At 46.1% G+C, this 71943-nt stretch overlaps 2 protein-coding genes across 2 annotated transcripts; one reads left to right on the top strand and one right to left on the bottom strand.

Moving 5' to 3' along the window:
- The first annotated feature begins 42415 nt into the window (after positions 1 to 42415).
- LOC123482941 (negative elongation factor A-like) lies at positions 42416 to 46411 on the top strand. The gene is made up of 8 exons (XM_045212170.1): positions 42416 to 42422; positions 42657 to 42784; positions 42904 to 42973; positions 43186 to 43274; positions 43370 to 43481; positions 43706 to 44025; positions 44315 to 44414; positions 44826 to 46411. Exons 1-8 carry the CDS (start codon positions 42416 to 42418, stop codon positions 45008 to 45010), a joined length of 1011 nt encoding a protein of 336 aa, XP_045068105.1. The 3' UTR covers positions 45011 to 46411.
- A 4878-nt stretch (positions 46412 to 51289) lies between these two features.
- LOC123482940 (cytosolic phospholipase A2 gamma-like) lies at positions 51290 to 68919 on the bottom strand. The gene is made up of 19 exons (XM_045212169.1): positions 68762 to 68919; positions 68266 to 68321; positions 66092 to 66199; positions 65658 to 65800; positions 65238 to 65433; positions 64877 to 64982; positions 64384 to 64524; positions 64123 to 64200; positions 63954 to 63977; positions 62767 to 62790; positions 61605 to 61628; positions 58511 to 58678; positions 58255 to 58422; positions 56958 to 57044; positions 56672 to 56755; positions 55552 to 55706; positions 54888 to 55062; positions 51739 to 51906; positions 51290 to 51363 (listed from the first exon to the last, which is right to left on the bottom strand). The coding sequence occupies exons 2-19, from the start codon at positions 68290 to 68292 to the stop codon at positions 51290 to 51292; spliced, it is 1950 nt and encodes a 649-aa protein (XP_045068104.1). The 5' UTR covers positions 68293 to 68321; positions 68762 to 68919.
- Positions 68920 to 71943: the final 3024 nt, after the last annotated feature.

Here is a 71943-nt window from a genome sequence, read left to right as displayed (position 1 = left end):
AGCTTCAAGTTCCTTGGTGTCCACATCACCAACAAACTATCATGGTCCAAACACACCAAGACAGTCGTGAAGAGGGCACGACAAAGCCTATTCCCCCTCAGGAGACTAAAAAGATTTGGCATGGGTCCTCAGATCCTCAAAAATTATACAGCTGCACCATCGAGAGCATCCTGACTGGTTGCATCACCGCCTGGTATGGCAACTGCTTGGCCTCCGACCGCAAGGCACTACAGAGGGTAGTGCGTACGGCCCAGTACATCACTGGGGCAAAGCTTCCCTGCCATCCAGGACCTCTATACTCAGGCGGTGTCAGAGGAAGGCCCTCAAAATTGTCAAAGACTCCAGCCACCCTAGTCATAGACTGTTCTCTCTGCTACCGCACGGCAAGCGGTACCCGAGTGCCAAGTCTAGGTCCAAAAGACTTCTCAACAGCTTCTACCCCCAAGCCATAAGACTCCTGAACAGCTAATCATGGCTACCCGGACTATTTGCACTGCCCCCCCCACCCCATCCTTTTTACGCTGCTGCTACTCTGTTAAGTATTTATGCATAGTCACTTTAACTCTACCCACATGTACATATTACCTCAACTACCTCAACTAGTCGGTGCCCCCGCACATTGACTCTGCTACGGTACCCCCTGTATATATAGCCTCCCTACTGTCACTTTATTTTACTTCTGCTATTTTTTTTTTCTCAACACTTTTTTTGTTGTTGTTTTATTTTTACTTTTTTTTGTTTAAAATAAATGCACTGTTGGTTAAGGGCTGTAAGTAAGCATTTCACTGTAATGTCTGCACCTGTTGTATTCGGCGCATGTGACCAATACAATTTGATTTGATTTGATTTGATCAATGATGAAGAGAGAAAATACGTGAAGGAGAGGAGTACTGATTAAGAAGTGGCTGAAAAATCGACTGTGAACTAGTGGGTAGTCCTGCCTCATCTTTTCACCACACAACACAAAGATGACTAGGGTAAAGGTGTTATTTTATGGTTAAGACCAGGGTTAGGGTATATTCCATTTCAATTCAGTCAATTCAGGATATTATTTCCAATTATTATGTAAACCGTGTAGTAGATATGATAAAATAAGGATTTGCTGGAGTCCAAGTCAAAGTAAGATTCTTTATTTTTCTGAGCTCAGAGAGAATAACAGAGTTACACAGCACATTGTAGACAGTCTGCATTACAGAAGCACACACATATATATATATATATATATATATATATATATATATATATATATATATATATATATATTATTATTTATTTTTTTAGGGGGGTAGATCAGCTTTAATATTGCAGATAGATTGTAACTTCCATCAATGTAATTGTCTGCATCACTTCCAATCCCCCATATGTTTTTTTCCTCACATATATATATATATATATATATATATATATATATATATATATATACCTGAACTTCCTCCGATCATTTTCATGATGTCCATCTGGTATGCTTCTATATGCCATACCTTTCTAACTGTGCTCTTTCACAAAAGCTCACAATATATAATATATATATGAGGGAAAAAAGTATTTGATCCCCTGCTGATTTTGTATGTTTGCCCACTGACAAAGAAATGATCAGTCTATACTTTTAATGGTAGGTTTATTTGAACAGTGAGAGACAGAATAACAACAAAACAATCCAGAAAAACGCATGTCAAAAATGTTATAAATTGATTTGCATTTTAATGAGGAAAATAAGTATTTGATCCCCTCTCAATCAGAAAGATTTCTGGCTCCCAGGTGTCTTTTATACAGCTAGCGAGCTGAGATTAGGAGCACACTCTTAAAGGGAGTGCTCCTAATCTCAGCTTGTTACCTGTATAAAAGACGCCTGTCCACAGAAGCAATCAATCAATCAGATTCCAAATTCTCCACCATGGCCAAGACCAAAGAGCTCTCCAAGGATGTCAGGGACAAGATTGTAGACCTACACAAGGCTGGAATGGGCTACAAGACCATCGCCAAGCAGCTTGGTGAGAAGGTGACAACAGTTGGTGCGATTATTCGCAAATGGAAGAAACACAAAATAACTGTCAATCTCCCTCGGCCTGGGACTCCATGCAAGATCTCACCTCGTGGAGTTGCAATGATCATGAGAACGGTGAGGAATCAGCCCAGAACTACACGGGAGGATCTTGTCAATGATCTCAAGGCAGCTGGGACCATAGTCACCAAGAATACAATTGGTAACACACTACGCCGTGAAGGACTGAAATCCTGCAGCGCCCGCAAGGTCCCCCTGCTCAAGAAAGCACATATACAGGCCCGTCTGAAGTTTGCCAATGAACATCTGATTCAGAGGAGAACTGGGTGAAAGTGTTGTGGTCAGATGAGACCAAAATCGAGCTCTTTGGCATCAACTCAACTCGCCGTGTTTGGAGGAGGAGGAATGCTGCCTATGACCCCAAGAACACCATCCCCACCGTCAAACATGGAGGTGGAAACATTATGCTTTGGGGGTGTTTTTTCTGCTAAGGGGACAGGACAACTTCACCGCATCAAAGGGACGATGGACGGGGCCATGTACTGTCAAATCTTGGTGAGAACCTCCTTCCCTCAGCCAGGGCATTGAAAATGGGTCGTGGATGGGTATTCCAGCATGACAATGACCCAAAACACATGGCCAAGGCAACAAAGGAGTGGCTCAAGAAGAAGCACATTAAGGTCCTGGAGTGGCCTAGCCAGTCTCCAGACCTTAATCCCATAGAAAATCTGTGGAGGGAGCTGAAGGTTCGAGTTGCCAAACGTCAGCCTCGAAACCTTAATGACTTGGAGAAGATCTGCAAAGAGTGGAACAAAATCCCTCCTGAGATGTGTGAAAACCTGATGGCCAACTACAAGAAGCGTCTGGTTTTGCCACCAAGTACTAAGTCATGTTTTGCAAGGGGTCAAATACAGGTAACAAACTGAGATTAGGAGCACTCCCTTTAATAGTGTGCTCCTAATCTCAGCTCGTTAGCTGTATAAAAGACACCTGGGAGCCAGAAATCTTTCTGATTGAGAGGGGGTCAAATACTTATTTCCCTCATTAAAATGTAAATCAATTTATAACATTTTTGACATGCGTTTTTCTGGATTGTTTTGCTGTTATTCTGTCTCTCACTGTTCAAATAAACCTACCATTAAAATTATAGACTGATCATTTCTTTGTCAGTGGGCAAACGTACAAAATCAGCAGGGGATCAAATACTTTTTTCCCTCACTGTACTTATTATGGACACAGCATGCCTTACACTAGTTATCTTGTTGTTATTAGTTGTTGTTATTAGTCCCATCCCTCAGCTCCATTCAACACCTCCCATCTATCTCTTAACACCATCCATATTGGATTTCTATATGCCATATATTTTTCAACTGTACTGTGATGTTTTACAAAAGTTCTGAACCTTTCTATTCCCATTGTTTCTACAGATTGTAAATTGAAAATAAACATTTTTGCTAAAAGTATTATTATATTATTGATCGATTGACTATGACTTTTCAGATCACCCAGTAGTGCTATCTGCAGGGTCAGCTCCATGCAAATATTGCAATAATTCAACCATTCCTGCCAAATCTGCAGAGCTGGGAAGATTGTATCCCCCATATAAATAACATTCTATTGGTAGCAATAATTTTATATAATAATTTAAATTGAAAAATTATAAGTTTTGAATCCGGCGTCGTTTTGCGTATCAGTTCATAAACACTATGCCATGGAATCGGTACATCAAAACTATTTTGCAATCTATATGGGACGGCTGTCAATCTTTTGGTCCTTAAATGAAACTGGTAAACTTTTTTATTTATCACAATTTTCTTTAACCAATGATGTTCTTTAATGCAAGGCCTTGAACATTGGGTGAGACAACTTTACTAATTTGCTAGAGAACCAGTTCGGATTTAAGTATAACTTTTGTATGACTGAAGCTTTTAGTGATAGGTCTAATGCTTTAGGGGCGGCAGGTAGCTTAGTGGTTAAGAGCGTTGTGCCAGTAACCGAAAGGTCGGGTGAGGTCGGGTGAGGTCGTCGGGTAAGCTTGGCTTTATACATAGTTTGGGCTTTGTCGAGTAAGGCTAAAACTATGTATTTAGATTGTAGTTAGGTATTGTAGGAAGTTATCGTGGGTTGTTGTATGTAATTATTGTAGGTTAGTATTGTATTCGGCTGAGCACGAAGCTAGCTGTATTCGGCTGAAGCTAGAAGCTAGCTGGCTAACCCACCACCTGGACTAGCTGGCGGATAGCTACTGGCAACTATTAGCAACTGTATAGTTGTTTCACGCCTGAGAGTGCCTGTAATTACGCCAGCTGGCTGCCTACAATAGTTACATACAATAATTGCCTACCATTCAGCTGTTTTCTACCATTCAGCTGTTATCTAACCTCATTGTCTGAACCGTTAACGCTAACTGGTAAACAATAGCTGGAACGACCGAGCGAGCAGACGCGAACTGGCTGAGTCAATTCAGTGACTAGCTTTGCACTTGGCTAGCTAACAGTAGCTGCTAGGGTAAGTCATAACCTACATATGTATTTAGATTGTAGTTAGGTATTGTTGGTAGTTATCGTGGGTTGTTGTATGTAATTATTGTAGGGTTAGTATTGTATTCGGCGGCGCCAGGCGTAGCACGAAGCTAGCTGGCTAACCCTCCACCTGGACTAGCTGGCGAGTAGCAGTGCAACGGTATAGTTATTTCACGCCTGGGAGTGCCTGTGGTTTCGCCAGCTGGCTGCCTACAATGATTACATACAATAATTGCCTACCATTCAGCTGTTTTCTAACCTCATGTCTGAACCATTAACGTTAGGTAGCAAGTGGCTACTGTGCTTGACATTTAGCTAGCTTGTTGCTACCTGGATAGCTACTAGTAAACAATAGCTGGAACGACCTAGCGAACAGACGCGAACTGGCTGAGTCAATTCAGTGGCTAGCTTTGCACTTGGCTAGCTAACAGTAGCTGCTAGGGGTAAGTCATAACCTACATTTGTGTTTTGTTTTTACATATTGATAGCCCGAGTCGTTCAGGGAATTCGGGACATGGGTGACTAGTTAACGTTAGTTTGGCTCTCTCTGTGTGTTCGTGCCGTTCGTGCTGCGCCTAGTTAGCTAGCTGAGTTAGTCTATTCATAGAAAACATTGAACCGCTGTAGTTTACAACAATTATAGTTTCTGAGGTGGAAGTTGGGAGAGTTATATTTGGGAGTTGTGGTGAGGGAGGCCCGCTCTCTCCTTTCCCAGATGTTTAGTTCATTTCATTCCGATCTCCTCTGCATTATTGTAGCCATTTGCTGCAGCCTGTCAACTATGCCTCTGCCTATCCCTGTTCTCTCCTCTCCGCACAGGCTACACAAACGCCTCACACCGCGTGGCTGCTGCCTCTCTAACCTGGTGGTCCCTGCATGCACCACTCACCTGGAGTTCCAGGTCTCAGGCAGCCTCTGGAACTGCCGTTCTGCTGCCAACAAGGCAGACTTCATCCCAGCCTATGCTACCCTCCAATCCCTCGACTTCTTGGCGCTGACGGAAACATGGATTACCACTGAAAACACTGCTACTCCTACTGCTCTCTCCTCGTCTGACCATGTGTTCTCGCATACCCCGAGAGCATCTGGTCAGCGGGGTGGTGGCACAGGAATCCTCCTATCTCCCAAGTGGACATTCTCAATTTTTCCCCCTAACCCATCTGTCTATCTCCTCATTTGAATTCCATGCTGTCACAGTCACTAGCCCATTTAAGCTTAATATCCTTGTCATCTATCGCCCTCCAGGTTCCCTTGGAGAGTTCATCAATGAGCTTGACGCCTTGATAAGCTCCTTTCCTGAGGATGGCTCACCCCTCACAGTTTTGGGGGATTTCAACCTCCCTACGTCTACATTTGACTCATTTCTCTCTGCCTCCTTCTTTCCACTCCTCTCCTCTTTCGACCTCACCCTCTCACCGTCCCCCCCTACTCACAAGACAGGCAATACGCTTGACCTCATTTTTACTAGATGCTGCTCCTCTACTAATCTCACTGCAACTCCCCTCCATGTCTCCGACCACTACTTTGTATCCTTTTCTCTCTCGCTCTCCTCCAACACTACTCACTCTGCCCCTACACAGATGGTAATGCGCTGCCGCAACCTTCGCTCTCTCTCTCCCACTACTCTCTCCTCTTCCATCCTATCATCTCTTCCCTCTGCTCAATCCTTCTCCCTCCAATCTCCTGATTCTGCCTCCTCAACCCTCCCTCTCCTCCCTTTCTGCATCCTTTGACTCTCTGTGTCCCCTATCCTCCCGGCCGGATCGGTCCTCCCCTCCAGCTCCGTGGCTTGATGACTCATTGCGAGCTCACAGAACAGAGCTCTGGGCAGCGGAGCGGAAATGGAAGAAAACTAAACTCCCTGCCGACCTGGCATCTTTTCACTCCCTCCTCTCTACATTTTCTTCATCTGTTTCTGCTCTAAGGCCACTTTCTACCACTCTAAATTCCAAGCATCTGCCTCTAACCCTAGGAAGCTCTTTGCCACATTCTCCTCCCTGCTGAATCCTCCCCCCCCTCCTCCCTCTTGTGGATGACTTCGTCAACCATTTTGAAAAGAAGGTTGACGACATCCGATCCCCCGTTTGTTAAGTCTAATGACACTGCTGGTCCTGCTCACTGCCCTACCCCTATGCTTTGACTTCTTTCTCCCCTCTCTCTCCAGATAAAATCTTGCGACTTGTGACTGCAGGCCACCCAACAACCTGCCCGCTTGACCCCATCCCTCCTCTCTTCTCCAGACCATCTCCGGTGACCTTCTCCCCCTACCTCACCTCGCTGATCAACTCATCCTTGACCGCTGGCCATGTCCCTTCCGTCTTCAAGAGAGCGAGAGTTGCACCCCTTCTCAAAAACCAACACCTCGATCCCACTGATGCTCAACAACTACAGACCAGTATCCCTTCTTTCTTTTCTTTCCAAAACTATTGAGCGTGCCGTCTTTAGCCAACTCTCTTTGCTATCTCTCTCAGAATGACCTTCTTGATCCAAACCAGTCAGGTTTCAGGACTGCTCATTCAACTGAGACCCTGCTCTTCTCTGTGTCACGGAGGCTCTCCTCGCACTGCTAAAGCTAACTCTCTCTCCTCTGCTCTTGTCCTTCTAGACCTGTCTGCTGCCTTTGATACTGTGAACCATCAGATCCTCCTCTCCACCCTCTCCGAGCTGGGCATCTCCGGCGCGGCTCACTCCTGGTTGCGTCCTACCTGCCGGTCGCTCCTGCCAAGTGGCGTGGCGAGAGCTGTCTCCGCACCACGTGCTCTCACCACTGGTGTCCCCCAGGGCTCAGTTCTAGGCCCTCTCCTATTCTCCCTATACACCAAGTCACTTGGCTCTGTCATATCCTCACATGGCCTCTCCTATCATTGCTACGCTGACGATACACAACTAATCTTCTCCTTTCCCCCTTCTGATAACCAGGTGGCGAATCGCATCTCTGCATGTCTGGCAGACATATCCAGTATGGATGACGGATCACACACCTCAAGCTGAACTCTTGGCAAGACGGAGCTGCTCTTCCTCCCGGGGAGGACTGCCCGTTCCATGATCTCGCCATCACGGTTGACAACTCCGTTGTGTCCTCCTCCCCAGAGTGCGAAGAGCCTTGGCGTGACCCTGGACAACACCCTGTCGTTCTCCGCTAACATCAAGGCGGTGACCCGATCCTGCAGGTTCATGCTCTACAACATTCGGAGAGTCACGACCCTGCCTTACACAGGAAGCGGCACAGGTCCTAATCCAGGCACTTGTCATCTCCCCGTCTGGATTACTGCAACTCGCTGTTGGCTGGGCTCCCTGCCTGTGCCATTAAACCCCTACAACTCATCCAGAATGCCGCAGCCCGTCTGGTGTTCAACCTTCCCAAGTTCTCTCACGTCACCCCGCTCCTCCGCACACTCCACTGGCTTCCAGTTGAAGCTCGCATCTGTTAGCAAGACCATGGTGCTTGCCTATGGAGCTGTGAGGGAACGGCACCTCCGTACCTTCAGGCTCTGATCAGTCCCCTACACCCAAACAAGGGCATTGCGTTCATCCACCTCTGGCCTGCAGGCTCCCTTCCTCTGCGGAAGCATAGTTCCCGCTCAGCCCAGTCAAAACTGTTCGCTGCTCTGGCACCCCAATGGTGGAACAAGCTCCCTCACGACGCCAGGACAGCGGAGTCACTCACCACCTTCCGGAGACATTTGAAACCCCACCTCTTTAAGGAATACCTGGGATAGGATAAAGTAATCCTTCTACCCCCTAAAAAAAGAAAAAAAAGATTAAAAAGATTAAAAAACACACAAAAAAAGGTTGAAAAAAAATAAAATTAATAATAAAAATGGTGAAGTGGTTATCCCACTGGCTATAGGGTGAATGCACCAATTTGTAAGTCGCTCTGGATAAGAGCGTCTGCTAAATGACGTAAATGTAAATGTAAATATGGTTCTAATCCCTGCACTTGAGCAAGGTACTTAACCCTAATTGCTCCTGTAAATCGCTCTGGATAAGAGCGTCTGCTAAATGACTTATTTATATTTAATAATTTCTGTCCTCCGAATTCATATTCATTATATAAATAGTCCCGTTTAATTTTGTCTGGCTTGCCGTTCCAAATTTATTGGAGTGAGATCATTTATTTCATTTGGGATATTTATTCCTAGTATATCCACATCACCATCAGACCATTTTATTGGTAAACTACATGGTAATGTTAAAATTATATTTTTTACTGATCCAATTCGTAATATAGTACATTTATCATAATTTGGTTGTAATCCAGAGAGGTTAGAAAATGTATCTAGATCCTCTATGAGGCTGTGGAGGGTTTCAAATTGTGGGTTTAAAAGAAAACATGAATCATCAGCGTACAATGACACCTTTGTTTTTAAGCCCTCGATTTCTAATCCCTTGATATTATTGTTGGATCTGATTTTAATAGCTTACATCTCGATGGCCATAATAAATAGATATGCCGATAGTGGACAACCTTGTTTCACTCCTCTTGACAGTTTAAAACTTTCTGAGAAATAGCCATTATTTACTATTTTACATTTAGGGATGCTATACATGATTTTAACCCAGTTTATAAGAGATTGTCCAAAATTGAAATGCTCCCGGCATTTATATATAAACCCCAGTCGTACTTTATCAAATGCTTTTTCGAAGTCTGCTATGAATAGCAGGCCTGGTTTCCCAGATTTTTCATAGTGTTCTATTGTTTCCAGTACTTGCCTTATATTATCTCCAATGTATCGCCCATGTAAAAAACCTGTCTGATTTGAATGAATATGTCATGAGCCCTCTTACTCCACCGGGTTACCACCTTAATGTGTTTCCACTATCTTCCACTCTGCTCATCTCTCTCTCTCTACTCAGCCTAACGAGCTCCACCTGTTCCTGCTCTGCTCGGCTCTAATTACTCTGCCAGCTGCGCTGCATTACCCACTAACCTCTCCCAGTATTTAAAGTCCCGTCTTTCAGCTCTCCTTTGTCAGATCGTCTGCAAAGCTCACACCCGGAACCTGTGTGCTCGCGCTTCTGGCTCACCCTTGTTTTGTGACCCCGGACCTGCCTGATTCTTGGATACTCTTCTGCCCCAGGAAAACCAGACCTGCTCTCTGCCATTACGACTCCTGACTACTCTTCGACCCCGGTAACTCTGACCAGCCTTCTGCCTTGCTACAACGTATTTGGATTTCCCTTGAACTGTACTTCTGCCTTGTTTCATCCGCCCCGTTGTGTCTGTGTTTCCCTCCCCCAGGACTTCTGGACCACCAACCACCGGCGTCATCGGACGCATCGCTGCCACTGGGGGGGCACAGACCCAGCACATTGGACGGGATAACCCCTGGAGCCTTCACTCACTCCCTACTTCCCTTTTCCCTTAAGTTTTAATAAACTTTCTGGTGTGACGCAATTGTGGTCCTCTTGTCGTCTGTCTGAACCGTGACAGTACGATCTGACCATCATGGACTCAGCGCACACTTCCCCCGACATGGAAACCGAAGAACCTGAGCAACCCACCGCCATGCTACGCCTGGAACACACTGGAGAGAGAGCTAGGTCGCATGAGCGGCGACATCACCTCTCTGCTTCAGGTCGACCACCAACAGCATCAGCAGTTCCAGCAGCACCAGCAGCAGTCCCAGCAGCAGCAACAACAACTCGCCAGGATCATCCAACTCCTCACCAACCTTACCCCAGCCAGTCTGCCCACCAGCCCTGCCTCCGAGTTACCTGCCCCGGTCATTTCAGCCGCTGCCCGGAACCCCAAGATTGGAAACCCCGAGCGGTTCAACGGCGATTCTACCCAGGTCCGGCCATTCCTGACTAGCTGCCGACTTCAGTTCTCCTTGCAGCCAAGGACCTTCGCCACGGAGGGGGCTAGGGTCGGGTATGCCATCACTCACCTGACGGGCCGAGCTCGACTCTGGGGAACAGCAGAGTTCGAACGTCAAACCCCCCGCATGTGCAACCTTCGACCTGTTTGCTGAGGAGATGCTGAAGGTGTTTGACCTGGATTCACCAACCGCAGAGGCGTCTGTGAACTGTTCAGTATTCGACAAGGCAGACGTACAGTCGCAGACCATTCCATTGACTTCCGAACCCTGGCAAGACGAAGTTCTTGGAACACACCATCGTTGGTGGGACGCGTTCTTCCATAGCTTGGCTGACTATATCAAGGACGAGGTTGGTCTCCCATGAACTGCCTTCCACTCTTGATGAAGCCATCGCACTGACTGTCCGGATCGACAGAAGGATACAGACCCGTCGGCCGTGAGAGGGGGGCGCCAAGGTCCACCAACTACCGGCATTCGGAGAGATCCGACTGGGCTCCTGTCAGCTACTGCCACTCACCCAAGTCTGCTTGATCAGTCTGAGCCTATGGAGATTGGGCGAGCCTCTCTCACTCCTGCAGAGCGCCAGCGCCGCTCACCTCAAACCTCTGCCTCTATTGTGGAGGTGATGGACATCGTGTGGTAACCTGCCCTTTAAAAGCCGAAGCTCACCGGGCATAGGGGGAGTCCGGTTGAGCTCAATGACCATCCAGTCCTCCGACCGCAAACCCTTGCTGCAAGTTCACCTCCGCCTCTCTGACTCTACTCACACCCTGGCTGCTCTGGTGGATTCTGGCGCCGAAAGCCAACATAATGGACATCAAGCTGGCACGCCAACTGGGACTGGAGAACCTCCGTTTGACACCTCCTATTCCTGCCCGGGCACTGGACGGACACTTACTCGGATCGGTCACTCATGTCACGGCCCCGGGTCTTGATGGGTCTGTCCGGAAACCATCAAGAGACTATCCAGTTTCACCTGCTCCCCTCTCCAGGCCAACCCCTCATCCTGGGTTACCCATGGCTCCGCCGGCACAACCCTCAGCTCGACTGGGTGACCGGGGTGATCAGGGAGTGGGGAGAGGACTGCCACCGAACCTGCCTGCTTGCTGCCGCACTACCCCCCTCGGCCAGTACCTACTAACTCCGCCCTGACCTCTCCCATGTCCCAGAATGCTACCATGGTCTCAGAGAAGTGTTTAACAAAGCAAGAGCCACATCTCTGCCCCCTCACCGACCGCATCGACTGTGCCATCGACCTCCTCCCTGGAACAGCCCCTCCAAGGGGCCGTCTTTATTCGTTGTCTGCTCCTGAAAGAAGGTCCATGGAGGACTACATCAATGACTCTCTGTCCACAGGATTGATCCGTTCATCTTCATCTCCGGCTGGTGCTGGCTTCTTCTTTGTGGGGGAAGAGGGACGGATCTCTTCGCCCCTGCATCGACTACAGGGGACTCAACGACATCACAGTGAAAAACCGTTACCCTCTCCCTCTGCTCACCTCTGCTTTTGAGTTGCTCCAGGGAGCCACTGTTTTTACCAAGTTGGATCTCAGAAACGCTTACCACCTAGTGCGGATCCGGGAGGGAGATGAATGGAAGACCGCATTCAATACACCAACAGGCCACTACGAGTATCTGGTTATGCCTTTTGGCCTCACCAATGCTCCTGCTGTGTTCCAGGCTCTAGTGAATGATGTACTGCGGGACATGTTAAACAAGTTTGTCTTCGTTTACCTGGATGACATCTTAATCTACTCCAGAAACCTGTCTGAACACACCCGCCATGTCCAGCAAGTCCTTCATCGTCTTCTGGAGAATTCCCTCTACGCCAAGGCAGAGAAATGTGAGTTTCACGTCAAGACAGTGGCCTTCCTGGGGTACATAGTGGCAGAGGGAAGTATCCAAATGGATCCTACCAAAGTATCAGCAGTCACGTCATGGCCAGTTCCGGAGAACAGAAAGAAGCTGCAACAGTTTCTGGGGTTTGCTAACTTCTATAGAAAGTTTATCCGGAACTACAGTACCGTTGCTGCCCCTCTCACTGCTCTAACCAGCACCAAGCAACCCCTTCACCTGGACCCCAGCAGCCGACAAGGCCTTCAGTACCCTCAAGGTAAGGTTCACCTCCGCTCCCATCCTCCAGATGCCTGACGTGGACCGGCAATTCATTGTGGAGGTGGACGCCTCGGATGTGGGAGTTGGTGCTGTGATTTCTCAGTGGGCTGCGGAGGATAGGAAGCTCCATCCCTGTGCCTTTTTCTCACGTCGGTTGTCCCCCTCTGAGTGCAATTACGACATAGGGAACCGAGAGCTGCTGGCTGTGAAGCTTGCCTTGGAGGAGTGGCGTCACTGGCTGGAGGGGTTCACCATTCCATTTCTCGTTTGGACCGATCATAAGAACTTGGAGTACATCCGCACGGCCAAACGGTTGAACTCCAGGCAGTCCCGCTGGGCCCTGTTCTTCACCAGGTTTAATTTCACTCTGTCATACCGGCCTGGATCACGCAACACCAAGCCAGACGCCCTCTCCCGTCAATTCCAGAAGGATGACAACCCCTCCAAGGATCCTGTGTCGATTCTGCCAAGTCCCTGCATCGTAGCAGCTCTGACCTGGGCTGTTGAGGAACAGGTGCTGGAAGCTCTCCGTAACCAGCCCGGTCCCAGCACTTGCCCAGCTGACCGCCTTTTTGTCCCCCGAAAACCCTAAGGTCCCAGGTCGTTCAGTGGGGACATGACTCCCGCCTAGCTTGTCACCCTGGCTCCACCCGCACTTACAACCTGCTCGCCCAGAGGTTCTGGTGGCCCGCTCTGAGAAAGGATGTACGGGAATTCGTCCAAGCCTGCCCCATCTGCAACCAACACAAGTCGTCCTGCCAGCCCCCAGCCGGATTGCTGCAGCCCCTGCCTGTGCCCAGACGTCCCTGGTCTCACATCGCCCTTGACTTTGTCACGGGGCTGCCCCCTTCAAGGGGCAAGACCGTCATTCTCACCATAGTTGACCGATTCAGCAAGATGGCACACTTCATTCCCCTCCCCAAGCTCCCAACCGCCAAGGAGACCGCCCAGGTGGTCCTGGAACACGTCTTCCGGATCCACGGACTGCCAAAGGATGTAGTTTCTGACCGTGGCCCACAATTCTCCTCCGCTTTTTGGAAGGAGTTCTGTCACCTGCTGGGAGCCACAGTCAGTCTGACTTCCGGATTCCATCCCCAATCCAATGGGCAGTCAGAGCGGGCAAATCAGGAGCTCGAGAAGGCACTGCGATGCATGACTTCACGCAACCCCCACTCCTGGTCGCAGCAATTGACATGGGTGGAGTACGCACACAATTCTCTGACCTGCTCTGCCATCGGTATGTCCCCTTTCCAATGTGTTTATGGATACCAGCCTCCTCTATTTGCCAGTCAGGAAGGGGAGGTTACTTGCCCATCTGCACTTGCGTTTGCCCGTCGATGTCGCCGCACCTGGTCACAGGCCCGAGCCACACTTCTCAGATCCGTTGCCAGCTACACTACCGGGGCCAACCGTCGGAGAATTCCTGCTCCCACCTACCATGTTGGTCAAAGGGTGTGGTTGTCATCAAGGAACCTGCCACTCAGGGTGGAGTCGCAGAAGTTGGCACCTCGGTTCATTGGCCCATTCCCTATCATAAGAGTGATTAGCCCAACTGCTGTCCGGCTCCAACTGCCTAATTCCATGAGGGTGCACCCCACTTTCCATGTGTCTAAGATTAAGCCCATTCATGAGAGTCCGCTGGTCCCTGCTGCGCCTTGTCCTCCTCCTCCACGGCTCGTCGATGGTGGTCTGGTTTACACCGTCCGCCGCCTGCTTCGGTCCAGACGGAGGGGTAGGGGTCTCCAGTACCTCATTGACTGGGAGGGCTATGGACCTGAGGAAAGGACCTGGGTGCCAGCTAGTCGGATTGTGGATAGGACTCTCATCACGCCTTCCACCAACGGCATCCTGATCAACCTGCAATCCGTAGGGGCCGCCCCAGAGGGATCCCTAACCGTCCTGCCCGCTCGGCTTCCTGTCCTGTGCCTGATCCTGTCTCGGGACCTGTCCCATCTCCCGACCACGGCCCTCCGGCTTCCTCCGAGGATGAGGGCGTTCGCTCGGACCGTTCGGAGGAGTTCTAGCCCCTCCTCCGGCTCCCCTCCTCCCGCCCGGCGTGGTGTTGCTCTTGGGACTTCTGGGGCCGTCCCTTGGGGGGGGGGGTTCTGTCATGAGCCCTCTTACTCCACCGGGTTACCACCTTAATGTGTTTCCACTATCTTCCACTCTGCTCATCTCTCTCTCTCTACTCAGCCTAACGAGCTCCACCTGTTCCTGCTCTGCTCGGCTCTAATTACTCTGCCAGCTGCGCTGCATTACCCACTAACCTCTCCCAGTATTTAAAGTCCCGTCTTTCAGCTCTCCTTTGTCAGATCGTCTGCAAAGCTCACACCCGAACCTGTGTGCTCGCCTTCTGGCTCACCCTTGTTTTGTGACCCCGGACCTGCCTGATTCTTGGATACTCTTCTGCCCCAGGAAAACCAGACCTGCTCTCTGCCATTACGACTCCTGACTACTCTTCGACCCCGGTAACTCTGACCAGCCTTCTGCCTTGCTACAACGTATTTGGATTTCCCTTGAACTGTACTTCTGCCTTGTTTCATCCGCCCCGCTGTGTCTGTGTTTCCTCCCCCAGGACTTCTGGACCACCAACCACCGGCGTCATCGGACGCATCGCTGCCACTGGGGGGCACAGACCCAGCACATTGGACGGGATAACCCCTGGAGCCTTCACTCACTCCCTACTTCCCTTTTCCCTTAAGTTTTAATAAACTTTCTGGTGTGACGCAATTGTGGTCCTCTTGTCGTCTGTCTGAACCGTGACAGAATAATGTCTGACAATACCTTTTTAATTCTATGCGCTATACATTTTGCTAAAATTTATGCATCACAACACTGAAGTGTAAGGGGCCTCCACTTTTTTAAATGGACTGGATCTTTATATTTTCCACTTGTATCCTGTTTCAGTAATAATGAAATCAGACCTTCTTCTTGAGTGTCTGATAATCTACCATTTACATAGGAGTGGTTAAAACATGCTAATAACGGACCTTTGAGTATATCAAGAAAGGTTTGGTATACCTCGACGAAGCACATATCTTTATAGTTTCCTGTTCTAGGGCGGGACTTTATCTATACAAGGATGCAGGTGCAAGATGGTTTGCAACACAGGATGATACTGCCAAGAACAGGAGATTATAATAGGACAGTTTCACAAGGTTAGTCACATACTCAGTTATGTGGACACATACAAATACAATGTCCCATTACACTCCTCCCTTTTGTTAATCCCTTAACAATGATTTCATCCATTTTAAATGTAGCAAGCTTCTAAAGGCATAATATTCTGTAGTCCACCAATTCATCCTTGTGTCATCCGTTGTGAGACTGAGCATAAAACCTTCAACCCTTCACACATCATATACAGTTCTAACTTGCCAGTTTCTGCTAATGATAAGATACCATTTTAATACAATCATTTATAGAAAGGATTCTTCTTCAAAAAGCTGAAGGGTGAGAGGCTGGAGCCCAACTGGGCACTGGGTAAAGGTCAGGCCAGACATCACTGTCTTCAGCAGTAAAGGGGTAGCTCTGCTAATCCTTCACAACTTGCATTCTGCCCCTTGGTCATGGTAACATTTAACATTACATTTGGCCTTGAATTTGTTACCAGTTTTAAACACATATTTCAGCAAAACTTCAACATGAGGATGAGCAGCAAAATCAATGACTTAAACAATGGTCAGACACAGATGCATGAGTCACCCTCTAAACACGGTATTATCTGGCATAGCAAATGAAGGTGGGCCTGTGTGGTTGTGTAATACAGAGAACGTCATGGGGTCAGGGTTACATGGTATCTCCACTAAGTATGGTAAGGCCATTTGCATAGTCAGATTTACCCCTATGGGAACTCCCACAAGCGGTAAACCTGCTCCTACCTTAACTGGCCCCAACCCACACACCCAACACTCTTTTTGTCCATATGTAAGATTAGAAACCATTTCTGCTCTAGATAAGAACAAATTGTCGTCATTGTTGTGAGGGCCCAGTAGGACTGTCTTTCGATTGATGACCATCTACTTCTGGGCCTCTACTCTGGACCGGCGTCGGTCCCTTTCGCTCAGGACTCCCTCTACGATGAACATCTACTTCTGGTCCACTTCTCCGGGCCGGCGTTGGTCCCTTTGGCTCGGGACCTTCTTCCGTCACTAGGGTCTCTGGCCCAGTCAGAGTCTTTCTCAATTCATCAACATCGGGCTGTGGAGTGTGTCCTTCTGGCAGCATACGAATTGGGAAGCTCAGAGTCATTGCTGCAAAGACACACAGACAGACAGAAAAGAAAACGGTGCTATGCGGGTGGCGGGCCATCTTCCTCTTCTGGGGTTGGAACTCTCCAACAGTGGGACACATGAATCCAGGTATCTCTCTCAGCGATCCTGACCGCAGTTGGGGTGGTCAGCACCTGGTATGGTCCCCTCAACCGAGGTATGTGCCAGTGCTGTTGTCTCAGATCCTTTACCCCGATCCAGTCGCCAGGAGATTTTATGGAGCTGTCCTCCCTTTGGCTCGGGCAGGGCAGCTCGCACCTGTGTATAGATAGACTTCAGAGTTTTGTTACGTTCAATCATATACTTTACCATCTGGTCATCCACACCCATCAAGGTAAGCTGGGCCTGCTTCACCGGTGCGTTGTCCATCTTCATGGGCCTTCCTGTAAGTATTTCATGGGGTATTTCACTCGATGTGGGGAAAACGCCAATGCATTTGGAGCAACTGTCAACCATTACCAACATATCTTGTACCCCTGACAGGGAGAGAGTTCGATAAAATCCATCATCAAGTGACTGAAAGGCATTTCTGGTGTGGGGTGAGAGGGTCAAGCGTACACGTACGCTGCCAAAGTTTCTTTTCCACCACATCAACCACCTGTTGCAGCAGAAAGACATCATTAAAGGAAAGAGGGGTGACGGGGTCAATGCATGCCATCACAAGGACAGGGGAGGTAGGGAAATCGGCAGCAGCTTTCGCTGCACAGTCTGCAGCAGCATTTCCTAGGGAAACAGGATTAGTGTGTTTAGTGTGGGCTGCACACTTGCAAATTGCAAGAGTGGAGGGCAGGAGTACTGCCTCAAGCAGTTCTTTAACCATGTTATAGTGTGCGATTGGTTTACCAGTTGAGGTGAGAAACCACGATGTTGCCAGAGGGTTCCAAAATGTGGCAGACACCAAAGCGTACTGAGAGTCAGTGTACACTGTGAGGGACTTTTCCTTTCCCAACACACAGGCACGTGTTAGAGCAAACAGCACTGCTACCTGTGCAGTGAAGTGGGAGGGCAGTATGGCTACCTCCTCAGTACTGTGGGGTGTACACACAGAATATGATGCAACTGGATCACCTGGTGAAGAACGTTTAGCACAACCATCAATAAAATAGATTAGATCGCTGTTAGGAATTGGCACAGCTTGGAGATCAGGGCGTGGTTTACACAAGAGGTCAACCACCTCACGGCAGTCATGTGCATCACCGTCAGACTGTGTGGGGAGTAAGGTTGAAGGGGTTTAAAACAGTACATTGTTTCAGAGTAACATGAGACATTGTAAGTAACACATTCTGCCAATGTAGCAACCTTGCGGGGGTGAGATGTGCTGTTCTTGCCTGTGAGATTAGGGAGAAGACAGAATGAGGCACATGAACAGTCAAGGGCCGCATAGCTACAATGTCAGCACAGGACAACACTGCCTCCGTTGCTGCTGCCACAGTGCGGAAGCAATGGAGCAGTGCACGCACAACAGTATTGAGAGGTTTCGAGTAGAAACCAACAGGTCTCATCTTACCACCCACAGTTTGTGTCAGTACTGCTGACATAAACCCATTATTTTCCGAAACGAACAAATGGAAAGGTTTGGAGTGATTAGGTAACCGGACACGAGAGTGCATGTTTAAGCCAAATTAGTTATTCTTCACCATCTTTAGTCCACTCAATCTGATCCCCCATGGCCATGGGTTTCAAATGAATGAGATCAGCGAGAGGTTGGACAATTTCAGCGTAATCAATTAACCAAACTCTACAATAGCCAGCCATTCCCAGCAGTGACAACATCTGTTTCTTGGTGCATGGTTTAGGGACTTGTAAAATAGCTTTAACCCTGTCTGTAGCCAAACTGCTGCCCCCTGGTGTAATCACATGGCCCATTGTTTGACACATTGTAATTTGTTTTTTGAGGCCTTGTGGCCATTATCAGCTATGAATTTTAGCAGTGCAACAGTATCAATTTCACATGATTCTTTGTCAGGAGAGCAAAGAAGGAGGTCGTCAACATACTAAACAAGAGTGCTTCCTTTAGGGGGCATAAATGACAGCAAGTTGGCACTCAATACATCCGCAACAATTGTGGGGTGCCCACTTATACTGAGAATCTGGGTGCACAGGAATACTAAAAAATGCATTAGCCAAATCAACAACTGTAAACCAATTTGAATCTGGCGGGACAGTAGAAAGGATAATGACTGGGTTTGGTACAACTGGGGCCCTGGCATACAGTCGTGGTCAAAAGTTTTGAGAATGACACAAATATTCATTTTCACAAAGTCTGCTGCCTCAGTTTTTATGATGGCAATTTGCATATGCTCCAGAATGTTATGAAGAGTGATCAGATGAATTGCAATTAATTGCAAAGTCCCTCTTTGCCATGAAAATGAACTTAATCCCAAAAAAAAACATTTCCACTGCATTTCAGCCCTGCCACAAAAGGACCAGGTGACATCATGTCAGTGATTCTCTTGTTAACACAGGTGAGAGTGTTGTCGAGGACAAGGCTGGAGATCACTCTGTCATGCTGATTGAGTTAGAATAACAGACTGGAAGCTTTAAAAGGAGGGTGGTCCTTGAAATCATTGTTCTTCCTCTGTTAACCATGGTTACCTGCAAGGAAACACGTGCCGTCATCATTGCTTTGCACAAAATGGCTTCACAGGCAAGGATATTGCTGCTAGTAAGATTGCACCTAAATCAAACATTTATCGGATCATCATGAACTTCAAGAAGGCTTTAGGGCGCCCAAGAAAGTTCTGCAAGCGCCAGGACCGTCTCCTAAAGTTGATTCAGCTGCGGGATCGGGGCACCACCAGTGCAGAGTTTGCTCAGGAATGGCAGCAGGCAGGTGTGAGTGCATCTGCACGCACAGCGAGGCAAATACTTTTGGAGGATGGCCTGGTGTCAAGAAGGGCAGCGAGGAAGCCACTTCTCTCCAGGAAAAACATCAGGGACAGACTGATATTCTGCAAAAGGTACAGGGATTGGACTGCTGAGGACTGGGGTAAAGTCATTTTCTCTGATGAATCCCCTTTCCGATTGTTTGGGGTATCCGGAAAAAAACTTGTATGGAGAAGACAAGGTGAGCGCTACCATAAGTCCTGTGTCATGCCAACAGTAAAGCATCCTGAGACCATTCATGTGTGGGGTTGCTTCTCAGCCAAGGGAGTGGGCTCACTCACAATTTTGCCTAAGAACACAGCCATGAATAAAGAATGGTACCAACACGTCTTCCGAGAGCAACTTCTCCCAACCATCCAAGAACAGTTTGGTGACAAACAATGCCTTTTCCAGCATGATGGAGCACCTTACCATAAGGCAAAAGTGATAACTAAGTGGCTCGGGGAACAAAACATCGACATTTTGGGTCCATGGCCAGGAAACTCCCAGACCTTAATCCCATTGAGAACTTGTGGTCAATCCTCAAGAGGCGGGTGGACAAACAAAAACCCGCAAATTCTGACAAACTCCAAGTATTGATTATGCAAGAATGGGCTGCCATCAGTCAGGATGTGGCCCAGAAGTTAATTGACAGCATGCCAGGGCTGATTGCAGAGGTCTTGAAAAAGAAGGGTTAACACTGCAAATATTGACTCTGCATAAACTTAATGTAATTGTCAATAAAAGCCTTTGACACTTATGGAATGCTTGTAATTATACTTCAGTATAACATAGTAACATCTGACAAAAATATCTAAAAACACTGAAGCAGCAAACTTTGTGAAGACAAATACTTGTGTCATTCTCAAAACTTTGGACCACGACTGGACACTACATCGTTAACAGCTCTAAGATCTTGTACCATTCTCCATTCACCAGATGCTTTTCTAACAGGTCAAATTGGCGTGTTGCAAGGTGATGACAGGTGACAACAGCCCCCCTGCTCAGCAGAGAGGTCAGGATTTTGCCAATGCCTGCCTCCGCCTCCTCACGCAAGGGGTACTGTGCTATGTGGGGCTGATATGTGCCTTTAGGAGAGACAGTCTCATTTTCCATATGTCATATTTATCCTTTGCCCATAAACAGTCTGGAACCTGAGACAACAGTGCACTGTCAGAGGCGGGCTGGTTAGGTATAAGGGAAACAGGAACAGGGACTTCATTGTCCCCTCTGTGCATGACGTGCGTGCTGTTCACATCTGTGGGGCTCCCAAGTGGCGCAGTGGTCTAAGGCAATGCATCTCAGTGCTATAGGTGTCACTACAGACACCCTGGTTCGATTCCAGGCTGTATCACAACCGGCCGTGATTGGGAGTCCCATAGGGCGGCGCGCAATTGGCCCAGCGTCGGCCGAGTTTGGCCGGTGTAGGCCGTCATTGTAAATAAGAATTTGTTCTTAACTGACTTGCCTAGTTAAATAAAAATAATACAAATGTTCTGAGAGCACCAACCACAGAGGAGAATTCTCTCCCATCTGGCTGAGCCTCCCAGTCTGTTGCCAACCTCACGCTCCTCACCCATGTACCTGAACTCCTGAGTGGCGCAGTGGTCTAAGGCACTAGAGATCCTGGTTCGAATCCAGGCTCTGTCGCAGCCGGCCGTGACCGGGAGACTCATGGGCGGCACACAATTGGCCCAGCGTCGTCCAGGGTAGGGGAGGGAATGGCCGGCAGGGATGTAGCTCAGTTGATAGAGCATGGCGTTTGCAACGCCAGGGTTGTAGGTTTGATTCCCACGGGGGGCCAGTATAAAAAATAAAATAAAATATATGTATTCACTAACTGTTTTTTTATTTATTTATTTATTTCACCTTTATTTAACCAGGTAAACCAGTTGAGAACAAGTTCTCATTTACAACTGCGACCTGGCCAAGATAAAGCAAAGCAGTGCGATAAAAACAACAACACAGAGTTACATATGGGGTAAAACAAAACAAAGTCAAAAAAAATACAACATAAATACATATATATACAGCGTGTGCAAATTTAGCAAGTTATGGAGGTAAGGCAATAAAATAGGCTATAGTGCAAAATAATTACAATTAGTATTAACACTGGAATGATAGATGTGCAAGAGATGATGTGCAAATAGAGATACTGGGGTACAAATGAGCAAAATAAATAACAATATAGGGAAGAGGTAGTTGGGCGGAGCTAATTTCAGATGGGCTGTGTGACAGGTGCAGTGATCAGTAAGGTGCTCTGACAACTGATGCTTAAAGTTAGTGAGGGAGATAAGTGTCTCCAGCTTCAGAGATTTTGCAATTTGTTCCAGTCATTGGCAGCAGAGAACTGGAAGGAATTGCGGCCAAAGGAGGTGTTGGCTTTGGGGATGACCAGTGAGATATACTCCGCTGGAGCTCAGACTACGGGAGTGGGTGTTGCTATGGTGACCAATGAGCTAAGATAAGGCGGGATTTGCCTAGCAGTGATTTATAGATGGCCTGGAGCCAGTGGGTTTTGGCGACGAATATGTAGTGAGGACCAGCCAACAAGAGCGTACAGGTCACAGTGGTGGGTATTACATGGTGCTTTGGAGACAAAACGGATGGCACTGTGATAGACTACATCCAATTTGCTGAGTAGAGTGTTGGATGCTATTTTGTAAATGACATCGCCGAAGTCAAGGATCGGTAGGATAGTCAGTTTTACTGAGGGCATGTTTGGCAGCATGAGTGAAGGAGGCTTTGTTGCGAAATAGGAAACCGATTCTAGATTTAACTTTGGATTGGAGATTCTTAATGTGAGTCTGGAAGGAGAGTTTACAGTCTAACCAGACACCTAGATATTTGTAGTTGTCCACATACTCTAGGTCAGACCCGTCGAGTGTAGTGATTCTAGTCGGGTGGGCGGGTGCAAGCAGCGTTCGTTGAAGAGCATGCATTTAGTTTTACTAGTGTTTAAGAGCAGTTGGAGGCTACTGAAGGAGTGTTGTATGGAATTGAAGCTCGTTTGGAGGTTTGTTAACACAGTGTCCAATGAAGGGCCAGATGTATACAAAAGGTGTCCGTCTGCGTAGAGGTGGATCTGAGAGTCACCAGCAGCAAGAGCGACGTCATTGATATACACAGAGAAAAGAGTCGGCCCAAGAATTGAACCCTGTGGCACCCCCATAGAGACTGCCATAGGTCCAGACAACAGGCCCTCCGATTTGACACATTGAACTCTAACTGTAAGTCGCTCTGGATAAGAGCGTCTGCTAAATGACTAAAATGTAAATATATGGGGAACTGCTTTGGGCACAGAGAAAAACTGTTGCTGTTCAGTGAAGTTCACATCAGCTACCACACCCAGGAAGCGTGTGCTTCCTTCATGCACATAATCGATTGTCAACTCCTCCTGCTCTGTCTCACAATGCCACAGTGATACAAACAAATGGTCCCTTCGACCATGACTAAATTTGGTTTACAAAAAATAATGCATTCAGTGGGTCAAAGTGGTCAGAAAGACCCCATGAATAATACCAATCGTGGCCTGGTACGTCCAGCGTGGTATAAATACCGATGCTTGGAGCAGTTACTATTAGGCCTTCCTCAATGCAAGAGATTTGAATTCCCAATTCCCATTAAATTTACAGTGGGGAAAAAAGTATTTAGTCAGCCACCAATTGTGCAAGTTCTCCCACTTAAAAAGATGAGAGAGGCCTGTAATTTTCATCATAGGTACACGTCAACTATGACAGACAAATTGAGAAAAACAAATCCAGAAAATCACATTGTAGGATTTTTAATGAATTTATTTGCAAATTATGGTGGAAAATAAGTATTTGGTCACCTACAAACAAAGCAAGATTTCTGCTCTCACAGACCTGTAACAACTTCTTTAAGAGGCTCCTCTGTCCTCCACTCGTTACCTGTATTAATGGCACCTGTTTGAACTTGTTATCAGTATTAAAGACACCTGTCCACAACCTCAAACAGTCACACTCCAAACTCCACTATGGCCAAGACCAAAGAGCTGTCAAAGGACACCAGAAACAAAATTGTAGACCTGCACCAGGCTGGGAAGACTGAATCTGCAATAGGTAAGCAGCTTGGTTTGAAGAAATCAACTGTGGGAGCAATTATTAGGAAATGGAAGACATACAAGACCACTGATAATCTCCCTCGATCTGGGGCTCCACGCAAGATCTCACCCCGTGGGGTGAAAATGATCACAAGAACGGTGAGCAAAAATCCCAGAACCACACGGGGGGACCTAGTGAATGACCTGCAGAGAGCTGGGACCAAAGTAACAAAGCCTACCATCAGTAACACACTACGCCGCCAGGGACTCAAATCCTGCAGTGCAAGACGTGTCCCCCTGCTTAAGCCAGTACATGTCCAGGCCCGTCTGAAGTTTGCTAGAGTGCATTTGGATGATCCAGAAGAGGATTGGGAGAATGTCAGATGAAACCAAAATATAACGTTTTGGTAAAAACTCAACTCGTCGTGTTTGGAGGACAAAGAATGCTGAGTTGCATCCAAATAACACCATACCTACTGTGAAGCATGGGGGTGGAAACATCATGCTTTGGGGCTGTTTTTCTGCAAAGGGACCAGGACGACTGATCCGTGTAAAGGAAAGAATGAATGGGGCCATGTATCGTGAGATTTTGAGTGAAAACCTCCTTCCATCAGCAAGGGCATTGAAGATGAAACATGGCTGGGTCTTTCAGTATGACAATGATCCCAAACACACCGCCTCGGGCAACGAAGGAGTGGCTTCGCAAGAAGCATTTCAAGGTCCTGGGTGGCCTAGCCAGTCTCCAGATCTCAACCCCCATAGAAAATCTTTGGAGGGGAGTTGAAAGTCCGTGTTGCCCAGCGACAGCCCCAAAACATCACTGCTCTAGAGGAGATCTGCATGGAGGAATGGGCCAAAATACCAGCAACAGTGTGTGAAAACCTTGTGAAGACTTATAGAAAACGTTTGACCTGTGTCATTGCCAACAAAGGGTATGTAACAAAGTATTGAGAAACTTTTGTTATTGACCAAATACTTATTTTCCACCATAATTTGCAAATAAATTCATTAAAAATGTGATTTTCTGGAGAAAAAAATTCTCATTTTGTCTGTCATAGTTGACGTGTACCTATGATGAAAATTACAGGCCTCTCTCATCTTTTTAAGTGGGAGAACTTGCACAATTGGTGGCTGACTAAATACTTTTTTCCCCCACTGTACAGGGCAGTTAGGAGAATAAAATAAACAATGATTTAACATTTTATCACCAAGTTGGACTGAAAGAGGTTTGGTAAGGGTGGTGTGGAAACAGGAGTGGGAGGGGGTGGTAAGTCTGGATAAAGTCCACAGGTCATTTCGGTGACCAGTCGTTTGGGAGGTTTAGGGTCTTGGCGGGGGCAGCTCTGATGTGTCGGTATTCTACTCTGGAACTCAGTGTGTATGGTGGTCAGAGGTGTTGGTATTCTACTCTGGAACTCAGTGTGTGTGGTGGTCAGAGGTGTTGGTATTCTACTCTGGAACTCAGTGTGTGTGGTGGTCAGAGGTGTTGGTAGTCTACTCTGGAACTCAGTGTGTGTGGTGGTCAGAGGTGTTGGTATTCTACTCTGGAACTCAGTGTGTGTGGTGGTCAGAGGTGTTGGTATTCTACTCTGGAACTCAGTGTGTGTGGTGGTCAGAGGTGTTGGTAGTCTACTCTGGAACTCAGTGTGTGTGGTAGTCAGAGGTGTTGGTATTCTACTCTGGAACTCAGTGTGTGTGGTGGTCAGAGGTGTTGGTATTCTACTCTGGAACTCAGTGTGTGTGGTGGTCAGAGGTGTTGGTAGTCTACTCTGGAACTCAGTGTGTGTGGTGGTCAGAGGTGTTGGTATTCTACTCTGGAACTCAGTGTGTGTGGTGGTCAGAGGTGTTGGTAGTCTACTCTGGAACTCAGTGTGTGTGGTGGTCAGAGGTGTTGGTATTCTACTCTGGAACTCAGTGTGTGTGGTGGTCAGAGGTGTTGGTATTCTACTCTGGAACTCAGTGTGTGGTGGTCAGAGGTGTTGGTAGTCTACTCTGGAACTCAGTGTGTGTGGTGGTCAGAGGTGTTGGTAGTCTACTCTGGAACTCAGTGTGTGTGGTGGTCAGAGGTGTTGGTATTCTACTCTGGAACTCAGTGTGTGTGGTGGTCAGAGGTGTTGGTATTCTACTCTGGTGGTCAGAGGCGTGTCTTTTTCTTCTTCGTCTTCCTCAGATTCTCCGCCGTCTGCCCCCACAGCCCCCCCTGCTGCTGGGGGTCCTTGTTGTGGAAGTGGTAGCTGTTGTTGAGGTGGGGGAGTGTAGGGAGGTGGATAATGTGGATACAGTTCATCTTTATGTCTGTTCCTACTTGCTTTGACTTTCTTTTCTTCAGCTTTCATCATTTCCTCTGTACCATTCTCTCTCTCTGTCCTTGTCTCTGTTTCAACTTCCCACTTAAAAAAATTATCCCAGCCTATATAATTTTTCTTGCCTTTCCCTACTTTCTCCAACTGTTCTCTGGCTAATTTCAACTTAACGACACTGAGGGTACCTTCTTCGGGAAAATCTCCATTCGTTAAGTTGTGCCATTGTGACACGTCCTCTGCCATCACCTTCAACGGCCCTGTGTAGCATGTGGTGGCTGAAGAACACTTTTTCCTCAAGGATGATCCCATCTTGAGTTCCTATCTCACTCACACTCACACACACACATAAAATAGAGGAGTGATCAGTTCCTACAACCTAAACCATGTAATTGCATGGCTGCTAAACTATTGCCTCATTTGTCATTGTAACGATGGAGAGCTACTCCAACTTGGTAACATACATACAGTTTTGCTATGATACTTAGTTTCAACTGTATGAGAAACTGGTTAATAAGTCTATCAAATCAGATCAAATCAAATTGTATTTGTCACATGCACCGAATACAACAGGTGAAGACCTTACAGTGAAATGCTTACTTACAAGCTCTTAACCAACAATGCAGTTTTAAGAAAAATAAGTGTTAAGTAAAAAATAGATGAATAAAAATAACAAATAATTAAAGAGCAGCAGTAAAATAACAGTGGCGAGGCTATATACAGGGGGTGGGACAATGCAAATAGTCCGGGTAGCGATTTGATTAGCTGTTCAGGAGTCTTATCACTTGGGGGTAGAAGCTGTTAAGAAGCCTTTTGGACCTAGACTTGGCGCTCCGGTACTGCTCCATGCGGTAGCAGAGAGAACGGTCTATGACTAGGGTGGCTGGAGTCTTTGACCACTTTTAGGGCCTTCCTCTGACACCGCCTGGTATAGAGGTCCTGGATGGCAGGAAGCTTGACCCCAACTAGTTAAAGACAAAATATTCTCCCAGTACGAGGGTGATTAATCGCTGTCCTGATGTTCAGAAGCTCTTTTCAGTCATAAGAGACGGTGGCAGAAACATTATGTACAGAATAAGTTACAAAATAACGTGAAAAAACACACATAATTGTCAGCTTCCTGCTTCCCCTGTTTGTCTCCTGGCCTCTAGAGGTCAGCTGTGTTCCCCTTTGCCTTAGTTTTTCCTCATGTGTCCTAATTAGCTTATCTATGTCACCTGTGCCTTGTTTCCCCTTGAGTATTTTAGCTGTGTGTTTTCCCCTTGTTTCTTACTTGGTTATTGCGTCCTGTCTATGTGTCTCCTGCTTTGTCCCACCGTATCAGTCCTAGTAAGTTATTCGAAGTTATCTTTAGTTTGTTTTTCTCCCTCGGGGAGTTGTTTTGTTTTGCCTCCTGTTTTGGAACATTAAATCTACTTACCTGGAGTATTGCCTTGGGTGTTTCATTTGGGTCCTACAACATCTCCTCTGTGGCTAAGGGGTAGTACCCCCAGCTCTACACATTTGAGACCGGAGTTCTAGCCCGGCTTGTGACAGAATAACCAAGTCACTCATGGACCCAGAAACACTCAGTTCCCAGGACCTGTTGGCGGTGATCATTCGACATGAGGCTTCTTTCCAGCGCCATGAAGCCGTTTCTCAGCCGACAAGAGGAGCTGATGGCTAGACATTCTCAACTCCTGGCCGAAATGATGAGTTCCCTTCACCAGCTCTTTGAACGCCTCCTTGGTTCTCCCCCTTCCCCCCGGTCACCTCCCAGTGACGACAGGCCTTCTCGGTTGGCGGAGCCCCGACTACCACCTCCCAAGCCCTTTTCTGGGGATCCAAGCTCTTGTCAGGGTTTCCTCACCCAATGCTCCCTCACCTTGAGCTCCAACCCTCAAGTTTTCCCACAGACCGTTCCAAGATTGCCTACCTCATTACCCTTCTTTCAGACAAGGCGCTCGCCTGGGCCTCTGCGGATGTGGCAGTCCCAGGAGGCCTGTTGTGACTCCCACGCTGCATTTGTAGAAGAGTTCAAGCGGGTGTTCGATCATCCTGTCAGTGGGCGGGAGGCTTCCAAGCGCCTACTGTCTCTCCGGTCAGGGCCCCCAAGCACGGCAGATTTTGCCATTGAGTTCCGAACCATAGCAGCAAGGAGCGGATGGAATGATGAAGCGCTGAGGGTCTGCTTTCAGGGAGGGTTATCTGAGCCCCTTCAAGATGAGTTAGCCACCCGTGAACCAGCTGAAGATCTCGAGTCCCTCATAGCCTTGGCCATCCGCCTGGACAATCGTCTAAGAGAGCGGAGAACGGCTCGCCGTCAGGTGTCTCAGTCCCAAGTTCCTCTGAGCAGCTCTGTTTCTCCTGTTTGGACTCCGTCATTCAGAGCTGCCCGGCTCCTGAACTGCCCCAGGATTCCCCGGAGAGCATGCAGTTAGGCCGTTCCAGGCTTTCTTCCAACGAAAGGGAACGTCGCATGAGGGAGCGTCGGTGCCTCTACTGCGGGGTTGCCGGCCACTTCGGCTCCACTTGCCCCGAGCTGGGAAACGCCTGTCCCCGCCCAGCTACAGGAGGGTTGTGATGGGGAAAATTAGAGCTCCTCCTACTAACGCGGTCCTAGCTATTCCAGCCACTCTGTCCTGGGAGGGCCACCAGCATCGGGTCCAGGCTATGATCGATTCCGGTGCCGCAGGTGATTTTATGGATGTAACCTTGGCTAAGGAACTTAAGATCCCTACCCAACTACTTCCTCAACCCCAGGCAGTTACAGCCTTAGATGGCAGACCTCTGGAACCAGGAAAAGTTACTGAGGCGACTCAGTCCCTGCGACTTACCATCTCTCAACACCAGCAGGAGGAGACCTTCTATCTCATTGACTCTCCCGAGTATCCTATTATCCTGGGTCACCCTTGGCTATGCAGACATAATCCCCAGATCGACTGGCCTACTGGCACCATTCTTAGCTGGGGTCCCACTTGCCAACTCACCTGCGTGCTTCAGAGTTCCTCAGCCCCTAGTACCCAGTCTCAAGAGTCTGTTGACGTCTCCCGAGTCCCCCAGTGTTTACCATTGGTTCAAAGCAGTGTTCAGCAAGGCCCGGGCTACTGCCTTACCGCCTCATCGCACTTATGACTGTGCCATTGATCTACTCCCTGGGTGCTGCCCTCCTAGAGGTCGGATCTTTTCCCTTGTCCTCCCCCGAGCACGCAGCTATGGACACCTACATTAAGGAGTCCTTGGCAGCCGGCCTCATCTATGCCTCTACTTCCCGGCTGGGGCGGGCTTCTTTTTGTTGAAAAGAAAGACGGGGGTCTGAGGCCTTGTATTGATTACCGGGGACTCAACAAGATCACGGTTCGGAATCGATACCCTCTTCCTCTCATGGCCACTGCTTTTGAGCTGCTTCAAGGGGCTTCCATTTTTACTAAGCTGGATCTCCGCAATGCTTACCATCTCGTGCGGATCCGGCCAGGAGACGAATGGAAGACGGCGTTCAACACGCCCACGGGACACTATGAATATCGGGTGATGCCGTTCGGGCTCACCAATGCCCCCGCAGTATTCCAAGCCCTGATTAATGATGTTCTCCGGGATATGCTTAATCTGTTCGTCTTCGTGTACCTGGACGATATCCTCATCTTCTCGAGGTCACTGAAGGAGCATGAGGGCATGTTAGCCGGGTTCTCCAGAGGCTCCTTGACAATCACCCCTACGTTAAGCCTGAGAAGTGTGAATTTCATGTTTCTCAGACTCAGTTTCCGGGTTTATTGTCACTCCCGGCACCTAGAGATGGATCCCAAGAAGGTCAAGGCGGTCCACGATTGGCCCACACCTGCCACGGTCAAGGAGGTTCAACGGTTCATTGGCTTTTCTAACTTCTATCGGAAGTTCATCAAGAATTTCAGCTCGGTGGTAGCCCCCTTGACGACGCTTACCAAGGGAGGAGGGACCAAGATTCACTGGGGTGCGGAAGCAGCAGGGGCCTTCGAGGATCTCAAGCGCCGCTTCACTTCTGCTCCGATTCTGGTGACCCCTGACCCAGAGAGACCTTTCTGTGGTGGAGGTGGACGCCTCAGAGGTGGGGGGTGGGAGCCGTCCTGTCACAGAGGGGTGCGGATGGGAGATTACACCCTTGTGCCTTCATGTCTCGCCGCCTGTCTGAGGCCGAGCGCAACTACCACGTGGGGGATCTAGAGTTGCTTGCGGTTAAACTGGCCTTGGAAGAGTGGCGCCATTGGCTTGAGGGGGCTCAGCACCCTTTCCAGGTTCTCACAGACCACAAGAACCTGGAATATCTCCAACAGGCTAAGCGGATGAACCCTCGGCAAGCACGATGGTCCCCTTTTCTTTAATCGATTCCAGTTCATCCTGACTTACCGACCTGGCACCAAGAACGTCAAGCCGGATGCTCTGTCTCGAGTCTATTCTCCCGAGGTACAAGAGAAGCCCTTGGCATCGATTATTCCGAGGTCTAGGATCGTCTGCACCTCTTCAGTGGGAACTAGAAAGAGGGGTACGAAGCTCTTGCCCATGAGCCCGATCCAGGCGGTGGTCCTGCCGGTCGCCTGTACGTTCCTCTCTCGGTTCGGGCCCGTCTTGCAGTGGGGTCATGAGTCGCCCCTTGACATGCCATCCTGGCAGTGCTCGCACACTGGAGTTCCTCCGACGGCGGGTTTTGGTGGCCGTCCATCAAGAAGGACGTGCAGGTCTATGTTGAGGCCTGCCCTGTGTGCAACCAGGGAAAAGTCGACACGCCAGCGACCCCAGGGACTGCTCCATCCCTTACCTGTTCCTCGAAGGCCATGGTCACACCTTTCTCTGGACTTTGTTACGGGACTTCCCTCTATCCCAGGGCTACACCGTCATCCTTGTGGTGGTAGACCGTTTCTCTAAGGCTGCCCGGTTTATTCCCCTGCCCAAGCTGCCCTCGGCTAAGGAGACTGCGGAGCTCCTCATGAACCATGTCTTCCGGATATTTGGCATTCCCCTGGATGTGGTCTCTGACCGAGGTCCCAATTCCGTCCCGGTTTTGGGGGCCTTCTGCAGGCTTTTGGGGCCACAGCCAGCCTATCGTCAGGATTCCATCCAGAGTCTAATGGCCAAACGGAACGGATTAATCAGGATCTGAGACCACCCCTGCGTGTATGGCGGCCAGTAATCCCACGTCTTGGGCCACCTATATCATTTGGGCTGAATATGCCCACAACACCCTCCAGTCCTCAGCCACCGGATTGTCCCCCCTTCGAATGCCAGTTCGGTTACAACCCTCCTTTGTTTCCAGAGGAAGAGGCGCAAGTTGGTGTTCCCTCGGCCCAGCGCTTTGTCCAACGCTGTAGGCGGACCTGGAAGAAGGCCAGGTGTACCCTCCTTCGGACCTCCCAGAGATACCAAAGTCAGGCTAATCGCCACCGCCGGACGGCCCCTAGTTTCCGAGCTGGTCAGAGAGTTTGGTTGGCCACTAAGAACTTGCCCCTCCGGGTCGAATCCAAGAAGCTTTCCCCAGAGATACATCGGCCCTTTCCGCATTTCTAGAAAGGTTAACCCTGTGTCGTATCGTTTAGTTCTGCCTCGCTCCCTTAGAGTTAACCCCACTTTCCATGTTTCACTCCTAAACCTGTCTTGTCTTCTCTTTTGCCCCCCCCACACAGACCCCCGCCACCTCCCAGGATCATAGACGGCCAGCCAGCCTACACAGTCCGCCGGATACTGGACTCCCGGAGGGTCCAGAACTCTCTGCAGTATCTGGTGGACTGGGAGGGCTACGGGCCAGAGGAGCGCTCCTGGGTTCCGGCCAGGGACATCCTGGACCCAGGGTTGATCCGAGATTTTCGCACCCTGGGGCCAGGGTGTTCTGGAAGGAACGTCAGGAGTCGGTTCCTAGAGGAGGGGGTCCTGTCAGCTTCCTGCTTCCCCTGTTTGTCTCCCTGGCCTCTAGAGGTCAGCTGTGTTCCCCCTTTGCCTTAGTTTTTCCTCATGTGTCCTAATTAGCTTATCTATGTCACCTGTGCCTTGTTTCCCCTTGAGTATTTTAGCTGTGTGTTTTCCCCTTGTTTCTTACTTGGTTATTGCGTCCTGTCTATGTGTCTCCTGCTTTGTCCCACCGTATCAGTCCTAGTAAGTTATTGAAGTTATCTTTAGTTTGTTTTTCTCCCCTCGGGGGAGTTGTTTTGTTTTGCCTCCTGTTTTGGAACATTAAATCTACTTACCTGGAGTATTGCCTTGGGTGTTTCATTTGGGTCCTACAACATCTCCTCTGTGGCTAAGGGGTAGTACCCCCAGCTCTACACATTTGAGACCGGAGTTCTAGCCCGGCTTGTGACACATAATAGCACAATTGGTTAGGGGGCAGCCATCTCCTCCGGCGCCATTGTCACAATAACCTGATATTCTAGTTTAACCTGTCCACTGGTTAAGAAGTCTATCCCTAACCTGATATTATAGTCCAACATGACGTCCTAACCGGGTCCACCCCGCATCGCACTATGTGGTAGAGCATGCTCTCGATCACTTAGCGCAAAGCGATTTAGGAATGCACAATTCCTCTTATTTCAATGATAATTTTCTCTATCACTTAGCGTAAAGTGATTTCATTCATAAAGAATCTTCGAAGGATTACTCACCAGCTTAGTAAAATATCGACTGAGCGATCGCTAACCCTGAACTCCCGTGGACGTCATGCGGGTCTCTCCGTTCCCTCATTTGACGAGGAGGAATTTACCCTAGACTCACAGCGCAGTGAGCCTCTGCGGGCAGTTTAGCCTCGGAGCCGCAGATCAACGATACGTCAGTCCCGTCCGGGATGCCAAATTGTGGTGGATATTATAAAATAAGGATTTGCTGGAGTCCAAGTCAAGCTAAGATGTTTGAACCATACATTTCTATTCAGTGAAAGGTGTTTAAACAATACATTTCCATTCAGTGAAAGGTGTTGAACAATACATTTCTATTCAGTGAAAGGTGTTTAAACAATACATTTCCATTCAGTGAAAGGTGTTTGAACCATAGATTTCCATTCAGTGAAAGGTGTTTGAACCATACATTTCTATTCAGTGAAAGGTGTTTAAACAATACATTTCCATTCAGTTAAAGGTGTTTGAACCATATATTTCCATTCAGTGAAAGGTGTTTGAACCATACATTTCTATTCAGTGAAAGGTGTTTAAACAATATATTTCTATTCAGTTAAAGGTGTTTAAACAATACATTTCCATTCAGTGAAAGGTGTTGAACCATACATTTCTATTCAGTGAAAGGTGTTTAAACAATACATTTCCATTCAGTGAAAGGTGTTTGAACCATAGATTTCCATTCAGTGAAAGGTGTTTGAACCATACATTTCTATTCAGTGAAAGGTGTTTAAACAATACATTTCCATTCAGTTAAAGGTGTTTGAACCATAGATTTCCATTCAGTGAAAAGTGTTTGAACCATACATTTCCATTCAGTGAAAGGTGTTGAACCATACATTTCTATTCAGTGAAAGGTGTTTAAACAGACATTTCCATTCAGTGAAAGGTGTTTGAACCATAGATTTCCATTCAGTGAAAGGTGTTTGAACCATACATTTCCACTCAGTGAAAGGTGTTTGAACCATACATTTCCATTAGGATATGTGCTGAATTGTGTGTGTGTGAGAGAGTGAGATTTCGAGTGCATGGCTTGAGGTAGAATTTGCCCTTAACACACATCCCTGTATCAACGGTTAGGGACAAATTCTTCCTACTCCCTGCCCTTAACCACAGATCTAGGATCAGATTATCCTACCCCATTAAAAATGGCTACGGGCAACCTCTACCTCCTCCTTCCCTCAGAGCCAGCGGCTTCTTCAGGTTAGGCCTCGTAGTGTCTCAGAGTTGAGCTGAACTAGGATCAGTTTTACCTTTTAGACCATGATCAATAATAGGTAATGGTCAGGGGGGACCTGATCCTAAATCAGCACTGCTACTCTGAATGTTGCTTAATGAATATGGGCCCGGGTCAGGCGACTCCAGGGTCTCTCCACCCTCCGAAGGTCTTCTCCAGGTAGAGGCCTGTGGCCAGGGACAGGCGGTGCTGGAGCTTCCCAGACACCACCTGCACCCCCAGGGGTAGACACTCTACACTCAGCCCCAGAGGGCACTGGGTCACAGGCAGTACTAGGATGTTGATTACCCATTGGGATGGAGGGAGGGAGGGATAGAGGGAAGGAAGGAAGTGGCCTGCTCCCATATTGGCCACACCGGACTCCCTGGTTCCTCCATCAGTCATAATAATAGAAGTAACTCTGATCCCACTCAGTCATAACAATATAAGTCACTCTGATCCCACTCAGTCATAACAATAGAAGTAACTCTGATCCCACTCAGTCATAACAATAGAAGTAACTCTGATCCCACTCAGTCATAACAATAGTAGAACCTCTGATCCCACTAAGTCATAACAATAGTAGTAACTCTGATTCCACTCAGTCATAAAAATAGTAGTAACTCTGATCCTACTCAGTTATGATCCTACTCAGTCATAACAGTCATAACAATAGTAATAATAATTCCGCTCCAGCCATTACCACATTACCACATTGTTGCATCTTTAGATCTCCCAACTTTCTACATTACTAATGGATATTTTAATCTGTCTCATGAAACCGCTTGCATGTGCAGTGCGCTTTTGACAAGTGTTTTCCCGCTAATTGCATTATGGAACAAACATTTGCGTGTAGCCTACTGCCTTGTGCAACTGGGTCCTGGACTTCCTGACGGGCCGCCCCAATGTTTTGAAGGTAGGCAACATTACCTCCTCTACACCGATTCTCAACACGGGGGCCCCACAAGGGTGCGTCCTCAGTCCCCTCCTGTATTCCCTGTATAACCACTACTGCGTGGCCTCAGAGTTCCAACTCCATCATCAAGTTCGGAGACGACACAACAGTAGTATGCCTGATTACCAACAATGACGAGACAGCCTACAGGCAGGAGGTAGGCACTCTGATGGCATGGTGCCAGGTAAACAACCTCTCCCTCAAAACAAAGGAGCTGATTTGTGAACTTCAGGAGGAACCAGGCTGGACACGCCCCCATCCTCATCAACGGGGCTGCCGTGGAGAAGGTCAATAACTTCAAATTCCTCAGTGTACACATCTCAGAGAAGCTGAAATGGTCTAACCACACGGACACCGTAGTGAAAAAGGCACGACTGAGACTCTTCAACCTCAGGATGCTGAAGAAGTCCAGCCTGTCCCCGAGGGCCCTCGGTGTACAACAGGAACACCACAGACAGCATACTGCCAGTGTTAGGCTATGGTTCAACCCAGCACTCAGAGAAACAACACGACAAAGGGAGTGGAAGAAACAAAAATATTTAATCAAAGTTAAAATTGTCTTAGTCCAAAAACAACTGAAGTAAAGGAACAGAGTGGGCTAGTCGGCTCCGGAGGAAGGAGAGGCTGAGGCAGGCAGGCAGGCAGGCAGGCAGGCAGGCAGGCAGGAAGGCAGGCAGGTTGGGAGATATGTCCGAAACTAAAGACAAAACAAACGACAGGTTAAGGAGAGTGGAGAGCCAGGCTGAAGACAAAGACAAAATAACTTTACTGGTGAGCCAAGTTACCGCTCTGGTAAGAACAACGATCTGGCGCCGGTGGAGAGCCATGCCCAGGAATAAGTAGTGCAGGTTGATGAGAGAATAGGATGCAGCTGCGTGGGCAGGAATCACTGGAAACAACCCGCAGCTGCACAGGAGAGGCAGATCCTGAGCACGCCCCTGATCCACTCCAGACACACCCACATAAAGGGGACAAACACACATACAGATACAACAGAAAAAGAGGGGACAAAACAAGGAGGAAGGGAAACAGAAAAGGGAGAGACAAGCTGCCCACATAACAGTACCCCCCCTCAATGGTCGCCACCTGGCGACCCACCAGGCCTGTCAGGGTTGTCGTGATGGAAGTCCGTGATCAGCTGAGGATCCAACACAAAAACGCTTTAGGGACCCAAGACCTCTCCCTCTGGTCCATAACCTTCCCAATCGACTAGGTATTGGAGACCCCTACCCCGCCTCCGAGAGTCCAGGAGCCTACTGACGGTGTAGGCCGGATGGTCGTCAATGAGGCGAACAGGTGGAGGTGGATCAGCCGGCGGACACAAAAGGCTGGAGGACACAGGTTTCAGTTGGGAGACGTGGAAAGTAGGGTGTAACTTCAAACGAACCGCAGCGGGGTTAATGATGGACTCCACCACAAACGGACCCAGGTACCGAGGAGACAGCTTGCGTGATTTGGTACGAAGAGGTACGTTCTTAGATGACAGCCAAACCTCTTGACCAGGATGAAACACAGGTGCGGGAGTCCTGCTCCTATCCGCTGTTGTCTTGTTCCTGTCGGTGGTCCGAAGCAATGCTTCCCCGAGCGTCGCTCCACACTCTCTGGCAGCGGCGGAGGTTCTCCTGAACCGAAGGAACAGCCAATTCCTTCTCCTGAGCAGGAAACAGAGGGGGTTGATAACCCATGGTAACCTCGAAGGGTGAAAGACCGGTGGCAGAGGCGGTGAGGGAGTTGTGGGCGTACTCTATCCAGGGCAGATGTTTGGCCCAGGATGATGGATGTTGAGCAGCCACACAACGAAGGGTTGCTTCGAGGTTTTGATTGGCTCTTTCTGTTTGACCGTTGGTCTGGGGATGAAACCCTGAGGACAGACTAACGGAAGCACCCAAAGCAGAACAGAAAACCTTCCAAACACGGGAAGTAAACTGTGGGCCTCTATCAGATACGATGTCCACAGGTATTCCATGGGGACGGAATACATGTTGGACTAGGAGGTCCGCTGTCTCACTGGCAGACGGTAATTTTGGTAATGCTATATAGTGGACAGATTTAGAGAATCTGTCCACAATGGTAAGTATAGTATCATTACCTTCAGACTTGGGTAGGCCGGTGACAAAATCCATGGCAATGTGGGACCAGGGACGGCTGGGAACTGGGAGGGTAGCAGCAGCCCCGAAGGGGACTGATGGGAGGCTTTGCCCCGAGCACAGGTTGAACAGGCTGCCACAAAAGCCCGAACGTCAGTTTCCATTGAAGGCCACCAAAAATGTCTCCTAAGCAGCGTCAGCGTGCGTCTCATCCCAGGGGTGACCAGCAAAACGGGAGGTGTGAATCCACTGCAACACCTGAGACCGGACCGTCTCGGGAACAAAGAGTAGGTTGGGAGGTCCATCACCCGGTCCCGGGTCCGTGGCAAGTGCAGTCTTCACAAGAGACTCGATCTCCCACTGAACAGCCGCCACGCACGCATGAGGAAGGCAGGACTGCCTCAGGCTCGCTGGTCTCCGCAAGGGTCAGCAAACTGGCGGGACAAAGCATCTGGTTTAACATTTCTTGACCCCGGTCTGTATGTAAGAATAAAGTTAAACCTACTAAAAACAGGGCCCATCTGGCTTGGCGTGAGTTGAGTCTCTTAGTGGCTTGGATGTAAGCCAAGTTTTTGTGGTCAGTCCAGACCACAAAGCGGCAGTTCAGCTCCATCCAGCCAGTGCCGCCATTCTTCCAGTGCAAGCTTGACCGCCAGCAGTTCCCGGTTTCCAACGTCGTAATTCCGTTCTGTGGGTGACAATTTCTTGGAGAAAAAGCACAGGGGTGAAGCTTTTGGTCAGTGGGGGAGCGCTGGGAGAGGACTGCTCCCACACCTGAGTCCGACAGCGTCCACCTCCACAACAAACTGCAGAGAGGTATTGGGGTGTATCAACACGGGGGAGGTGGAAAACAGTTCCTTCAAAACCCCTACCGCCTGCTCCGCCTCAGGGGACCACCGAAAAGGGACTTTAGGAGATGTGAGTCTTGTAAGGGGTGCCACCACTCTACTAAAACCCTTAATGAATCTACGGTAGAAGTTAGCAAAGCCCAAAAATCGTTGAAGTTGCTTACCAGTGGTGGGTGTGGGCCATTCCGTCACTGCCCGGATCTTCTCGGGGTCCGCCTTCACCTGCCCGCTCTCAATTATGAATCCAAGGAACGATGTAGACTGTTTGTGGAACTCACACTTCTCTGCTTTGACGTACAGCTTGTTCTCCAAGAGCCGTTGAAGGACTTGACGGACGTGTGACTCATGCTCCTCGGGTGACTTGGAAAAAACAAGAATATCATCCAGGTATACAAAGACAAAACGGTTCAAAAAATCCCTAAGAACATCGTTCACCATGGCTTGGAAAACCGCAGGGGCATTTGAAAGCCCAAAGGGCATGACCAAATACTCAAAATGTCCCAGTGGAGTGTTGAAAGCGGTTTTCCACTCATCTCCCTTTCGGATTCGGACAAGGTGATAAGCATTCCTGAGGTCGAGCTTGGAAAACACTGTGGCGCCATGCAGAGGTTCAAAAGCTGAGTTGATGAGTGGAAGGGGATACTTGTTTTTAACAGTTATGTTGTTTAAACCCCTGAAATCGATACAGGGGCGTAACGACTTGTCCTTCTTTTCCACGAAAAAGAAACCTGCACCCAAAGGAGACGACTGAGGACGGATTATGCCCGAGACCAGAGAATCACCAATGTACTGCTCCATTGCCTCTCTTTCCGGGTCGGGACAGATTGTATAACCGACTAGAGGGCAAGGGAGCACCAGGAAGCAGTTCAATAGGGCAATCATAAGGCCTATGTGGTGGTAGAGACAGAGCCTTGTCCTTACTGAAAACCTCCGCTAAGTCATGGTATTCTTTGGGGACAGATGACAGATCAAGAGGAGCTGAGGGAGGAGTTGGGTTACACTTAGTGGGGGAACCGCTGACCTCAGGCACTCGGAATGGCAGTTAGTGCTCCAACTGAGAATGGTGTGACGTGTCCAATCAATTTGTGGGTTGTGAAGAGCCAACCAGGGGAAGCCAAGGATTAGGGAGGTAGCTGAGCCAGACATAACTCTTAGCTGAATGCTTTCACAATGATTGCCAGAAATCACTAGGGAAACGGGGGTGGTTTGATGAGTTATCTCCGCGAGGAGGCGCCCATCAAGGGCTGTGACCCGAATGGGGGTAGGTAGTGGCTCCATGGGGATACGAGCTTGTGTAACGAACTGGTGGCTAATAAAGTTATCTTCTGCACCTGAGTCTATGAGAGCTGAGAGTGGCAGGGAATGACTCTGGAAACGTAAGGTTACAGGTACTTGTAATCGGGGAATGATGGGTTCAGGATCTAACTCTGGGCTCGCAAGTAGACCCACCGTTACGAGCGAGCCTTGTCTTTTGGCCGCTTAGGGCATGTAGCCAGAATGTGTGTGGCGTCTCCACAGTACAGGCACTCACCCGCCTGGAGGCGCCGTTGCCGCTCTGCTGGAGGTAGTCGAGCTCGACCCACTTGCATAGGTTCCTCCCTCTGTGCTCGGGATGGAATCAGGAACAAGAAGCTGCCGACTCCGGAGAGGCGAGACTCGAGTGGTTGAAGGCTGGGAACTCGTCCTCCCTAGATGTGGCCGATCGCCTCTCTCCCGACGCCTCTCCCGCAACCGATTGTCTAGCTTGATGGACAGGGAAACGAGAGAATGTAAATCATGTGGCTCATCACGAGCAGCCAGTTCATCCTTAATGGCTTCATTCAAACCGTTTAGAAATGCTCCTTGAAGTGCCACATTGTTCCACTTGGAGTCCGCTGCCAACGTCCAGAACTCAATAGAGTACTCTGCCACACTGTTAGAACCCTGCCTCAAATTAAAAAGTATCTTGGAGGAATTACCCACATGGTCAGGATGGTCAAAAACAGTCTTCAATTTAGCAGAGAAATCAGCAAAAGTCAATCCAGTCAAAGTTTGATCTGAGCACACAGCCTCAGCCCAAACCAGAGCTTTCCCTCTTAACAGCCCCAGAACATAATGTACCTTAGATGAATCAGTAGAAAACGACAGTGGTCTCTGCCGAAAAAATCAAGTCACACTGAAGCAAAAATCCCCGGCACTTGTCCAATTCTCCATTGAACGGTTCAGGCGACGTGACAGGGGGTTCCCGACGGAACGAAGCCTGCCTAGTGTCCGAGGAAACAACTTGGGGTGCATCAAACTGGGGGTCAGAGAGAGATGGAGAACTGATAACAGACAATTTAGAGACGTGTGTAGTTAACTGAGTCACCTGGTTCAGCAGTTGATGATTATCTTCCACAAGAGTCCGAATCAACTGGTCATGCTGTCCTAGCAACGTTCCTTGAGCCTGGATAGCTTGTTGGAAGCTGTCTTTGTTTGCCCCGTGCTGTTTCTCTGTTGGGTCCATGGCCAGATCGTTCTGTTAGGCTATGGTTCAACCCAGCACTCAGAGAAACAACACGACAAAGGGAGTGGAAGAAACAAAAATATTTAATCAAAGTTAAAATTGTCTTAGTCCAAAAACAACTGAAGTAAAGGAACAGAGTGGGCTAGTCGGCTCCGGAGGAAGGAGAGGCTGAGGCAGGCAGGCAGGCAGGCAGGCAGGCAGGCAGGCAGGCAGACCGACAGGCAGGAAGGCAGGCAGGTTGGGAGATATGTCCGAAACTAAAGACAAAACAAACGACAGGTTAAGGAGAGTGGAGAGCCAGGCTGAAGACAAAGACAAAATAACTTTACTGGTGAGCCAAGTTACCGCTCTGGTAAGAACAACGATCTGGCGCCGGTGGAGAGCCATGCCCAGGAATAAGTAGTGCAGGTTGATGAGAGAATAGGATGCAGCTGCGTAGGCAGGAATCACTGGAAACAACCCGCAGCTGCACAGGAGAGGCAGATCCTGAGCACGCCCCCTGATCCACTCCAGACACACCCACATAAAGGGGACAAACACACATACAGATACAACAGAAAAAGAGGGGACAAAACAAGGAGGAAGGGAAACAGAAAAGGGAGAGACAAGCTGCCCACATAACAGCCAGGCTGCATCACAGCCTGGTATAGAAACTCCACTGCCGCGGACCGCAGTGCTCTTCAGAGGGTGATACGTGCAGCTGAACGCACCATTGGGTGCCCTACAGGACACCTACAACACCAGGTGTCACAGGAAGGCCAAGAAGATCGTCAGGGACCCCAGCCACCCAAACCATGCTCTCCCCACTTCAATCACTCAGACATGGGCAGACTGGACTATAGTTTCTACCCTCAGACCATCAGGCTGCTGAATGTCCACCACTAATCAGCTATCTGCTCCACCCTCCCCCCTGCTACTCCCCCTATGGATATTTCCCACACCCACACCCTCAACGGTCACTTTATTTTTTTATTTTTTTTTAAATTTAGGGGGTAGATCAGCTTTAATATTGCAGATAGATTGTAACTTCCATCAATGTAATTGTCTGCATCACTTCCAATCCCCCATATGTTTGTTTTTCTCGCAAATACATACATATACATATCTTTAAAAAATATATATTTCCCTTTATTACTTTCCAACCCCACCACCCCTTCCCTAATTGGAGTAAACTAGTGAACAACAAAGCTTAGGCCTCTACTTCTAGCTTATACATGCTATATACATTTTATGGACACAGTCAATTTTACAATAATTATATTTTGTTTGTTTTTACTCCTGAACTTCCTCTAACCTCAACCTCGCCAATCATTTTCATGATGTCTATCCGGTTTGCTTCTATATGCCATATCTTTCTAACTGTGCTCTTTCACAAAAGCTCTCAACCTATAACCTATATACTTATTATGGACACAGTATGCTTACGTTATTAGTTATCTTGTTGTTATTACCTTACCTGCTGCTCCCCCTATTGACATTCTCTCTCCTGCTGCCACCCCCCTCCTGCTTCTCTCCCTATGGTCATCTCCCCCCCACCCCCCACCCCTCAATGGTCATGTTGCTTCCCCCCTCCACTAGAGATCCTGGTTCGAATCCAGGCTCTGTCGTAGCCGGCCGTGACCGGGAGACCCATGGGGCGGCGCACAATTGGCCCAGCGTCGTCCAGGGTAGGGGAGGGATGGCAGGCAGGAATGTTGGTAGAGCATGGCGTTTGCAACGGCAGGGTTGTGGGTTCGATTCCCGCGGGGGGCCAGTATGAAAAAAATAAAAAAATATGTATGCACTCACTAACTGTAAGTCGCTCTGGATAATGTAAATGTAAAAAGCCTAAGATTTTCACTGTACCCTGCAATCACACCTGCAACCCTGTACATGTGACTATTAAACACTGAATCTGTGCGCATTGCTGCGCTTATAATGTGAAGAAATAATAGGTGATCAACTTTTTAAGCTAAACATTCTGATCTGTTGCATTTTAACAGGGTTTTTTAAGTAGCCTAGGCTTACTGGTTGTATGAATTTCTGCTCTATCATCCCACAACTGTCCCAGAGTCTGTTTTGGAATAGGCCATTTTTTTGTCGCACAGAACGACAAGCTGACAAATAGAATAGGTCAACCTTTCTACTATGGGGTATAGTAGATCGACATACGCTAGTGATTTTGCTGTTCGTTACTCGTCTTGTTGGCTGAGAAAATGTAAATATGGACAGTTATTCTAACATCTTCAAATTGCGCAAGTTGCATCCTCGAGTTGCATGTTCGGTAAAGATGAACTACCATACTCTAAATGTGATTTCTGTCATTCTGAGCACCGTGGGTGGACGCCCTAATCAGGTTACACACCCAATGCATATGGGTCTGGTACATTTCTCAAATGTCCGGTAAATGCTGCCAGTCAAATGTCCGGCGTCATATTTTCCTAACGGAAAACCTGAGTTATACCCACTGGTGTCTGATTGATTGCTGAGATATCATGTTTTCTACCCTTCCTTCCAGCACCCCTGAAGGGGATACCCAAAGCCCCGTTCCGCAGCCCCACCACCCCCAGCATGTTCAGCCCCCCCAGCAACCGCACACCCATCGCCCCAGCACGGACACCCCTGCGCAAGGAGAGGGGGGTCAAGGTGACTAAGGGGACTTAACAAGTGGCATTGGCTGCCTCCCAAATGGCACCCTGTTCCCTACATAGTGTATGTTCAAATGTGTCAACAGAAGCTGATGCACATTATTCTCTGTTCTCCAGTTGTTAGACATCTCAGAGCTCGATATGGTGGGAGCTGGTAGAGAGGCAAAGAGGAGGAGAAAGACTTTGGGTAACTACCTTTTCTATTTCCATCTGTCCCTCTCTAGTTAGCAGTCTTCACTATTGTTCACCATCCTTCAGACTCATTGACTCGTATAAATGATTTATCTGCTAGTGGTATTTGCTACAACATTCAGGACAAGAGAAGTTGAAGTTGTTTAGCAAAGTTGAGTATCTTCACTTAAACCACTTACGGCCCCGTGTCTCTGTCTCTCTGTACAGAAACCGAGGCTGGGGAGAAAGCTGCTAAAGAGGAGGCTGTGGTGGAGAATGCTACCCCAGACTATGCTGCTGGACTGGTGTCTACACAGGTAGGAACACACTCACACACACTCATTCACTGTCATTCTGTAATGCAACTTTAGAAAGCGGTATTGAATTGTAACCCACTTCTCCTGTGTTTCAGAAACTGGGTGCGTTGAACAATGAGAGCGCCCTGCCGTCTACGAGCTACCTGCCTGCTACCCCAAGTATGGTCCCCTCCTCCTCCTACATTCCCAGTTCAGAGGCACAGCCAGGTAAGAGAGACAACTACATAGCTGTTACTCCAATCTCAGGGTAACCCTGCATTTGGCTAGCCTGGGTATCAGTCGGTTTGTACTAACATTCCACTTTTTGTACTCCAGACAAGTTTTCTGTACTTACTCCTATCCAATCTTCTCAGATGTGCACAACCAATTGGCGATTGACAGTGATATAGCGATAGTCTCAGATGTCGATAACTGGGTCTTCTTCATTCTAGTGAACGCAGGTGGTTTGGGGCGTGACGCCCTGCAGTCAGGTCGCCAGCCTGAGGAGTCAGCCACGCCCGGTGCTGCTGCCACCACCACCACCCTCCCGGGCCAGTTCAAACAGAGGACGCCCATGTACAACGCCAGCAACACTGCCACCAGCCCCACCGCCCCTGCCTCCCCCAGCACGCCAGCGAGCACCCCCGCCAGCAGCAACGGCCCCCCGGCCGCCGCCACCGCCACACAGCCCGAGACCCCCACCACGCAGCCCCCCGCTACCCTCCAGCCCCCGACGCCCATGCCCCAGCCCAAGAAGAACCTCTCGCTCACGGTGAGTTGGCTAAAGGCATCATTGGGACTTCCAATATCCACACTAGTATTCTACTTGGAATGAAGCATTATATTTGGCGAGCATTCTAATCTGGACTTGTGCTACTTAGTATGTGAGACTGCTATGCTTACATACAAACATTGACTGTAGAGATTGTAGTACAGTATGTGGAATGGTGGTTTTACTTGCGATGACTGTGATATGTGGTTGTTTTACCTACCTATCTGTGTGGTGTGTAACCTCTGTGCCGCTGTATGTAACCTCTGTCCCTGTGCTGGGGTCTCTTAAGAGAGACCAGATGTATGCTGCTCAGGAAATGTTCAAGACGGCCAACAAGGTGACCAGACCAGAGAAAGCTCTTATCCTGGGCTTCATGGCCGGATCCAGAGGTACTGTACTGCTTTCTGCTAAATACTCCCCCGTTTTAGTAATAAGTAACAGCTTTTTGCAACAGAGAATAAATAATCGCTGGAGTATGTCCACCTAGTCGTATACTGTGAGTTTTCCACGTACTAGTAATGTTTTAGTAACGTGTTCGACTGGGATGTGGATATGTGAAAGCGCTCTGGTGGGGGTAGAATCTAAGCTTAACTGGCTATTTACTCACATGCATGTGAGTACACAAACACACCTTCCAACACTCTTACCCTCACTGCTAGTTCAAAATGTATTTTCACCATATTACCACACAACATCTACCACACAACATCTTGTATCCCCCCCCCTCCTCCTCCTCCAGAGAACCCTTCTATCTTATCACTCTACAACATCTCTAACTGTTCTATCCCCTCCTCCTCCAGAGAACCTGTGTCCGGAGCAGGGGGACATTATCCAGATAAAGCTGAGTGAACATACAGAGATCCTGCCCAAGGCGGACGGCACGGGCAGCACCACCATGCTGGTGGACACAGTGTTTGAGATGAACTACTCCACAGGACAGTGGACCCGCCTCAAGAAGTACAAACCCATCACCAACGCCTCCTGAGGTGGCTGCTGGCCTGCCTTTCGGGACTAAACACGCACACACACACACACACATATTTACATGCATGCGCAAGCATCAACACACACAGGCCAAATCTTCCTCTGGTGGCCAGGGACTTGTCACACACACTTGTGCATACACACATGGGCCAAATTCAGTGCGTGAGCGGCTGGGGAGGGTTGAGTGGGAGGGATATGGTGGTACCGGTTAAGGGGGTATGGCTCCCTCTTTTTCAAAGTTCCTGCATTGCCAAAAGGCAGGGGGACCATCAATACTTTTTTTCCCCGTTGGTTTGTTTTTCTGTTTTGTTTCTGTTTTTATGTCCCCTCAGATTCCTGATTTGTTTGGTAAGGGGAGGGGGGGTACAAAGTGTCTGGGGAAAGAAGATTACTTATACCTTATTTTGATAAGACACCTGTTTAACACTTGCTTTACTATTAAAAGGTACAAGCATGCCACATGTCAAGGGAAAAAGTCGTTATTACAACGGTCCGTGTTTTTCATCGTGAGAATGTAAATAATGTGACGTTTGCAGCTTCCTACTTTCTGTGGAAAAGAATGATGTGAGAAAAACAAAGAAAGGGAAAAGAGCCCAAACAGAAATGTGACTGAGAGAAGGATGATGATGATTTGTTTCCTTTGTGCTGTCAAGTTCTGTTTTGGAACAGTCTGGAATTTTTTTACGTTTTTCATCCTTACCAAGAAGGGAAGAAATAAAGTGAAAACGTTCAGATTCCAGAGTGTTTAACGTAATAGTCCTTCAGAACATCTCTCCTCCTGACTCTATTTCTAAGATCATGATGATTAGAGTAAAGGTGTTCTATGGGAAAGACGCACCATTGACACCTCCGTCCACACTGATCTGTCTGATTACTTGTCAAGACAGGTAGTTCAGGTGGCATGGGTTGCACTAGAATGACGGAACCTGTCGTAAGACAATGCAGTCACACTGGTATTCAGTACAGTATGAATCAGTGGCGGCTGGTCCGTTAGGGTGTTGGGGTGGCGCCCTATAGTCCAAAATAAGTAAATACAAGTGCTGTATCCTATACATTTTACTGTTTTAATATGTTCCTACTATTGCTCTGAGGGGAGCAGGTTTTAGGGCCCAGGACGGCTACATTGGATTACATTGACAGCTAGCGGTTCTGAGAAGAAATGCACTGCTGCTTGAAGTCTATTGCTCCTCTTGGGGCGTTGAGCTTGAATGCCCTAGCTGCTCTGATCCAACTCCATTCAAACAGCAGACATTAATCATGGTCAACAGATGGCGCCAAAATCACTTTCATTTTCACAACAGACAGTGTCTCATGGGGGATTTGCGGCTGTGAGAGTATACTGTATATGGCATTACAATCTGAAATCATGCAAACAGTAATAAAGTAATCCACAATCAATACAGCACTGATTTTGCGCAGCATCTGACCTTTGGATTGACTGTCATGCTCATGACAGATAGGTTTAGTCTACAAGATGAAAGGTTGGTGGAATTTGTTTCCAGATTAGCCAACACAGCCTGAATGTTCATTGCTTGCTACTTGATTAATTGATGAGGCCCAATCCTTCAATAGACTCAGACTGGCGCTTTGCTTTGGTTTATGGCCTTGAATGTTTACCGTTAATATGTCCAAAGATGATTTATTCTTATTCACTAATGAAGGAGAGGATAAGGGATTTAGTTTTTGCATGGCAAAATAGTTGGCGATTTAAGCTTTTCTCTGCAATAATTTCAGTTATGCCGGAACTGTGTTTTTGATCTGCAGTCATTTCTGATTTATATCAGGACTTGTTGTGTTCTGTTATTTGATGTCATCAATCCAGTCAGGCTTTTTATTTTTAACACTTTTATATGATTTGGGGCATTTAGTTTAATTTATGGATCTCGCAGCACTGTACCTGTTGATAAACACTATTTTCTTGGCTTAATTAACTATAGCCTATAGGCTACCGTAATGAAATGCATTTCAGCAGGCTAATCAGTCAATCACGAGCCGCCACTCGTATCAATGTCCCTAAGACTGATTGGACTGTACCAGAGTAAGTGCTCCTCTGCAAGGCCCACCTTAGCCTTGTAATTTGCTTACATTTGAAGTTAAGATTTGTCTGTATCTCCCCCCCTCTCATGTCCAGCTAACTCCTACACCATTGGTCTGGAGTCTTCTCTTAAGGAAATGTGGCCTTGTGTAAGCACATTTTGTGCAATTCTACATAGTTTTCAACACACTTTAGCAACAGTTGGCCAGTTATCTTCCTAACTACAATGTTGATGTTAAAAATGAGGCTCAAGTAAATATAAAAAATCATATGCAATTTTTCTCCCCCATTTCAAAAGAATAATTGGGCTTGAAATTACTGAAATGCTTTCTAAATATAGTACCGATCAAATTATTAATGATTTACTATAAGATTTCACCTTTCTAACAACTGTAAAATAAATGTAATATAATACAAAATTGGCACCATTTCACATTACTCTCAACCAGTGGCAATTTTAGCATGTAAATCTTGGTGGGGCAAAAAAATAAAATAAGTGGGATGCATGCCAGCAAAGCCACAACACTAAACAATACATTAATTGCCCTAGAACGGTGACACATAAAGCTGTCCCAACATTTTACCACTGCTACACCTGGCTATCAGTGGATCCTTGTCTGGCAGCGAAACAGTTCATTCAGCTTACTTTATTTACTGTTTTAAAAAAAAAACATAGGTGATATGGCTGACTTGCTTAAACAAATGTGTTTTTTTACTGACAATTGAGATGTACAAACTATGGCATAAGGGGACAACGAGCGGATAAGAGGCAATCCGTAATTTCGATTAAGACAATGAGCGAGCTAGGATGGACGTAGTCAATATAACTATTTGTTAAGAACTTTTGAAATGTCTAGCAACAGAATTCAGAACTCCCAGAACAGTATTCTCCCTGTACACCAAGTCAGAACCATAGGATAAATAAAGGGGGCATATAGGCAGACAATGAAAGCTCTTACAATATTCGATGATTACGTTTCTTTAAAACTGGCTATAGGCTACATGTGCACCACCAAGTCAGAACAGTAGGCTAAGTTATAAATGAGGCACATGGTCTACTAACAGCTTACTACACAACATACACTTAGTATTACTAGCTGCAGTATACATATCTCCCTGGCATATTACATCATTTATGCAGCAGCATACAATACATTTTTGGACTCACCTTGTTGTGCTGTGCTCACTTGAACAGGAAGGTGGCGCGCAGTCCTTGTGGGCAAATCTTCTCATCAAACTTTGTCATCAAAGTCTGTTATTCTCTGGATTTATGGTGCTTTCAAGACAACTGGGAACTGTGGGGGAAAAAAACAAGGTCGAATCATGACGTCTGTGATCTTCAGGTCAGAGGTCTAGAAAGAGGCCCGAGTTCCTGACTTGGAATTCCGAGTTGGATGACCGTTCAAAATGTATTTTCCCAGTCAGAGCTCATTTTTTCCCGAGATCCCAGTTGTCTTGAACTTACTGAAGTGAGATTTCCCAGTTCCGAGTTTCCAGTTGTTTTGAGCGCGGCCAAAGTCATGCTAGATTGCCAGCATGGCCAATGTATTCAAACTTTTCTGGCCCATGGTGTGGAATGTGTATCCTTTTAAGCTTGGAAAAGAGACCCTTAAACCCAGACTTGGACCACACACCCACTCCACTGAATAGCAGGCTAATGATTGCTTTGCAACCCTTGCAGTTAGCCACTGAATCCTTCCAAACCACTCATTGTTGAATTTGCGATTTCCAACTTGTTGTGTAATGTTTATGTCCAATGGCTGATGAGCACCGATACGTTTCATCTATAATTTATCTTCATATGACAAGGATTGAAAAGGATTTGCCAGTAGATTGTCAACGTGATTCATGATGATGACTCGAAAGTATAATGTTGACAAGATCAGTCCAATCAAAGTTACGGTAGATATAACATGATTTTATGTGATTTTATCTGTGGCCAATGACGTTGAGCCTTCTTGGATGGGCACTTCTAATGTAACTATGGCAGCACCCAAGGGGCTTGCATTTTCGAGCTCTCCCCATAGATTTTGCGGTGACATAGTGTCCCCAAGAGTGAAAGAACACTGAGCCAATCACGACGCGACTAGAGACCATTACCTACGCTCCGTATTTTCCACTTGCTGCCCCACCACCACAGAAAGCACTGAGCTAGGCTGAAACACCTGCATTTTGGAGCTGCCGTAGTCAAGAAAGCAAAAAAGAGACCATGTCTGAATTTGGCTTTATTAACACAATGATTTTTAATTTTTTACATTGTTTGCAAACTGATATGTGACACGTATTAATGCCAAAATAACAGGCAAAACAGGCAACAACAATAAAAAAGATATAGACTGTACCAGTCAAAAGTTTGGACACATCTACTCATTCAAGGGTTTTTCTTAATTTTTTCTATTTTCTACATTGTAGAATAGTAGTGAAGACATCAAAACTATGAAATAACACATATGGAATCATGTTGTAACCAAAAAAGTGTTAAACAAATCAAAATATATTTTATATTTGAGATTCTTCAAAGTAGCCACCCTTTGCCTTGATGAAAGCTTTGCACACTCTTGGCATTCTCAACCAAACCCTTGAATGAGTAGGTGTGTCCAAGCTTTTGACTGGTACTGTATATCTATTTTTCTTTAGCTAAACAGGTGGGGCTCAAAACAAGTGGGGCTTTGGGGTTTTTAATTTGTCCCTGTAGGAGCCAATGGTAGGAGCACCCTTTGAAGCACCCTTTTGGGTTCCATGTTGAACCATTTCCACAGAGGTTTCTAAGAGGAACCCCAAATGGTTAGATTTGACCAGATCCACAGATGCTATTGATGTATCAGGGCTAATGGTGGGCTAATGCTAACTTCAGTGCTGATTCTAATGTAAAGTGTTAATAGGTAATTTATAATCTGCTAGTCTCAATAAATCAGACTATTTAAATAGATAGATTTGACCAGAGCCACAGATTCTATCAACAAATAGAGAGGAGTGGGGTGCTACAAATGGAATCAGGGATCTCAAATTTTATTTTATTTTTACAGGGAATTGAACTGCTCACCTGCGAAATGATGGCCTCAAACATATTCGGCTAACTCAATTTTTCGTGCTTGCAAGTCGGGTTGTAAACATACGTCTGGGCGGAATGGAAAGGGCATCGTGGAAAATACTTTAGGGGGGTGGAAACTTTCTGTCCCCAGTGTTTACTTCCTGCGCCACCAGAATTTCAATCGATAAATGAGCTTCTATGATACCTCATAGAAATAGATGTTGTCATTCATGATTTTGTTTCCATAAACACTGGTGTTGGAGCCAAATTCCCATTTTCTTTATTTGTGCTATATTTGTTTTGCTCCATTTAGACAAATATTATGAAATATTGCCTATGATAATGTGATAATGAATTCACTATAAAAATAAGGAAGTAAGAACATATTCATTCAAGTATTATGCTTATGTTTGGAACTGGCAATATGGTGGCTCACCTAGGAACACATCCCTTTTTTCCATGGGTACCGTTTCCCTATGGCAATATTGGCATGGAAAGGTATGGCGGCAAACAGTTTTTGACCGCATCCATAGTTTATACTTTTGTTACCTGATTGCTTTGTTTTTTGGACCTTAAGTAAAGTTCCATAGCTGTTAGATAACAAACGGGCTTGTGTTGTAAATCTGTTTCGTTGAATGAATGATTGTTATGATTTTTGAACAAGAGCTTTGAATTCTTTATGGTTGAATGCTGAACTGGGAGTGCATCTTACTCGTCTTATACCATGGGCTGGAGGGTCTTACGCGTCTTATACCATGGGCTGGAGGGTCTTTCGCGTCTTATACCATGGGCTGGAGGGTCTTACGCGTCTTATACCATGGGCTGGAGGGTCTTTCGCGTCTTATACCATGGGCTGGAGGGTCTTACGCGTCTTATACCATGGGCTGGAGGGTCTTTCGCGTCTTATACCATGGGCTGGAGGGTCTTTCGCGTCTTATACCATGGGCTGGAGGGTCTTACGCGTCTTATACCATGGGCTGGAGGGTCTTTCGCGTCTTATACCATGGGCTGGAGGGTCTTTTCGCGTCTTATACCATGGGCTGGAGGGTCTTTCGCGTCTTATACCATGGGCTGGAGGGTCTTACGCGTCTTATACCATGGGCTGGAGGGTCTTACGCGTCTTATACCATGGGCTGGAGGGTCTTACGCGTCTTATACCATGGGCTGGAGGGTCTTTCGCGTCTTATACCATGGGCTGGAGGGTCTTTCGCGTCTTATACCATGGGCTGGAGGGTCTTTCGCGTCTTATACCATGGGCTGGAGGGTCTTTCGCGTCTTATACCATGGGCTGGAGGGTCTTACGCGTCTTATAACAGGGGGGCAATTTGTTTACTGGAGCCCTTACAACTGGATTGGTTTGAAACTGGCCAAATGTATTTTGGAGCACACTTCCCCAGAGTAGGCATAGCTAATGTCACCATAAATTCAAAGCAGCTGTCATTTCTCATGTTGGTTTAGCATTGTCTGTTAAGAATGAACACCCTGTGCCACATCAAATCAAATTTGGAAATGATTACTTACAAGCTCTTAACCAACAATGCAGTGGGTCTTTAGGAATGTAGTGAAGCAAAAGTTGTCAAATATAAATAGTAAAGTAAAGATACTCTCAAAAAATACTTAAGTAGTACTTTACACCACAGATAAAGACTATTGAGCCACTGACATGCGATTCTTTCTGCGTTTGACAGCCATAACAATCTGTTCCAGGATCCTGTTTTGTTGTTCTTCAAGTTGTCCTTGGCCTTCTCCATGATGTGTTGGATCTCAGACGCATCGTAGTGCTGGTGGAACGTTGTGTACTTCTCCCTCTCCTTCTTAATCTCCTCCTCGTCTAGGAAGAGAACACAGAACCTTACAACACAACTTTGAACATATAGAACACAGACCTAGAACACAGAGGGCTCTGTTTACAGCTGGGTGGTTAAGGCGGCACTAGTGTCAAATGCACTGAGTTTGCAATTTCGTCATGTAAAAACGGACCCACTGGCATTTCCCAGCCCTAACGCCAGGTTCGGCCATTTACCCGTCTTATATCAGTTTGCTTGCGCTCAAAGTGATAATATTTGAGGTGTGTTCTTAAAAACATGATCCAAAGTGCTAATTTCAGGCAGCTCTGATAGGGATATTTAAGACTAACCAAAAGCTGTTTTTTGGCGTGACACACACTTCCCATATGCGCATGGAACAAGAGCAATCGCAAAGTAGTCAAGACTGTCAATAAAGGGTTTGGCTCTTGAGACAGCTTGGAAATAAATCGTAATCCCCAAAACGTTATTAAAATAGGAATTTCCAGAGGAGTAAAACAGTGAGCTGGCATTCCCTTATGTATGCATTGTAGGCAGGCCCATATTATTTTAGCCATGAGGTCCCGTTTGGACGTGCGTAAAAACCTACGTGTCCATTCCCATCATGAAACGAGAGATGAGAACTTCGGTGAACACTCGTGAACCTCATATTTAGAAGTTATCTGTAACCTGTAACAACTGCATGTTTTCCGTTTCATATGTTCAAAACCCAAGCCCTCCCCTAGGCCTACTATAACGAAGGCTGGTTCAACAGCAATGAGTGTCTTTTTTTTTATCCTGCCGATTACATTTTAAAAATGGTTGTAATGAAATTAAACGAAAAACAAAATCTTATTAGAATGATTCACCTTCCTGGTTTTACGGTTACAACGTATGTGGCGCACTTGCAATACAACTGCGATCTGATCTGTAAGATGATTCCGATTTATGTTCATAATAAATAGTCATATTTGGGAGCAGTATAACGGTGAGTGGACATTCTCCATTTCTCTTTATATTGGATCTTTGTCCAGCTACTGTGAAAAGTTTGGATGTGCGTAAAACCCTCCATAGTCTGCGTTGTTTTAATAGTATATACCCACAGGGAGAAATTATGGGACCCTATTTAAAACAAGTTGTTTTGTTTAGAATTATTCGTTCTCTTTTTAGGCCTTATCAATAATGAATTTAATTTTGCTTATTGACAATGTTTGGCATGTCCATGCTCAGCCATAATGCAATTTACAGTAGGCCTAGCCCCTAAATCAGTGTGAATGCTATTGAAGCCATGCAATTACTTTGAACAATGTGGACTGCAAATGGGTTCAAGTTAATGTATTTAGCAAAGATATGTCTACTTTTGTTATTTCGTTTTTGTAAGCCATTTAACATACTATAACGGACTAATATTGGAATTGGAGTTGACTCCAGGGCAATACATAAAATACCCTAAATACACAATTTGAAGCAACCACATATTTCGCGGTGGGGCAAGTTTTGATTGGCCAGTGAGAGGCCACGCCTCGTCAATTATCAGCACACTGATGGCGTTGGCGCAAAAGGACTTGGTTTTGATGAATAAACAATAAACAAGTTATTAATCAAAACCCAGTCCTTTTGCGCCAACGCTGATAGTTTTTGTTTGTGAAAATAGCAAAAAGAAATCTAAAACACCCCCGAGCCTAAAGCGCACACACACAGCGACAAATCAGTACCATGGACAGCCACATGATATTTAGCAACATTGGACTACATTGTTTTTGTTATCTTTAAGTTTGTTTTCAGTGTATTAAACTAAGCATATATAGCCTTGATGATGATTCAATATTTAAGTTGAAATGGTGCTGGAATAGCGGAGGCAGTGCTCCTGTTGTCTTTGTGTTGACTTGTAAAAATCAGTAGTTGTTTAGTAAACTGTCGAAAACAACTTGTTTGACCATGCTGCAGGTGATAACTGTTTGTTACATGCAATATTGGCTTTGTGGACAGTTTTGTGACTAAACAAAGTATGTGTAGTTGAATTTATTCCGCCACTGTGTGACTGTTATCCTTGCAAAATACATTTACACATACATGTTATTCAATCATTGCACACACACTGCTCGCGCACGTCAATGAGCGTCTGAGTAGCCAGGCGCTAAAATAGAACTTGGTTCTATTTGTGATGATCGATGCGCTGCAAGTCCCGCCTCTCCCATCTCCTCATGGGAGAGGCAGGACTTGCGGCGTGTTGAGTGTCACACATATAACCATGTTCTATTTTAGCGCCTGGCTACGCAGAGGCTCGTTGACATGCGCGAGCAGTGTGGGTGCAATGATTGAATAACATGTATGTACTTTAGCTGGATGAAATTCCCACACGGTTGCTGAGGTGAATGATTACATTGAAGCCTTAGCAGGAGGAAACCATCTGTAGCTCATTGTTTGGTTCATTTATGAGCTGAATGGAATTGTTGCATTTCCATTGTCATTTTTCGTTGCGCTTGCATTCAGTAGCATCAATTAATCACATGATTTATGAATAGTATTGATGTCCGACGGGAGAACCAAGGACATAGGTGGTAATGTTGAGAGATTCACTCTAGAGTTTACAGAACAACTGGTTCTGAGAGATTAGGATCAGGACCAGCAGTTGTAACAGTAAGTAACTGTAAAAAAATGGAGGACTGCAGTGTATTCTTTATTATGAGTGTAGGCTGCATAATAATCATATGAAAGTGTGTCTATCAATGTTATGTATGTCATTTTAAGTAGTTCTGTCCTTCGGCTGTAATTGTCTTTTAATGTTATGTATGCCATATTTTATGTTTTGTGTGGACCCCAGGAAGAGTAGCTACAGCTTTGGCTGTAGCAAATGGGGTTCCTGATAAAAATACGAACGCCATCATAAAAAAGCAGACAATTGGTGCAGATAAAAAAGAAAAAGACAGAAAATAAAAGCTCTAAATCAGAATAGGGCGTAGTCAGAGAGACAAGGATAAAAGTAAGACATAGATAGTCATCATAGGAGTCAGTGTCTTCCACAGACCTTGGCAGTTCTGCAGGTTGAACAGGGGCATGTGCATGATGGTGGGCACTTCAGGGCTTTGCCCCTCGAAAACGTAGCAGTCCTCAGGATGGTCTTTCTCCTCCCACACACTCTGCTTCACTGGGGGAAAGGGGACCTTCTGCAGAAGCGCGTACGTTTTGGCACTACGCACCGTCTGTGAGGAGCAGGATCAGTAGTATGGTTATTTCAATGTCCTTCTCCAAACCAGCCCCTAGTCCCTACTTCCTAGTCACTACTCCCTACTTCCTAGTCACTATTACCTAGCCCCCTACTCCCTAGGCCCTACTTCCTAGTCCCTACTTTCTAGGCCAGGGGTGTCACTCATTCCACGGATGGCCGAGTGGCTGCTGGTTTTAGTTTTTTCCTTTCAATTAAGACCTACACAACCAGGTGACGGGAGTTCCTTACTAATTAGTGACCTTCATGCATCAATCAAGTACAAGGGTGGAGCGAAAACCCGCAGACACTCAGCCCTCTGTGGAATGAGTTTGACACGTGCCCTAGGCCCTACTCCCCTAGCCCCTACTCCCTAGAGAGAGGGGAGAGAGAGACAGAGGTTCACTACTACCTAGGCACTTCATGTTCTTCTGAAAGGCTTGAATAGGAATAAGCATTGTGTGTGTGTGTGTGTGTGTGTGTTTGCCTCAAAGGGGTCTCCCGCACTGAAGTCCAAGGAGATGATGAGGTCGACTTTCCTCGATGTGCGCAGGATGGGGGGATAGGGAGAGTTGATCTTTAACCCAGCGTCTACCAGGTGAATCTTCTCTTTGGACGCTATGCTGCTCGGAACGTTAGTATCTGGGGAGGTAGAGAGAAAGGAGGGGGGGGGGGGGAATTATGAATTATGTACAGACTAAGTGAGCATAGCCTTGAGATTGAGAAAGGCCGCAGTAGGCAGACCTGGCTCTCAAGAGAAGACAGGCTATGTGCACACTGCCCACAAAATGAGGTGGAAACTGAGCTGCACTTCCTAACCTCCTGCCAAATGTATGACCATATTGTACTTTAGCTATTTGCACATAATATGACATTTGAAATGTCTTTATTATTTTGGAACTTTTGTGAGTGTAATGTTTACTGTTCATTTTTATTGTTTATTATCTACTTCACTTGCTTTGGCAATGTTAACATACGTTTTCCATGCCAATAAAGCCCTTAAATTGAAATTGAATTGAGAGGGGTAGAGGGAGAGGGGTAGAGAGAGCAAGAGACAGAGGGTAGAGAGAGAGAGGGGGTAGAGAGAGGGAGGGGGGGTAGACGAGGGGGTGGAGAGAGAAAGAGAGAGAGAGGTTGTACAGAGAGAGAGAGCGAGTGGGGGTACAGAGAGGTAGAGAGAGGTAGGTAGAGCGAGAGCGAGAGCGAGAGAGAGGGGGTAGAGAGAGAGCATAGAGAGGGAGAGCGAGAGAGGGGGGAGGGTGGGGTATAGAGAGGGGGGGTACAGAGAGAGGGGTACAGAGAGAGGGGTAGAGAGAGAGGGGGGTAGAGAGAGAGAGAGTGAGAGAGAGTAGAGAGAGAGGGGGGAGAGAGAGGGGAAGAGAGGGGGGGAGAGAGAGAGGAAGAGAGAGAGGGGAAGAGAGAGAGGGGAAGAGAGAGAGTGAGAGAGAGAGAGAGAAAGTAGAGAGAGAGAGTAGAGAGGGTGGTTGAGAGAGAGCGAGAGAGAACCAACCAAGAAAGTTGCCATTTTGGAGGGGAAACATAAGATCCTGGCTATGACTGATACTAGTTATGCTATCATGTTAGGAAGAAGTCTGATGTTACTGTACCTTGGATCTTGAAGAGGAAGTTGGACACGGTTCCCCATTCCCATTTTATGACCAGAGGGAAAATGTTTTGTGCAATCCACAACTCTGGGGAGACACACACACCAATTGTCAAATTATTCCTAACTGGTCCAAAAAATATCTCAGTGATGGAGAGAGTATGCAGTCTGTTCTGTATCCTTCCTTTACCGAAATACATACATACACACACACACACACACACGAACAAACAAACACACACTTTCCGTTGTAATCATAGTGGATAGAAAGGTAATGAAAAGAACAGTACTATCGGGGACCCAGGGGTTTGTTATTCTCTCGCTGGATGACATGGCTGACCTGGTTGTCATTCCCATCGTTACCTCCATCCTTTTAGCTGCAGAGGATAAGACAAAAAGGATCAGCTCAGGATCTGCCATGTAACACACGGTTCGAAAAACCATGTGATAAAAATAAAGCTTTGGACGTCATTGATGTCGTACTTTTGATAAAGTAATACACGCACCGGCAGACTGCTTCAAAGTTAGCTGCTTAGCTACTTCGATACATGCCTCAGAGCTCCAGTATCAAACGTAACATCACTAGTTAAGGTTAAGGCATTAACTTTGAGTGGTTAGGGTTAAGGTTAGGCATTAACGTTGAGTGGTAAGGGTTAAGGTTAGGCATTAACTTTGAGTGGTAAGGGTTAAGGTTAGGCATTAACTTTGAGTGGTAAGGGTTAAGGTTAGGCATTAGCTTTGAGTGGTTAGTGTTAAGGTTAGACATTAACTTTGAGTGGTTAGGGTTAAGGTTAGGCATTCACTTTGAGTGACTGGGATAAGGGTAAGTTATCACTGGAAGGTACTATCAAAAATGTGCATTAGCAACAAGAATTAGAAAATGTAAACACTTAAAGCACTTTTGTCAAAATTTACCCGAAGCTGATTTGAACTCCTGACGTTCAGGTTGCAAGTCATTGTTGTACGCCCGCTCACCAACCCCAATCTAACACCTTGCAAGCCAATTTTCCATTTGTATCTCTCTGCCGGTTGCTATTGTCTGAAACGTGTGCAGCCTCCCCTAAGCTTACACTAAGACAATATTACCACATAACCATACTGCATTTTACATCCAGACGCCCAAACCTACTATAAAAAAACTCAGTTCCAAGGTATCAGCTCAGTGAACTAACACGGTCTTGAGTCATAAAGCTAAAGTCACTTAAGAAAAGTGGCACTGTGGAAGCTAGTGTTACCTTTGCAGGTGCAGAGGGTAATGCCTCTAAGAAAAAAAGTGCTACATAGTCCTACCTACCTATAAAGGGTTCTTTGACTGTCACTGTGGGAGAACACTTTGAATATCCCTTTTAGGTTCCATGTAGAATAATTTCCATGACACCCTTTTAGGTTCCATGTAGAACCTTTTCCACAGAAGGTTATAAATGGAACCTAATGGGGTTCGACAGTACATGGAACCCATAAAGATTCTTCAAAGGGTTCTCCCACATGGACAGCCAAATAATCCTTGTTGAACCCTTTTTTTCTCAGAATGTAGGCTTTAGTTCAATGGGCTAACATGGTGTTGGAGCAATATGATGCCAGTGTTACCGTTGCAGGTGCAGCTTTGGTCCTCCCAGTCTTTTGTCCAGCTGTCTGAGGTGAGGATGAGCTCCAGACTGACTTTCTCTATGAACTCCTTTCTCTCCATCAGGCTGTTTCTCTGCCACCTCTCAGCGTCCATGTTCCACAGCATCTCGCCCTTACTGCTCACATGACCTAGAATCATTATACACATTATCACACATGTCATGATAATGGTGTCTTTTTGATTGTGTGTGTGTGTGTATGTGTGTATGTATCTCACCTTTCAGTAGCTGTTCCAGTGTGGTGATGACTTCCCATGTCTTCAGTGCATCTGGGTCCTCAGCGTACTCTATCAGCTCAGACACACACCTCCCCACTTGGGAGGGCAGACAGTTACACACCTTCACCTCCCCTCTACTCACAAACTCCAACCTCATGTCGTCCTCCCCTGCAGAACAAAACAGGTTGGTCAAGTGTAGCGGAGGTGATTTGGAAACACGCCCTCCTCTCATGATGAGGTAGCCCTGCCTGAGACATGTAAATCTCAAGTGTCGTCCTCAGACCTTGAGGATGTCCTCTTGGCCTACTGCATTCCAGCCATTACAATGAGCCCGACCTCCTATAGCTCCTCCCACCAGCCTCCTCTGGTCCATTTATCTCCCCACACCGGCTGGAATGCGGTTTTAACCAATCAGCATTCAGGATTAGACCCACCCGTTGTATAATGTCTAGTATTGTCCTGTAGTTTGTCTACTATTGTCCTGTAGTTTATTGTCTATTATATAACGGGTGGGTCTAATCCTGAATGCTGATTGGTTAAAACCGCATTCCAGCCGGTGTCTATTCCACAAGTTACCACCGGCTAAATCTATGACTTTAAAATACCTATTTACTCTGTTCCATCTGACTGTGCAGCATGGCACTTTATAAACTTGATCTCTAATATAAAAAGCATCTAGACATAATCTCACATTTCTTTTAGACTAACATTTAGTTTTCAACAGCTGTCTATCTCGCCGACATTTGCAACATTGTTTCAATTTTCAAATTCGATCTCCAGCTGTCCCATAGTAATGAACGTGTCGGGAGTCGGGATGAGACAGACAGGCAGGCAGCGTTTCTCAGCCAGTCGAAATCATGAATCAGCTGGCATCATTTTTATGGATATATAAAGAAATGTCAATTGAAAACAGGTAAAACAAAACAAAGCTAGTTTGCAGTCTTTCCAGATTTAGTTTGAAATGATTGTGTTTGCAGTGTTGTTGGCTAGCTCCTCTGAACAACAGTGGCCTTGACAAGTGAGCACATTCTCTATGCCAGGCGAAATCGCACCTCATTAGCTCATTGTTATGGATGTATCCAATTAAATGTGTGGGGATCTATTTTCTTATAACTAGATGTGATGCCTAGCTTAGAAAGAATACATTAATGATTAAACATAATAGGTTTGTGCTGTACTGATATAGACTGTTTAACATAACAAGCTGTGATTCATGTGAGGAACTGTTAGGGGGTAGGCCGAGACAGACTTGTGTCTCACAGACACAAACACTGCCTCTTTGTTAGAACGCTCAAGGACATGTGTTCTGCTACAAAGATGTCTGAGGTTGCTGACTCTCTGGACAAGTTGCAAAACAACTAAACACCTGGCAACAGTGAAGCGCCAAGGGACTGGGACCAGCCTGTGCGCCAACGATAGGCTGAGTACGTCTAAACCACGCTCAGTCTCTACTCTGATAGGCCAGCAGGGAGCAGGAACTATCTCTGTCAGAGTATTTAAAGAAGAACTTATAACAATGGACCAGTTCTCTGTCTGCCCTGCGTGGTATTTCAGTGGACCCGTATATACGAACATCATATTTACCATTGAAGTGTTTTGCATTAATTAAAATACTAGTCTATTTTAGAAGACGTGTATTGACCTCTTTTGTTCCCAATACCAGATTTGAATTGACGCAACTTAACAAATGTCACTAGAAAACAGCTTAAACAAATGCAAATGCAGCTATATTGCTGTTATTCTGGCTGCATTTCTTGACATGACTGTAAATTAGCCGTAGTTGGCTAGCTAGCAAGCAAGGAACAATAACGATTTAGAACGAACAAAAAGACTGAACATTATTTTTCCTAGCAACCGAAACGATACAACGAATGACCAGCCGGCTTGGGTAGCAACCCTAGATTTGTGTTGGGACTATATCTTGTGGAAGGATGAAATAGTATGAATACATCCATCAAAAGAACGTTTTAAATGAAAATATGTCAATCATTATTTTAATATGTTGGTATCCCGTTGTATAAAAGTGATAATGCCCTCGAAGCCGGTGTTTGGAGGATATATTGGCACAGTTTGCCAAGCCTCAACTTTGTCTCAAGCCTAACAACACCCATGCCAATATATTGTCCTGTAGTTTATGGTCTAGTATTGTCCTGTAGTTTATGGTCTAGTACATTTACATTTTAGTCATTTAGCAGACGCTCTTATCCAGAGCGACTTACAGTTAGTGAATGCATACATGTTTTTCTTTATACTGGCCCCCCGTGGTAAACGAACCCACATCCCTGACGGCCAAACCCTCTCCTATCTTGGACGACGCTGGACCAATTGTGCACCGCCCATGGGTCTCCCGGTCGCGGTCAGCCGAGACAGAGCCTGGACTTGAACCAGGATCTCTAGTGGCACAGTTAGCACTGCGATGCAGTGCCTTAGACCACTGCGCCACTCGGGACACAGTAGAGTAGTGTCCTATAGTTTATTGTCTAGTATTGTCCAGTAGTTTACTGTCTAGTATTGTCCTGTAGTTTATTGTCTAGTATTGTCCTGTAGTTTATGGTCTAGTATTGTCCTGTAGTTTATGGTCTAGTATTGTCCTGTAGTTTATGGTCTAGTACTTTAATTGTCCTGTAGTTTATGGTCTAGTATTGTCCTATTGTCGTTTATTGTCTAGTATTGTCCTGCAGTTTATTGTCTAGTATTGTCCTGTAGTTTATTGTCTAGTATTGTCCTGTAGTTTATTGTCTAGTATTGTCCTGTAGTTTATTGTCTAGTATTGTCCTGTAGTTTATTGTCTAGTATTGTCCTGTAGTTTATTGTCTAGTATTATCCTGTAGTTTACTGTCTAGTATTGTCCTGTAGTTCATTGTTGAACGTTTTCTGTTTCTTTTTGATTGAAGGTGATTATCTTCCTTGTTGTTGTTGTTTCTTTGTGTTTCTGTACTGGGTCTGTTCCTGGGTTGTATTGTACATACAGGCACTAGGTTCATTTTCTTTCTTTCTTATTGACTCATCTTTTGTATTTTGTCTCTATCGTTTTCTTTGATGGAAGTTTTATCATCTGGATGGGTGGGGGTAATTGCAAGAAGTTAACTCTTACCTGAGTTTGAAACGTTCTTGCCACCTAAAGATATGGTAAAGGAGAAAGAAAGAAACATTATTTATCACAAATGAACGCAAAGGGAACGTTGTGTCAATGATCCTAAATACAACTTACAATCCTATACACTAGCCTTACAGGCTAACTAGCATGCTGCACTGTAGCTTACCTCCTAATACATTTTAGTCATTTAGCAGACGCTCTTATCCAGAGCGACTTACAGTTAGTGAATGCATACATGTTTTTCTTTATACTGGCCCCCCGTGGTAAACGAACCCACATCCCTGACGGCCAAACCCTCTCCTATCTTGGACGACGCTGGACCAATTGTGCACCGCCCATGGGTCTCCCGGTCGCGGTCAGCTGCAACAGAGCCTGGACTTGAACCAGGATCTCTAGTGGCACAGTTAGCACTGCGATGCAGTGCCTTAGACCACTGCGCCACTCGGGACACAGTAGAGTAGTGTCCTGTAGTTTATTGTCTAGTATTGTCCAGTAGTTTACTGTCTAGTATTGTCCTGTAGTTTATTGTCTAGTATTGTCCTGTAGTTTATGGTCTAGTATTGTCCTGTAGTTTATGGTCTAGTATTGTCCTGTAGTTTATGGTCTAGTAGTGTCCAGTAGTTTACTATCTAGTATTGTCCTGCAGTTTATTGTCTAGTATTGTCCTGTTGTTTATTGTCTACTATTGTCCTGTAGTTTATTGTCTAGTATTGTCCTGTTGTTTATTGTCTACTATTGTCCTGTAGTTTATTGTCTAGTATTGTCCTGTAGTTTATTGTCTAGTATTGTCCTGTAGTTTATTGTCTAGTATTGTCCTGTAGTTTATTGTCTAGTATTGTCCTGTAGTTTATTGTCTAGTATTGTCCTGTAGTTTATTGTCTAGTATTATCCTGTAGTTTACTGTCTAGTATTGTCCTGTAGTTCATTGTTGAACGTTTTCTGTTTCTTTTTGATTGAAGGTGATTATCTTCCTTGTTGTTGTTGTTTCTTTGTGTTTCTGTACTGGGTCTGTTCCTGGGTTGTATTGTACATACAGGCACTAGGTTCATTTTCTTTCTTTCTTATTGACTCATCTTTTGTATTTTGTCTCTATCGTTTTCTTTGATGGAAGTTTTATCATCTGGATGGGTGGGGGTAATTGCAAGAAGTTAACTCTTACCTGAGTTTGAAACGTTCTTGCCACCTAAAGATATGGTAAAGGAGAAAGAAAGAAACATTATTTATCACAAATGAACGCAAAGGGAACGTTGTGTCAATGATCCTAAATACAACTTACAATCCTATACACTAGCCTTACAGGCTAACTAGCATGCTGCACTGTAGCTTACCTCCTAATACATTTTAGTCATTTAGCAGACGCTCTTATCCAGAGCGACTTACAGTTAGTGAATGCATACATGTTTTTTCTTTATACTGGCCCCCGTGGTAAACGAACCCACATCCCTGACGGCCAAACCCTCTCCTATCTTGGACGACGCTGGACCAATTGTGCACCGCCCATGGGTCTCCCGGTCGCGGTCAGCTGCGACAGAGCCTGGACTTGAACCAGGATCTCTAGTGGCACAGTTAGCACTGCGATGCAGTGCCTTAGACCACTGCGCCACTCGGGACACAGTAGAGTAGTGTCCTGTAGTTTATTGTCTAGTATTGTCCAGTAGTTTACTGTCTAGTATTGTCCTGTAGTTTATTGTCTAGTATTGTCCTGTAGTTTATGGTCTAGTATTGTCCTGTAGTTTATGGTCTAGTATTGTCCTGTAGTTTATTGTCTAGTATTGTCCTGTAGTTTATGGTCTAGTATTGTCCTGTAGTTTATGGTCTAGTAGTGTCCAGTAGTTTACTATCTAGTATTGTCCTGAAGTTTATTGTCTAGTATTGTCCTGTAGTTTATTGTCTAGTATTGTCCTGTTGTTTATTGTCTATTATTGTCCTGTAGTTTATTGTCTAGTATTGTCCTGTAGTTTATTGTCTAGTATTGTCCTGTAGTTTATTGTCTAGTATTGTCCTGTAGTTTATTGTCTAGTATTGTCCTGTAGTTTATTGTCTAGTATTGTCCTGTAGTTTATTGTCTAGTATTATCCTGTAGTTTACTGTCTAGTATTGTCCTGTAGTTCATTGTTGAACGTTTTCTGTTTCTTTTTGATTGAAGGTGATTATCTTCCTTGTTGTTGTTGTTTCTTTGTGTTTCTGTACTGGGTCTGTTCCTGGGTTGTATTGTACATACAGGCACTAGGTTCATTTTCTTTCTTTCTTATTGACTCATCTTTTGTATTTTGTCTCTATCGTTTTCTTTGATGGAAGTTTTATCATCTGGATGGGTGGGGGTAATTGCAAGAAGTTAACTCTTACCTGAGTTTGAAACGTTCTTGCCACCTAAAGATATGGTAAAGGAGAAAGAAAGAAACATTATTTATCACAAATGAACGCAAAGGGAACGTTGTGTCAATGATCCTAAATACAACTTACAATCCTATACACTAGCCTTACAGGCTAACTAGCATGCTGCACTGTAGCTTACCTCCAAATAAGCCCCAGATCTTTTTTACTACCTCAGCACTGTTCATCTGCCCGTCTGCAATGGCACTCCCACAGATACCTGCCCAACAACAACAAACAAACAACAATAAATAACCATCTATGAGAGTTGTAAAACACCTGATGATATCAACAATGGGGACACATTTCTGTGTGTGTGCGTGTGTGTGTGGGTATGTTTGTGTGCGTGTTTGTGTGCATGTGCTTCTGTGTGTGTGTGTGTGTGTGTGTGTGCATTCCCCACCTTGCAGCAGAACCATGTCCATTTCCTTCCTCTTCTCTCTCAGAGTCCCGCCTTCAAACTGGCTCCCGAGACAGGAAGTGGGGACGAAAGCGCCCAATCCGGAGAAGCCGCTCTCGTGGGGGGTCATCTCAAACCATACCCCTGGAGAAAACAGTGAAATTACAGAAATGTACACTCATTGGCTTTGTCTGAAATGACACCCTATTCCTTATAAAGTGCACTACTTCTAAGCAGAGCCCGACTGGGACTCAGACTAATGCTTGGCTTGCTTTTTGCGCATCTACAGATGAATGTTAGTTCATATTGTTCATATTGTATTAATTGTTTATATTATTTGTATTGTTCTTGCACTTTGAGACAATTGTCTTTCTAAAAAGTGCAATGCAATTACATTTGATTGATACATTGATGCTGCGTTCACAGTGCACTCGGAACTAGGAAACTCAGAAAGTTCAGAATTTCAGAGTTTGCATGAACCCTGCATAACAGTCACCTTTAGTGTAACCCTGTCTGTGGCAGTCCAGTTCTATGGCACTGTAGATGGGGTATGGTTTGATGAATTTCCTGTGAGCATCTTCAGAAAGACAGCAAGTGTTCATCTGATACAGGAGAGAGAGAACAAGGGGGGAGAGACAGGGGGGAGACAGGGGGGAGATGGGTGGGGGGGGAGACAGATGGGGGGAGATGGGGGAGAGACATGGGGGGAGAGACGGGGGAGAAATAATCAGCCCAACAGAGGCAGATACACACACTGGCAGACTGACAAATAGACACACACACACACACACACACACACACACACACACTGGCAAACAGACAGATACACGCAAACACACACACAACCATACACTGACCTCTTTCATGAAATAGGAGGCAGTGAATGCGCCCCAGAAGTCAGTGAGGTTGAAGTCCTGGTTTTGTTCTTTCCTCAATTTCAGCCACTCCACAGCCTTGCTCAAGTCCACCGTAGGACCCTTCAGCTTCTTTATTATTTCATCACAACTCTTACTCAATGACTCAGCTGGATTGCTGTACAGGGATGACATGCACCTGTGTGTGTGTGTGTGTGTGTGTGTGTGTGTGTGTGTGTGTGTGTGTGTGAGAGAGGGAGAAGGAGAGAGCCAGATACCTAATTTGTTTCAGCACATTCAAAATGAACTTTCCTGCTAAGAATAATAGTAAATACGTGTGTGTGTGTGTGTGTGTGTGTGTGTGTGTGTGTGTGTGTGTGTGTGTGTGTGTGTGTGTGTGTGTGTGTGTGTGTGTGTGTGTACCAGGTGCTGCCCGACACCCCACACATGTAGAGGAGGCTGCCCAGCAGGTCGTCCTGTGCCAGCTGACACAGCGATCCCAGCATGCCCACTGCTGCCCTCTCTCCACCACCTGACCCCAGCAACGCTATGTTAGGAACATCCTCCTGAGAGATGGAGAGAGAGAGAGAGAGAGAGAGAGAGAGAGAGAGAGAGAGAGAGAGAGAGAGAGAGAGAGAGAGAGAGAGAGAGAGAGAGAGATCAAATCTAGAGAATTTCACGTCAGTGTCCCATCATACAGTGCTTTATATAAGGGGGGGCTAACAGCAGGCAGCAGGAGACATGGGAGTGGGGAAGGTGATCCATATGTAGTTGGCTGTGGAGAGAGGGGGGAGTTAGAGAAAGGGCACGTGTGTGAGAGAGAGTGATCGAAAGATAGAGAAGACAGGACTACCCACTAGTTTACAGTCGATATCTTGATCTTTCAGCCACTTCTTAATCAGTTTCTTCCTCATCGTCACGTATGTTCTCTCCTCATCATTGATGGATTGAGACAGACGCACAGTCTGACAGAATGAACGAAAGAGACAGAAAAAAGTATGTGTACAGTCTATTATTCCATGATGATACAATTTGGTTTAATTGAGCCATAACATTTCTCAAGTAACATGGCATTTCAATAAAACGTTTTTTGAAGATAAATAAAACATAATTCTGACAGCTTATACTCTGTTTGTCAGTAAAGTATATGTTATTCCTTAATTCTGGATGCATATTCATAGCTATGTATTACAGTACAGTGTGGTATGTTGCCGACAACAGTCATCCTCATATTCTGATGAGTTTCTTACCTTACGAGTGTGTACACTATACAGTAACATTACCAGTCAAAGGTTTGGACACACCTACTCATTCGTTTTTTTTCCCTTTATTTTTACAATTTTCTACATTGTAGAATAATAGTGAAGACATCAAAGCTATGAAATAACACATATGGAATCATGTAGTAACCAAAAAAGTGTTAAACAAATCCAAATATATTTTAGATTTTAGATTCTTCAAAGTAGCCACCCTTTGGCTTGAAGACAGCTTTGCACACTCTTGGCATTCTCTCAACCAGCTTAACCTGGAATGCTTTTCCAACATTCTTGAAGTATTTCCCACACATGCTAAGCACTTGTTAGCTGCTTTTCCTTCACTCTGTGGTCCAACTCATCCTAAACCATTTCAATTGGGTTGAGGTCAGGTGATTGTGGAGGCCAGTTCATCTGATGCAGCACTCCATCACTCTCCTTCTTGGTCAAAATGTCCTTACACAGCCTGGAGGTGTGTTGGGTCATTGTCCTGTTGAAAAACTAATTATTCTCCCTCTAAGCGCAAACCAGATGGGATGGTGTATCGCTGCAGAATGCTGTGGTAGCCATGCTGGTTAAGTGTGCCTTGAATTCTAAATACATCACACACAGTGTCACCAGCAAAGCACCCCCACACCATCACAACAAGCAAGTCTCTTCTTCTTCTTGGTGTCCTTTAGTAGTGTTTTCTTTGCAGCAATTCGATCATGAAGGCCTGAATCACGCAGTCTCCTCTGAACAGTTGATGTTGAGATGTGTCTGTTGCTTGAACTATGTGAACCATTTATTTGGGCTGCAATCTGCAGTGCAGTTAACTCTAATGAACTTATCCTCTGCAGCAGAGGTAACTCTGGGTCTTCCTTTCCTGTGGTGGTCCTCATGAGAGCCAGTTTCATCATAGAGCTTGATGGTTTTTGCAACTGCACTTGAAGAAACTTTCAAAGTTCTTGAAATGTTCCGTATTGACTGACCTTCATATTTTAAAGTAAAGATCGACTGTTGGTTCTCTTTTCTTATTTGAGCTGTTCTTGCCATAATATGGACTTGGTCTTCTACCAAATAGGGCTGTCTTCTGTATACCACCCCTACCTTGTCACAACACAACTGATTGGCTCAAATGCATTAAGAAGGAAAGAAATTCCACAAATTAACTTTTAACAATTGAAATTGAAATGCATTCCAGGTGACTACCTCATGAAGTTAGTTGAGAGAATCCCAAGAGTGTGCAAAGCTGTCATCAAGGCAAAGCTCCCGAGTGGCGCAGCGGTCTAAGGCACTGCATTTCAGTACTAGAGGCATCACTACAAACCCTGGTTCAATTCCAGGCTGTATCACAATCCAGCTGTAATTGGGAGTGTCGTCCGGGGTAGGACATCACTGTAAATCAGAGTTTGTTCTTAACTGACTATATTTTGATTTGTTTAACACTTTTTTGGTTACCCCATGTTTCCATATGTGCTATTTCATAGTTTTGATGTCTTCACTATTATTCTACAATGTAGAAAATAGTAGAAATAATGAAAAACCCTGGAATGAGTAGGTGTGTCCAAACTTTTGACTGGTACTGTACATAAACATAATGAAGTAAGTTTCCTTTAATTATGATACAATTTGGTGGACTTAGTATTGACAGCAACAGAAAAGGGCTTTATTCAATATATATTTGAGCGATATCCACTATGCAGTAGCATAGCATTTCAATAAGAAGGTATTTTATAATATTGTGTGGTTTCTATCAGACAAATGTATTATCTGTATTGTGATGATGAGTTTCTTACCTTAAGAGTATCTTTTGGTTTCCACATTGCTCTCGCTGAATTCACTTAAAAATATCCTTTAAACACAAACCAATCCCTTTGTTTGTATCCATGTCATAGGGTCAGAAATCTCTTGATAAGATGTTATTCGTAGTAAAAAATGAATAAATAATAATAACAGTACTGTGATAGTCAATTACTCTAAATTATCACATTTGGGTCCAAGGAGCTATAGGGCTCAGTTGAAACCCAAAGACATTCTAATATATTTTGTCCTAAACACATCTATCAATGTGACTTCAAAACTAGAAGCCAAAGACTCTAGACTGATTTGAATAAAGGTCACCTGCATCATTCTATTACACAACAATCAATCACATTGATTTGTATAGCACTTTTTACAAAGACAGATTGTTTCAAACGGCTTTACAACATGAGCAATATTATATATATAATCAATAAAATAATAAAACAACACACAAATGCTACATGCAGTGTTTATACAGAGAAGTCTTACCAGAGATGTATAGTGTAGTACGGCAGACTAGTCCAGTCTTAATCTTCACCTCCAGTTGATCTCCTCTTGATATCCACACTCTAGTCCCATCCTCTGTCATCTTATATAGGCCCAGTTACACACACACACACACACACACACACACACACACACACGCACTGGGAGTGACAGAAACTTGGAAAATACGCAGGAAACACTTAATTATTGCTCAGTAATAGATCATTAGTGACACATCCTAGGGGAACAGGTGTGGTAGGATTTTTTGGGCTTATTTTTTTTTTATTAATTAATTTATTTCACCTTTATTTAACCAGGTAAACCAGTTGAGAACAAGTTCTCATTTACAACTGCGACCTGGCCAAGATAAAGCAAAGCAGTGCGATAAAAACAACACAGAGTTACATATGGGGTAAAACAAAACAAAGTCAAAAATACAACAGAAATACATATAATATACAGTGTGTGCAAATTTAGCAAGTTATGGAGGTAAGGCAATAAAATAGGCTATAGTGCAAAAAAATTACAATTAGTATTAACACTGGAATGATAGATGTGCAAGAGATGATGTGCAAATAGAGATACTGGGGTACAAATGAGCAAAATAAATAACAATATAGGGATGAGGTAGTTGGGCGGGCTAATTTCAGATGGGCTGTGTACAGGTGCAGTGATCGGTAAGGTGCTCTGACAACTGATGCTTAAAGTTAGTGAGGGAGATAAGTGTCTCCAGCTTCAGAGATTTTTGCAATTTGTTCCAGTCATTGGCAGCAGAGAACTGGAAGGAATTGCGGCCAAAGGAGGTGTTGGCTTTGGGGATGACCAGTGAGATATACCCGCTGGAGCGCAGACTACGGGTGGGTGTTGCTATGGTGACCAATGAGCTAAGATAAGGCGGGGATTTGCCTAGCAGTGATTTATAGATGGCCTGGAGCCAGTGGGTTTGGCGACGAATATGTAGTGAGGACCAGCCAACAAGAGCGTACAGGTCACAGTGGTGGGTATTATATGGGGCTTTGGAGACAAAACGGATGGCACTGTGATAGACTACATCCAATTTGCTGAGTAGAGTGTTGGAGGCTATTTTGTAAATGACATCGCCGAAGTCAAGGATCGGTAGGATAGTCAGTTTTACGAGGGCATGTTTGGCAGCATGAGTGAAGGAGGCTTTGTTGCGAAATAGGAAACCGATTCTAGATTTAACTTTGGATTGGAGATTCTTAATGTGAGTCTGGAAGGAGAGTTTACAGTCTAACCAGACACCTAGATATTTGTAGTTGTCCACATACTCTAGGTCAGACCCGTCGAGAGTAGTGATTCTAGTCGGGTGGGCGGGTGCAAGCAGCGTTCGGTTGAAGAGCATGCATTTAGTTTTACTAGTGTTTAAGAGCAGTTGGAGGCTACTGAAGGAGTGTTGTATGGAATTGAAGCTCGTTTGGAGGTTTGTTAACACAGTGTCCAATGAAGGGCCAGATGTATACAAAATGGTGTCGTCTGCGTAGAGGTGGATCTGAGAGTCACCAGCAGCAAGAGCGACGTCATTGATATACACAGAGAAAAGAGTCGGCCCAAGAATTGAACCCTGTGGCACCCCCATAGAGACTGCCATAGGTCCAGACAACAGGCCCTCCGATTTGACACATTGAACTCTATCTGAGAAGTAGTTGGTGAACCAGGCGAGGCAGTCATTTGAGAAACCAAGGCTATTTAGTCTGCCAATAAGAATGCGGTGGTTGACAGAGTCGAAAGCCTTGGCCAGGTCAATGAAAACGGCTGCACAGTACTGTCTATTATCGATCGCGGTTATAATATCGTTTAGGACCTTGAGCGTGGCTGAAGTGCACCCATGACCAGCTCGGAAACCGGATTGCATAGCGGAGAAGGTACGGTGGGATTCGAAATGGTCGGTGATCTGTTTGTTGACTTGGCTTTCAAAAACTTTTGAAAGGCAGGGCAGGATGGATATGGGTCTGTAACAGTTTGGATCTAGAGTGTCACCCCCTTTGAAGAGGGGGATGACCACGGCAGCTTTCCAATCTCTGGGGATCTCAGACATTACGAAAGAGAGGTTGAACAGGCTAGTAATAGGGGTTGCGACAATTTCGGCGGCTAGTTTTAGAAAGAAAGGGTCCAGATTGTCTTGCCCAGATGATTTGTAGGGGTCCAGATTTTGCAGCTCTTTTAGAACATCAGCTGTCTGGATTTGTGTGAAGGAGAAGCGGGGGGGGCATGGGCAAGTTGCAGCGGAGGGTGCAGAGCTGGTGGCCGGGGTAGTGGTAGCCAGGTGGAAAGCATGGCCAGCCGTAGCAAAATGCTTGTTGAAATTCTCGATTATTGTAGATTTATCGGTGGTGATAGTGTTTCCTAGCCTCAGTGCAGTGGGCAGCTGGGAGGAAGTGCTCTTATTTTCCATGGACTTTACAGTGTCCCAAAACTTTTTGGAGTTAGTGCTACAGGATGCAAATTTCTGTTTGAAAAAGTTAGCCTTTGCTTTCCTAACTGCTTGTGTATATTGGTTCCTAACTTCCCTGAAAAGTTGCATATCGCGGGGGCTATTTGATGCTAATGCAGTACGCCACAGGATGTTTTTGTGCTGGTCAAGGGCAGTCAAGTCTGAGGAGAACCAGGGGCTATATCTGTTCTTAGTTCTATATTTTTTGAATGGGGCATGTCTATTTAAGATTGAGAGGAAATTACTTTTAAAGAACAACCAGGCATCCTCTACTGACGGAATGAGATCTATATCCATCCAGGATACCTGGGCCAGGTCGATTAGGAAGGCCTGCTCGCTGAAGTGTTTTTGGGAGCGTTTGACAGTGATGAGGGGTGGTCGTTTGACCGCGGACCCGTTACGGACGCAGGCAATAAGGCAGTGATCGCTGAGATCCTGGTTGAAGACAGCGGAGGTGTATTTAGAGGGTAAGTTAGTCAGGATGATATCTATGAGGGTACCCATGTTTACGGATTTAGGGTTGTACCTGGTAGGTTCGTTGATAATTTGTGTGAGATTGAGGGCATCTAGTTTAGATTGTAGGATGGCCGGGGTGTTAAGCATATCCCAATTTAGGTCACCAAGCAGTACGAACTCTGAGGATAGATGGGGGCAATCAATTCACATATGGTGTCCAGGGCACAGCTGGGGGCTGAGGGGGTCTGTAGCAAGCAGCAACAGTGAGAGACTTATT

Source organism: Coregonus clupeaformis, unplaced genomic scaffold (assembly GCF_020615455.1).
Source record: "Coregonus clupeaformis isolate EN_2021a unplaced genomic scaffold, ASM2061545v1 scaf0001, whole genome shotgun sequence".
NCBI lineage: Eukaryota > Metazoa > Chordata > Actinopteri > Salmoniformes > Salmonidae > Coregonus > Coregonus clupeaformis.
Note: the sequence above shows the minus strand (reverse complement) of the source record. Positions and strands in the feature narration are given on the sequence as shown.

Bases quoted from the DNA above. Each gene is read 5' to 3' on its own strand.
- LOC123482940 (XM_045212169.1), bottom strand. From the start codon at position 68,292: ATGTGGAAACCAAAAGATACTCTTAAG. The intron at 55,063-55,551 runs GCAAACACACAC...TGCTCCTCACAG, and splicing joins GTGCGGGAGACCCCTTTGAG to ACGGTGCGTAGTGCCAAAAC. The intron at 51,907-54,887 runs GTCTGTGGAAGA...TTCTCTTCCTAG, and splicing joins CAACCTGCAGAACTGCCAAG to ACGAGGAGGAGATTAAGAAG.
- LOC123482941 (XM_045212170.1), top strand. The intron at 42,974-43,185 runs GTAACTACCTTT...CTCTCTGTACAG, and splicing joins GAGGAGGAGAAAGACTTTGG to AAACCGAGGCTGGGGAGAAA. The intron at 43,482-43,705 runs GTAAGAGAGACA...TCTTCATTCTAG, and splicing joins CAGTTCAGAGGCACAGCCAG to TGAACGCAGGTGGTTTGGGG.